Below are 72,089 nucleotides of genomic sequence, written 5' to 3'. Positions count from 1 at the left end.
AGGGAGGGAAGAAAAGAAGGAAGGGGGCCCGGAGAGATAGCATGGAGGTAAGGTGTTTGCCTTTCATGCAGAAGGACGGTGGTTCAAATCCTGCCATCCCATATGGTCCCCTGTGTCTGCCGGGGTGATTTCTTAGCATAGAGCCAGTAGTAATCCTTGAGCACTGCCGGGCATGACCCATAAACAAAACAAAACAAAACAAAAAAAGAGAAAAGAAAGAAGGGTGAAGAGCTGAGGAGGAGAGGAGGGAGCAAAATGGAATAAAAAAGGCAAGGAAAGAAGGAAGGAAATAAATAGAAGCGAATGATGGTTGTGACTAAAGCACCTGCCTGCATGAGTCAGATCCCTTGACTTTGTACAAATACTCTATTGCTACCACATTCTTGGTCCTCAAAGTTCCCATGAGACTTTCTTGTAACTTTTGCCTTCACAAAAGCATAGCCTCAGCTGGAAACACCTTTCCTTCCCTTTCTCCCACCCTGCATGCTCCTCTCAAATCTAGCAGCCTTTCGTGCTGCCCCTTCTCCAGGAAGCCTTCTTTGGTTCCTTGCCAACCTCTCTGCAAGTTCCATCATTGTGCTGAATTTCATCGCTTATAGGTATACTATTGGTCTCATACACTCTGCCTCAAAACTTCCTAGGACAGGGTTTGGGCCCTTCAGCCTCATCCTTTAGTATATGCAACCTGGCACTGAGTGCCCAACAAATATTTTGTGGAAGGTGGAATGCAGGAGGGAGTGAACCAATACCACCAACTCAACTCGAGGTAAAGAGATGCTGGTCAATATGTTGGCAGCTGGCTTTGGAGGGTTCATCCCAGGGAAAAACTCCCCAGGATGCAGCTGAGCAGACACCTGGTGTGTGTGTGTGTGTGTGTGTGTGTGTGTGTGTGTGTGTGTGTGTGTGTGTGCTCACGAGTGTGCAAGAAGGCAGGTATAGGCCTCCTGGACTGCAGAAAGCTGAGGCTTCCACCTTCCATCTCCAGCTGAGGTAGTCACTGCTATGAGTTGGCTTTCAGGGGTCCTATGGTCTCATTTCCAGTATCCACATCTCCTGGCCCTTTCCACCTCCAGGTCCCAGTCTTTGAATTGGAACTCCAGGGCCTGTTAGGAATCTGTGGTTGTTGATTCCTGGGTCTGTCCACATAGCCCCTTTTGTCCCTGGAACAAGCTTAGCCCCCATACCCCCTCCCCAGGTGTGTGTGTGTGTGTGTGTGTGTGTGTGTGTGTGTGTGTGTGAGAGAGAGAGAGAGAGAGAGAGAGAGAGAGAGAGAGAGAGAGAGAGAGAGAGAGAGAGAGAGAGAGAGACTGTGTGCGCGCGCCGCACTTTCTCCAGGTCCAGGTGGTGTGTGTGTGTGTGTGTGTGTATCTGTATCTGAGATTGTGCGCTCATGCAGCACTTTGTCCAGGTCCAGGTTCTGCCTCTTTTATGATCTTTGCTAGCCAGAGGGATTGCCAGATACCTGAGGTTAATCTGAGAGGACATTTAATTCCCCAAATAACTCAAACTAAGCCCAAGGTGAGGACACCAGCCTGGAGCAGCTGTGCTTGTTTGTGATTGTCACCAAGGCAGGGAACAGATGATGGGTCCCACAAAAGTTGCTTCATCCTCTGCATTGTTGTGCTCACTGTATTTTTATTTTTTCCTGGGACAACAATCAGAGAACAGAGAATTCATGTAATGATCTTCCAGGTCATGCCACGTAGGGCTGAGGATCATGCTCAGGGCTTCAAACAAGCAAACTACTTGCTCTTATGTGAGGCATACCCACTCCTCTTCAAACTCTTGAAAGGCAAGAATGGAATGTCCATTACCCAACCATAAGGTGCTGGAGAGCTGACCAGTGCTCATCCAGCAGGCTGCACTCAGGTCTGAGTCATCTCTATGTTTCAGATGAGAAGAAAAATACCACTCTTCAAGTGCTCGCTTCGGCAGCACATATACTAAAAAATACCACTCTTCAAATTCCCACTGTTTTCCAGTTTAGTGACTATTGTGTGAGCAGAGAAAGCTCCTATCTCTCCCCTGCCAGGACTTTATAGCCCATTCCTTTCCTTCTGCAGCACTAGGTGGGAAATCACTGAAGAAGCTGGATCATTGAAGAGTAGCCACGAGCAAAATCAAGGATGTCACACTCATGATCGTTCTCCCAGCCGTGCTACAGATTGTTGGGAATGAAAGCAATTCCCTGATACCGCCTTCACTGCCAAAAGCAACAGTGAACTTTATGGGCTTGATTCATAGGAGCCTTGAGTCCCTGATTCATTTCTTCCCCCAAATGTTATCCAACAGTCAGATAACAGGATCTGCCCTGAGGAGCAGACGCTAATGGAATGTCTGCTAATGATTACACACTAATGATGTGTAATAATAAAGGGAACTGGATGCACAAGTTGTGTCCCTGAAGAGTCAGAGGGTTCTGGCTTGATCCATTCTAGTGGATTTATTGGAATTTTTGCCAGTGTAGGGGAATCACAGAATCCCCACTGTACAGCAAGGATGGTCATGGGTAGATCCAAGTCCAGTGGCTGGATGGAATGCATGGGAGTAGCCTGTATCACTGTGGGGGTCTGAGAGGCTTTATCCAGCATGGGGGGAGGTATCTGCAGAAGCATGGGGGAGAATATCAGCTGTGTCTAGAAGGCAGAATCATAGAACCCCAAAATATTTCCCAGATGGGAGCCTGGAAAGCCTTGGATGCGATAGAGGAGTACTTCATTCCTTTAAAGAAAGTAGATTTCCATGGGGCAAGAGACAGCACATATAGTAGGGTAATTAATTGCCTTCCATGTGGCCTACCTGGGCATATAGTCCTCTGAGCCTGCCAGGAATGATATTTGAGGGGCCAGAAAGATAGCATGGAGGCAAGGTGTTTCCCTTGCATGCAGGACTATGGTTCGAATTCTGGCATCCTATATGGTCCCCTGAGCCTGCCAGGAGCAATTTCTGAGCATAGAGTCAGAAGTAATCCCTGAGCAATGCTGGGTGTGGTCCAAAAAAAAAAAAAAAAAAAAAAGAAAGAAAAGAAAGGATGATTTTTGAGTGCAAAGTCAGGAGTAACACCTGAAGCCCACTGGGTGTGGCTCCAAACCTAAAAAAACCAAACAAACAAAAGGAGTCGATTTCCAAGGACTGGATAGTACAGTGGGTAGGAAGTTTGCCTTTCATGATCTGACCTGGGTTCAATCCCTGGCACCCCATATGGTCTCTGGAGTACTGCCAGGAATAATTCCTGAGTGCAGAGCAGGAGTGCATTGCCAGATATGGCCCCAAACAAACTTAAAAATATTTCCAGGGCCCAGAGAGATAGCACAGCGGCATTTGCCTTGCAAGCAGCCGATCCAGGACCAAAGGTGATTGGTTCGAATCCCGGTGTCCCATATGGTCCCCTGCGCCTGCCAGGAGCTATTTCTGAGCAGACAGCCAGGAGTAACCCCTGAGCACCGCCGGGTGTGACCCAAAAACCAAAAAAAAAAAAAAAAATTCCAGGTGGAAGTCCCTGATTTTCTTTTTCAGAGAAGATGGGTGGTCAGCCAATCAGGCTCAGGAACCTGTTCCTGAACATCCTTTGCAGAGGGCTGGAGGCCAGGGCCTTTGCCCTGGGCTACAGCCAGTCTTCTTCACAGGACTGATTCAGGCTCTACTGGGTAAAGTTTAGTCTGGGGCTGAGAGTTAATGCAAGCCCATGAGGATTTGGCCTTGCAGAGCTTTTGAGGATTCTGCTGTGAAGTCATAGAGGTGGTCCAGCCTCCCAGGCCACAGGGAAGGAGAGCTTTGAAAAGAAAGTTGGGTCCTATCCAACCTTCCCCTGCATTTGGGGGTCTGCAGGGACTTTGGGTGGAAGAATCTACAAATGAGAGCCATTGCTTCACTTGTAGATAGAAAATGACCACAAAGGGAGATCTGAGGGATAACCCAAGACCCTTATCCCTCAAACTCTGAGTCATGTGATTTCATATCATCTTTCAGCTTTATATTGACATAACTTCATGCTCTATAAGCCTTTTTTTTTTCCTTCTTCTTCTTGAGTTCAGGGTCTTCTAAACTATTGACTTCGCTTCTTTCCTTATGCTGCATTGCTTGGGCAATAGTGGATCATCACTGGGGGCTGATTTATCTATCTATCTATCTATCTATCTATCTATCTATCTATCTATCTATCTATCTATCTATCTATCTATCTATCTATCTATCTATCTATCTATTTAGGCTATGGACCACATCCAACAGTGCTCAGGGCTTTCTCCTGGCTCTATGCGCAGGAGATGAGATGCTGGGGACTAAACATGGGTCAGCTGCATGCAAGGCAAGATACTTAACAGCTCTACTATTGCCGTTCCAATGCTGTTTTGATTTTTTGTTTTTTGGAGGGGGTGCCACACCCAATGATGCTCAGGTGTTCCTTGTTCTGCACTCAGGAATTACTCCTGGCAGTGCTAGGGGGACCATATGGAATGCTGGGTATAAAATACGGGTCTCAATGTGCAAGACAAATACCCTACTCGTACCCAGGACTGGCTGGGTTTTTTACACTTTTTACGTGCCTCTCTCTGGCCTAAGTGCCCCTGGCTGCTTCAGCTCTCCCAGTAGCTTCTGGCTCTTTCTCCACCTGCTGGCTGGGTCAGGTCCCACGGAAAGTGTGGCTCTCCCTTACCACAAGGGGGAGCATGAGGGCTCAGAAAACATTTTCTATCCACTATTCGAGCCTGCTCCTGAAGCATTCCTCTTCTCCCTCCCACTCAGCTGGATTTTTTCCTTTTGCTTTCCCTCTATAAAGTCAAACTTTCCTCCTCCCCACCCCAAATCTGTAGCTATGAGTTCAAACAGTGCCTTCCCATCTCCTGGTCAACCATGGATGTTGGGCCTGAATTGTGGCACGTTCCTTTTTTTGCTTTTTCACAAAGGTGTCCATGACACAGATGTGCACGTAAATAACAGGTTGGAGAGGCAAAGTTTGCACAGGACACATTTAAGATACTGGACTTCAGGAAACATTTCTAGCTTCTAAGCAGGAAAGTCTTGAGAGAATGGAACTTGGAAGTGGGCTGTTCATTTGAGGAGAAACATGGAGAAATTTCTAGGCAGAGTGATCAGCATATGGAGAGGTATGGAAGGCCCAGTCAAGTCCTGCTCTATGTGGGAAGAGACACAGTTGGAGGGTTAAATTGAAGCAAGAATGTAAAGATCATGAAAACTATGAAAAGGGGTCTAGGGCTAGTTATCCTAAAACCAGGAAAGCAGGGTAGCATCAAACAAGAGCCTGGCATGATGTTCGAAATAGCACACAGAAAGTGGTAACTCATCAGCACCTGGAACTTTCCCAAGCTGTGTTTTCTGCATTATGTCATAAGTTTAAATTTGGATAGAGAAGAAAAATGTATGTCCCAGAGACAGGAAGGGTAGAGTACATCGGGAAGGGTGAGAAGCAAACTGGAGACATTGGTGGTGGGAAATGGGTACTGGTGAAGATTGTTTTATGTTGAATTACACTAACTCAATCATAAACAACTTTCTCTGTGAAACAACTATTTAAAAAAAAAATGGAACCATCACCCAGCATGGTGAGCTCCCAATTTTCTCATCTGAAAATACCTTTCATTTCTTAAAAATTGAAAAACTCAATGGTTCCAAAAATGAAAAATAATTAGAAAAATTTAGGTTTTTGTTCATGTGGGCTATATCTATATTTACTTGAATTTTAAAAAATAAAAAAATTAATGCAGGGCTGCATAGTACAGTGGGAAGGCGCTTACATTGCATGCAGTCAACCTGAGTTCAATGCCATATACCTGAGCCCATCAGGAGTTATTCCTGAGTGCCACCGGGTATGGTCAAAATAATGGAATAATTCACAATTCATTTAAAAATAAACCTACTACCTGAAAACTCACTTATAAAAAGAGGATTGGTTTTAAAACTAGCACGAATGGTGTTATAGCTGCAGATCTCTCCAGCTTCACAGAATACAGCAACTTATGCAGTCTGTGGAGCTAATACAAGTCACACAGCCTTCCTTTTTATTTGGCTTTTTTGCAGTGCCAGGGATCAAACCCAAGGTCTGACATGTGTAAGGCAAGTGTTCCCAGGCTGAGCTCCTCCCTCAGTTTGTCATGCGGCCTTTGTAGCCAGGAAGAGGGAGTGGAAACAGCAGCCTGTGTTAGAATGAAAATAGGTCTGATCTTGCAGACTCCCAAAGCGTTCCTCAAGCCACATTTCCAGAATTGCACATCTACAATAGCTGGACAACTTGCCTCAGGAGCAAAGCAGATCAGAAGCAGGACAAGAACAGTTCAGGTGAGAAGCAGCAAGGAAGAAAGGGCAGGGATCACCTAGAATGACTCCAGAGCTGAGGAAGGTCAGTCTCCCAGACTGAGGCCTTTGGTAGCTTTGTTTCATGTCATCTGCTCAGTCATGTGAGAAAGGCATCGAAGCTAGTCAAAGAGGGACATCTAGTCCCATGTTAGTTCCCTTCTTGTGGGTCTGAACAGGTGGTGAGAATGGCTGCGTGCTGTTAAGGAGCAAGGAGGAACATAGGTCAGATGTCCAAGTCATAGAAACCATGAAAATTCTGGCCTGTTAGTTCAGCTGTTCAATGCAAGAACATGGTATCAAGAGGCTGCCAAATAAGGAAACTGATTCAGAGCCTGAACAGTAAATGGTGCATTATCCCCGAGCAAGGGCACATGAGAGTACCTCCCTGTCTACGGTGCGCAGAACCTTTCCTGAGTACTTGTGGGTGGATAAGGGGCTGGATGCAACAGTCCATCGAGAGATTTCAGCCATATAGCAGCTTTGGAAATCAGCAGAAAGATGCATCAATCTTCTATAAGACGTGAATGACTGCCTCCCCAACCACTGTAAGAAAATTAAGGCCTAAGAAGGGATGGCCTATTTGGAACCGGACATTCAACAGACGTGCTCAAGTGAGTAATAGCACAGCGGTAGGGCATTTGCCTTGCAAGCGGCTGACCCAGGATAAACCCAGTTTCAATCTCCAGCATCCCATATGGTCCCTCAAGCCTGTCAGGAGTGATTTCTGAGCACAGAGCCAGGAGTAACCCCTTAGCACCACAGGGTGTGGCCCCAAAACGCTACAAGAAGTGCTCGAAAGCTGGTGATCAGGCCCTGCCACATGGCACAAATGAGCCCTGCTGCCTTTCTAGACTGGAAAGACTGTCAGGATACCAAGACAAGCTCATGGGGTGGATGAAAGTAACCAAGGTTATTTTGCTGGACAGATTTGTGAGATTTTTCTGCCAAAATGATTGGAGGCAAAAAGTAGTTGCCAGGCCTCCCTCCTCTGCCTAGAAATGGATGGGAAAACTCAGCACTGCTCAGTTTGTAGAAATGAAAGAGGCATCTGAAGTACACAAGGTCTGAGGTGTGCTGCCTATCTGAATGAAAAGCCACCAGCCCCCTGGCAAGAGGTGCTATAGCAAAGGACAAAGGCCCCTAAGAACAGACTGCATAGAATTTCCTAAATGACTTGTCCACTCTATACCCCACAGTGACAACCTTCCTGCCCCAGGGCCAAATAAGTGTTTTAACAAATTTCTTTGAACAAATGTTTTAACATTTAAGAGGCTTTTTTTTGTTACCATGGATTGAAGAATGAAAAAGATTCCCCATAAAGATACTGGAACAAATATTGAGCTGTAGATATAGCACAGTTGCCTTGCATATAGCTGACCTTGATTCAAGGCCCAGCAGCCCATATGGTTTCCCCAAACCAGACCAGGAGTGATCCTTAAGCACAGTGCCAGGAGTAAATACTGAACACTGCCACATATAACAACAACAACAACAAAAATCTGGACAAATGTTTAGTTCTCATACTTAGAAAGTGACAATCATCTTCTGGAAATTATAATGTCTTTCTTGCCAGAGGTGGTTAAGTCTTAACTATATAAAATACATCAATTTTTCATTTTCTTCTTTTTCTTCTCAATAATTATGGGTTTATTTTTCTTGTGACACTGTTACTAGAAACAACAGAATGCCATCACTGTTCAAACTTTTACTAAGGTCATTATTCTAAAAGCTACCATAAACTTTCTCTGAATAAAGATTGATCATTTCCATAGAGTGGGGTATGCAGTTTGAGCAAAGAAGGGACCATTATGACAATGATAGTTGAAAAATTTCACTCTGAGGGCCAGAGAGATAGCAGGAGGCACGCAGAAAAACGGTGGTTCGAATCCTAGCATCCCATATGGTCCCCCAAGCCTGCCAGGAGCGATTTCTGAGTGTAGAGCCAGGTGTAATCCAAGTGCTGCCAGGTGTGACCCAAAAACTAAAAATTTTTTTTCACTCTGGACAAGAATTGAGTGCTGAAAGGAGTGATATTCAAGATAATCCTTCAGTAACCATATGTAAACCAGTGTTTAAAAAGAGTCATTATGTTTGCACTGAGCCATTTCCTTTCAGTCAATCTTTTCTCAAAAGAGATGTAAACCAAGCAATGAGAGATTACGGGTACACCAGCCACACAGGAGAGGGTAAGGGCCAAAGCCATGCCTGCTGTATCCATCACTCAGAATCACAATTTTGGTTATGGCCCTGTTTCAACACCCATCTACAATTCTCTTCCAGGACACCAATGTGACCAAACTTCAGGTACACTGGTATTTGGACTGATATCATCAGGGTTTTTTGGAGTGTGGGCATCCCTTGCACTGCATCCTTCTTCTAAAAGACCTAGAAGCTGATAAATATAATCTAAAAGTTACAGAATTAGTCATAGTGTTGTGAATTTCTGGACAAATTCATTTGTTTTATGCTGTCATCCCTTTAGGCACACAGCAATTGAACAGAATGGAAAACTAACAAGAGCTTACTAAAACTTTTGCCATTGTATTAATGATTTCATTGGAAATACAATGATTAACAAGTTAAAACAAATAACTTCTTTAAGCAACCTGGTTACAGAAATGTTATGGTTGGGTTTTTGTCATCAAATGTGCACCACCCTTCACTAGTGTAACTTACCCACCACTAATGCTCCCCATTTCCCTCCTATCCCATCTTCTGCCTGCCTTAGAAACAGGCATTCTATTTCTACTTCTTTATCATTGTGATGGTAGTTGACTGCAAATCTTGACCCCCTATGGCTCCCACCTGGCATTCAGTAGTGCTTCTGAAGGAGCAGTGGTGGTCTGTGCCATCCACAGATGGTGACAGAAGCCCCCTGGCTCCAGTCTGTCAGTTCACTGTGCTGCTGAGTCATTAGGGACAAAGCAAGAAAACAAGGTTCTGCACCCAACATTTGGAACAATCTTTATCATGACTTTTTTGTCAACCTCTTGATGAGTGGGGTGGCAGAAGAGGCAGGAAGTCTAGAGCCCTGGTGAAGACAAACGTCTTCCTACTTTTTAGTATCTAGTATATACTGGGGATCTGTCTAGTTCAGAGGCCCCAAAACTTAGGTTAGGTGGCCTACTTGCCTTCTTTGCAGGAAATGGGGGGGGGGGGAAAGCACACACTGCTCACACCTCCCCCAGCCCAACTGTACCCGAGGACCACCCACTTCAGTTTCCCTTCAAGGGAGAAGCAGCATCAGCCAGCCACTGGACTAGCTTTTCACTAGGCTCTGGATAGATGGCTCTTCTGCTCAAGAACTTGCCAGGTGCTCTTCTCATTCCTTTAGTCTCATGGTGGATACACATAATTCCATTGCAGGTCTCTTTGGACCCAGTTGAATTAGCCAAACACATCCATATCTCCAAATATCATGTATGAATTCCTGTAGAGGCTCCATATGGTTTAGAACAGGGGTCTCAAACTCAACGGCCCTCTGTACATTTTGTGGCCCTGCCCTGGAGGAATCTTTTTTTTGTTTTGTTTTAGTTGTTTGGGTCACATCCCCCAATGTTCAAGGCTTACTACTGACTTTGCACTCAAGGATCACCGCGACTTTGCCTCATGCAGCCCCCAGGTAAATTGAGTTTGAGACACCTGGTTTAGAGGAACTGGAAAGGGAAGCAGGTAGAAACGGCAAGTGGCAAGTAGTTCTAGGGTTGCTCTTTACTTTCTTAGCATACGGAACAATGACCTGTGACAAGGCCCATTCTTGGGGCCTGGGCTGAATTCCCCTCTTCTAAGTTCTGCAAAGAGCATGCTTTATCCCACCACAACCACTGAAAGCTACTGGCACCAAGCCCATGCCGCTGGTCACTGGGAAAGCTCACCCAGCATTTAAGTTCCATGAGCTAAGGGATTCCAGGCAGTCAAGATTGTGCTGTGACACATCACTGGGACAAACCAGGTCCTTCTCCCACCTGTCAGATGTGCTGCTCACAGGAGCAAAATTCAGGAGGAATTAGCCAAACACATCCATATCTCCAAAGATGCCCAGTAAAAAAATAATGGTAAATAAAAAATATATAAAAGAGTGCTGTGAAAGGAAAGTGGTCATGCCAGGAGCAACTGGACAATGTCAACAGACTGGTTTTACATACAGGGGAGTGACCAAAGTCAACATAGTTGGATAGGATGTGAATCCAGTTTCACATCAAACAATGATGGTAATGGATTTGGTATTGGCTGATAAGGCAGGAATCTAAATAATAATAAATAATAAATGGGGTAAATGAAGTGCCAAAACACAGGAGGGTGCATTAAGTATAGAAATCACATCATTTAAAAATCACTTTGCTGGGGCTGGGTGGTGACGCTAGAGGTAAGGTGCTTGCCTTGCCTGCGCTAGCTTGGAGGGACCGCGGCTCGATCCCCCGGTGTCCCATATGGTCCCCCAAGCCAGGAGCAACTTCTGAGTGCATAGCCAGGAATAACCCCTGAGCGTTACTGGGTGTGGCCCAAAAACAAACAAAAAAAAATAAAAATCACTTTGCTGTGTTCACAGCGGTGGGGTTGGAGATGGACCCGGGTTCGATCCCCGGCATTCCATATGGTCCCCTGAGCATGCCATGAGTGATTCCTGAGCACAGAGCTAGAGTAACCCCAGAGCTCCACCTGTTATAGCCCCAAAACAGAAGAAAAATCACTTGGCAAGCATCAAATAATTCAGACAAATAACGAACAGTAAATAAGTATTAAAAATATAAAAATGAAACTAAAAAAAATGAAGGTTGAATAAAAATAAAATATAAATATCAAAATGAGCCACTGCCCAGAAAATACTTGCTAAATATAATGGGGCTTAGCCTGTCTTATCAAGAAGCATCCCAGGGCTCGCTTCTTTAGAGGATGGAATGGACACTAGCCCTGTGCAGCACCACCATGGCAGCAGGGCAGTGGAGAGGACTGCAGAGTTTCTGTGGGATTTCTTTTCTCAACTTCCTGATTTGAGTCCTCTTATGAGAAAACACCAAGCACAAATTAAGGAAATTCTGTGACAGAAACAGTCACGATCAGGAAGGATGAAATAAACTATACTTTGAAGGAGTATTACTAAATGCAGCGTATTATCCTATATCAGAACCGATTACTGTAAAGGGTATTATTGAGGATATTATTGTGAGGGCAAATGTAAAACTTTGAAGGGGCAGGTGGGGGTAATAAACAAAGCTATCTGTGCTGTTCCTGCAGTGTTCTATAAAACAAAGAATTATACCAAAATTAGATGTAAATTATTTTTGAAATAAGACTATCTTTTTTCAATTTCATTAGGATTATAAACAGCAAAAATAATTTGTCAACATACTGTCATAAACGCTAAAAACAAATCCCTCCTAAATATATGAAACTCTTGCTTAAATTACAAGCTTTTAAAAAAGGGCAAAAACAGGGGCGGGAGCAATAGTCCAGCAGGGTGTTTGCCTTGCATGCAGCAAATCTGGGACGACCGGGTTCTGTTCCCAGCATCCCATTATAGCCTGCCAGGAACTATTTCTGAGACCAAAGCCAGGAGTAACGGGGAACTGCCTGGTGCAGACAAAATTTTAAACTGTGAGAGTCAAGAGAGGCACACCACGCAGTGACCTGCCAAAACAAACATACAAAAGCATATAATTTTAACAATAATCTATTAAACACATATTGCATTTTGCCATTTTGAGTGAGGGTCAAAATCCTGCAGTGATGATGATATGCTGCGTTCTCCACACTAAGAACTCACGGCAAGATGTAACCCAACATGACAGACACATGGGTCCCCCGCTCGCTGGCCTGTGCAGTTGTTTCCAAGGGATGGGAGATGGGAGGACGCAGCCTGGGGGCGGGACTCTGTGCTCGAGATCTCTCCTCAGAGGTCCCTCCTCAGAAGCAGCAGAACAAAATCCAAACTTGGCAAAGAGCAGCATACATTTTGGCCGGGAACCCCATGTGGCTAGAGAGTCGCGTGTTCGCCACCCCTGGCCTGGTGTGTCCCCAAAACAAAACAAAAGGAGAGGGAAGGCGAGAAGAGGGGAGGGAAGAAGAGGGGAGGAGAGAGAAAACAAAGAAATAAAAGACAGAAAGAAAGCAGCAAAATCATATACTACCGGGCCCGGAGAGATAGCACAGCGGCGTTTGCCTTGCAAGCAGCCGATCCAGGACCAAAGGTGGTTGGTTCGAATCCCGGTGTCCCATATGGTCCCCTGTGCCTGCCAGGAGCTATTTCTGAGCAGACAGCCAGGAGTAACCCCTGAGCATCACCGGGTGTGACCCAAAAACCAAAACAAACCAGAAAACATATACTACCAAAATCCAACTTAAGGTTCATAAAATCATTAAAAATTTAGAACTCCAAGCTGTTCAAATGTGTAGGTTTACCAGTTCCATTTATACTCACCTTTTTTTTTTCTTTTAACCAATTAAAAATGAAGAATCAATAAATAAAATCCACCCAAATAAAATCCACATTGAGGCCAGATAGAAATGGGGGTAAGGTACTTGCTTGGTACTTGGTCGACTGTGGTTTCATCCCAGGCAACACCCAAGCACTGCTGTGTGCTTTGGTCCCTCCCTCTGCAAAACCCAGATCTCCTTGCTTAATTGAGTAATCAAACACTTGAACTAGTAGTCCTGCTACTCATGTGCTTAAGTGTGGGAAGCTATTCAGAATTAATTTAAGAGTGCCCCAACATTTGACCACAGCTTACTGGTTCTACAGAGCCCATTAGAAAAGGTTACTCAGGTTTGGGATTCACAATGCCAGCTCCCCTGGGTGTCATAAAGAAAACTTAATGGTATAGAGAGGATCTTCCTACAAAAGTATGTCTCATTCTTGACCAGGTGGGAATGGATGAGGAGGGTCTTAGAACAAGATGGGAGATTTGAGACAGAGAAGTCCGAGAAAGAGAAGTCCAGGGTAATTTTCCAATGTGTGCTCCTGGAAACAAATTATGCTTTATTACGGGGATCTACTACTATCCAGATGGGCTTTTGTCAATTGTGCTCAGAGGCGGAGACCATTGTCTTTACTTGGATCTGCAACAGTACACATCGAAACGTAAACTTATCTCGACTATTCTCTTTGGCCTTCTCAGACATCTTGATGTTACCTTTCCTATCATTCTTGTCTCCCACTCCCAAACTCAATTTTGAAGACTAGTTCAATACCCAGACTGGTCCAAATGCTGTATTCATACTCCCTCTAGGGATCTATTCAATAGCTTCAGATCATACCAGGCCCCAAAGATTTCTACTTATTTCTGCTTTGATTGATTTCACACTGTATCAGGTGCTCTTTTTTTTTTTTTTAACAGTATGCTTAGTGTTGCATTTATTTTTAAGAGCAACAGCACAGGGTAATTTCAAAATGATGCCTTACTTAAGATATCACACACATACCAGGTCAACACATTAGGCACACAATGCTCCTTCATTTAACAGTTGAGACATCAGGGTAATACTGCCCCACAAAAAAATGTGTGATAGTCACGTGCAGACCAAATTGAAGCTAAGACCATAAGAAGCAGAGAATGGCAAAACGGGGGGGGGGGGGGGGGGGGGGGGGAATCTAATTTCTTACAGGCCAAATGAAGTTTAGAAAAGGCAAACATTCTGCAAAAGACTAGACAATAGTTGTTTATAGGGTTTATAGGCCATCCAACCATAAGATGTAATTATAGACAATTTGTAAACAAACAGCTTTGGTTCAAGATGACATCTGAATGATGTGTCCATGGGGGGTGGGGGTGGGGCTTTGGGCCACACCTGGTGGCGCTGAGGAGCTACACCTGGCTCTGCACTTAGAAATCGCTCCTGGCTTGGGGGACCATAAGGGATGCTGGGGATCCAACTTGGGTTTGTCCTGGGTCAGGCGCGTGCAAGGCAAATGACCCACTACTGTGCTACCACCACTCCAGCCCCTCATTTTCTTCTTTTTTTTTGTTTTTCAGGCCACACCCGTTTGATGCTCAGGGGTTACTCCTGGCTGAGCGCTCAGAAATTGCCCCTGGCTTGGGGGGACCATATGGGACGCCGGGGGATCGAACTGCAGTCCTTCCTTGGCTAGTGCTTGCAAGGCAGACACCTTACCTCTAGTGCCACCACCCCGGCCCCCTCATTTTCTTCTTTTAAAGAGAAAACATTTAAAAAAATAAGAACTCTTAGCAATGAGCCAGACTTGGCCCACAAGATCTGGCCAACACCTGGCCTAGGCGTACATGAAGTAAAGAGAACACTGGACATGGACAGTAAGTGAAAGGAATGTGTAGATGAGTGCTGTGACTAAGCAACTCACCAAACTACACTCCTGAAACTGCTTAATTTTACTAGTAGTAAAATTAAAAAGCTGGGAATTCTATTCTATGCTCACCAATTACTACAGAGAACATGCATTGATTATATAGGTTTTGTTAATTTCAATGTAAGATTCTCTTTCACAAAACCATTTAAAAAAGAGAGAAATGCAATGTTAGATATATTGAAAATACTTTATAATTAATTCTAGCCATGGAATACAGGAGGAAATTATATGATGGAACACTACAGTATTTTAAAACAATGTAAAGACATATTTGGCTAGAGGATGGCAATTAGAATTTAACAAAATAGAAACTTAAGTCCCCTCACATTTTCCACAGAGCAACTAAACATAGTATTTTCATGAAATAGATGACAGAATAAAAGTAAAATTCCGAAGTCAAATAGCCAACTTACATTGAGATTTACCAAGATTAAATAAAAAGTGACAGAAAAAGTTAACAAAAAAGCCTTTATCTCTCTTGCCTGATTCTGTAAGCAGATTAACAAGGTACTGTAAACAATGGTTTAAAATTTGGCCTGAAGCCTTTTGGTAATTATTAATCCCCATATTTGTGGTTTTGTTGTCCAAGGACAAAAGCTCCATGCCACAAACTCTTGCTGTCACTTTGCAGAGAAAAGAGGCAGCTTGACGTCTCCCCTGCCCTTTGCTGGTTTATGCTATACTGAGCAACAAGGGAGTTGGCAAAATGCTGTATGGTAGGTAAGAGTATTTCATTCTCCAACCACAACCACAGCCCAGTTCCCAACTCATCATTGTCTTGAAAGATGAATGCACTTATCAACCCTCATTTTATTCTCCTGAGATAGTTTGCATGGTTTGTTATAAAAGTACAGGCAATACAAAGTCCAAAGGCCTGTCAAATTTATGGGACAAACACATAAAGATTAAATTAAATAACATAGCAAGGAAATATTAGTTTCACTAATTTTCACAAAAAGTTAATGAGTGGACGATGTAGAAGTTTAAAGGCCATCACCAAATTACTAACAATCAACACAAGAGATTTTCAGAGAGAGATCTGTGCAAATTCATCTTCTGACTTCATTACAGGTGATAAGGAAAACATTTCTATTTCTTTAAACATTCTAATTTATGTTCAGGAAAATAGACTCACCAAAATAAACAGGTAGATGTCAACTTCCACACACCCCCATGATCAAATAACAATGCCAATAAAGGAAATTCCAAAGAAAATGGTTGAGATGAAAAGAAAATTCAAATAAAAGCCAACACTGCTATTCAGAGTTTTCTTTTAATATGCCATGAGATATCTTGATTGTATATTTTCCAAAAGTACTTTTCCAGCTGCATTTACCAAACCTTCGAAAAGATTTCAGCATTTTTTTCCAATGCAATAAAAGATTCTGGATTATAGTTCTGTCTACCAGGTCTTTTTGAAAGCAATATAATCCTAATGACCAAACCTTCGAAAAGATTTCAGCATTTTTTTCCAATGCAATAAAAGATTCTGGATTATAGTTCTGTCTACCAGGTCTTTTTGAAAGCAATATAATCCTAATGACTTAATGATCATAGTCTTACCATAAGGAAAAACATTTACAAAATCAAAAACCCAATTTTAAAACACTTGCATTAATTTTGAACTGAATCAGCATTTTGCCAGTCTTAAAAAAGAAAAAAAGGCAGCAGCTTGAATTTACAATTTGCTGACCAACACGTTTCCGCTGAGGGAAGGGGACAAAAGGAAGGACGAATGTTGCATTTCTCTATTGGCCCCAAAGTGCTTATTTCACAAAGGGATATATCAAAAGCAAACATGCAATAGTGGATTTTAAAACTTTACTGCAATGTAACAATGAAGTAAACAGTAATCAGACACCTACCATTTCCCACAAAAAACAAATTGAAAAGAAAATGTAAACAGGAAAATAACTGCCTATACTTGTACAGCTTCTCAAAATCATGTTAGAAGGGTCTTGCATTCAGTGATCAAGAAATTTTAAAATAGCAGTAATTATTTTCATTTTAAGTGAAGGTTCTGTGACTATCCCACCCCACCCAGTATTTAGCATGAAAGAATGGGCTTCATTACATTTACTTTATACTTATTTGAAGCAGCAACAATAACCATTAATAATTTGGCATTTCCGTTTATAGTTGCTTCAAAAAAGTTTTTTTTTTTTTAAAGTTTCACAAAACCATTATCCAGTGTTGCCATGGAATAGATTGTAGATTCTAGACAGCAAAGATTCTTTCTGAAACCAATGCTAAGCCAAAGAAATACAAAGCAGGGCATTACACTAAATTTCTGGATCTAGAACACTAAAAAGAGTAAAACCTAGGAAAAGTTACCTACTGTTTTACAGAAGAAATAAAAGACCTGCAAAAGCTGATTTTTGGTTGTATAATATTTTACACACTGTGTGGATTTGCGGCATCTGCTAATTGAAAGCAGACATGCACTGTATTTATCCCTGCCCTATATCCTAGATCCCTCCCTCCCCACCCCCAACAATCAACTACCTTATACCAAGTATTGTGGATATGAGCCCAAGTCATCCCAGTCAATCCAGTGAACAAAGTTAGTGTAATGCACTGGTGTGAAGTGTGAGATTTTAAAAAAAGTCCCTTTCAATCTTCATCGAAGTTTTGTTGTAGAAGAAAATTGGCAGCCAAGTTCTCATTCTTCTCACAAGCAAAATATGCTTGTATTACAAGTCCTTCCGGAAATCCTAATGCCTTTAACTGGAAAAAACAAAAACAAAGAAACACATTATGGATTGTCCCACAGCATCTGGCACATCATCATTTGAATATATTATTAAAAAAGACAAAGGTCTTGCTAATTTTACATACGAATGTCACTAATTTTATCCTTAATTTATTTGTTTTTGAACTGTATCTAATAATCTTTTATGGTACTGTACTTAATAATCACTCTTGACAGTGCCAGGCCATCATATGTGCTGCCAGGAATTGAACCCTGGTTAGCTCCTTGCAAGGCAAGAGTCCTATTTGCTGTACTATTTCTCTGGCCCCAACTTTATCCTTTCAAAGGTGGATAATCAATGGATCAAAGAAGGTATAACTGTCCAACCCATGGGACTAGAGGGAACCAGTACCATTTTCCTTGAGAAGCATCTACAAAATTCTTTGCTAACAATGACTGGCAACAATACTAAAATGTTGACTTAAACAGAAATATGTAAATCAAATGGTTTACTAAGAGAAGGAAAAAATACGGAGAGGAAGAGTATAAATTACTTCTTTTCATCCAATTATTTGTAAAATAAAAATTACCTTTTTATTATAAAATAAAAATCATGAGGCCAGAGTGATAGCAAAGCAGTAGGGCATTTGCCTTGCATGCGCGGACCAGAAACGGAACCGAGTTCGATTCCTGGCATCCCATGTAGCAAGTAAAAATTTAAGTAATGAATAATGTTGATTTGAGTATACTTTTTAAGATCACTGGGTGGTGGTGGTGGGAGTAACTGCTGGTTAAGCTCAGGGCTTAATTAACTGGCTCCTGGCTCTATGCTTAGGGATCATTCATGAAGGGGCCTGGGGACCAGATGGAGCGTCAGTGATCAAGCTTGGATCCGCAAGCCAAGAGCACTACCACACTGCACTCTCTCCAGCCCCAACAGCTTAAATTTTAAAATACCAGTTAAATTTTTAGTTTCTTAATATATTTATACCAACTTCACATAACCAAATCTGCTGAGAGCTGAGCTGAGTAGAGACTGACTGAAATCAAACGACTGGGTTTGAAACACTGGAGTGACTAAGGCACTCAATTTTTTTTTTTTTTTTTTTTTTGTGTGTGTGGTTTTTGGGTCACACCCGGCAGTGCTCAGGGGTTATTCCTGGCTCCAGGCTCAGAAATTGCTCCTGGCAGGCACGGGAGGACCATATATGGGACGCCGGGATTCGAACCGATGACCTCCTGCATGAGAGGCAAACGCCTTACCTCCATGCTATCTCTCCGGCCCCAAGGCACTCAATTTTTGCTCGACTTACACTTACCCTTTCTATAGCTTCTTTTTCCTGAGGTGTTACTTGAATGTAATTCATATGACCGCTTCCAGCTTCTGCAATTCCTCCACTGCCTCCTCCACTTCCTCCTCCTTGACTACCAGCTTCTTGAACTGGCTCATTTAACATCTGAATAAAATGCTCCTGGTGTTGGCTAATTTGCTGTGATGATTTGAAGGACATGAAAAAAAAATATTGACACAAGTACTCTTAAAATATAATTCTAAAATCAAGATAAAATTGTAAATGTAGTATTATTAATGAGTTTGGACACTTTCAGTTTTTGAAGGAATGTGTTTTTTCATTAACTACTAAAGAGTCAACTCTACAGGCAATAAATAATAAAATACTATAAACAAACTCTTCCATATTAGTGGGCAGCAGTGTTATACATAACCCGAATACTTCATGAATGAGCTTTTACAGTGAGCTTTAGAGCTCAGGGCTGTATTTTCTAGAGATAGTAGTATACTGAGTATTAATTAAGTGGAAAAAGATTCAAAAGATTAAAATCTCTTTGCTGTTTGTTTGTTGAATTATATGACCAAATTAAATTAACCCCAAATCCAGTTCCTAACACTTTTCAGTATTCCCATCATAGCAAATGTAGCTTATAAGAATGGGTTGTGAAGTTAGTAGAAAAGATGGGTAGGATTAAGGAATTGAGTTGTATGGGCTCTCACAAAATGTGCTAAATACTAAAACACTTCTGAAATCGACATGAAAAGTCACCTGTAGTAACTGAGGATTTTCTCGACCTATTTGTTGTAGCAAAGCTGGAAGCAGGGAAGGATTCTGTTGAATAATTTGTCTCATCTGTTGAAACTGAGGCTGGTTCCGTAAAAATTCAAGAGGGTGACCTAAAATACGATTTTAAATAACAGTTTAAATAACAGTTTTAACTGCAAATACAAACAGCTTCTTCAATCATTTTTACTTACACACACACACACACACACACACACACACACACACACACACACACACACGTTCTTTTAAAATTTACTTATTTTTAAATTTTGGTGTCATACCTAGTGCTCAGAGACTATTCCCAACTTGGTGGTAAGGCTCAGGAATTGAACAACTTCACCCTTAGAAGTTATATTTCTGGTCCTCAACCATAATTTAGACAAGTAAAAGTTATTGAGTTTTAAGATAGCTATAAGATGAAATAAGGACAAAATCTTCAACCTTATCAACTTGGAAGTCTTATATTAAAGAACTTAATCCTATATTATCCTATATATAGTCCTATATAAAAAGTATAGGATAGGATACGGAAAGACCAAAATTTTCTTAAAACTGCTATGCACATTCAAGGTTAATATTGTGAACTTATGCCTTGTCTATGCTGTAACTGTTGCTTAAAGTTCCAAAGGGCCAAACACTACACTCTTCTCTCCCCCCTACCCCTCGAGCGCACGCGCACCACACACACATACATGCGCGCACACATACACGAACACAGGTGATATGAAAAATAAAAATTTGCTATAATGTTAATAAAACAAAAATTCTCAAAACTGTCTAAGCTTGAATTCCTGGGGTATTCTAACAAAGTAAATGGTATTTAATATACCTCAGGATTTCGGTTATAGGACAGAATTGGGGGTATGTGTGGATGGGATGCTGAGCTACTACCAGCAGTGCTGCAGGGCTAATCTTGGTTCAACATTCAGTAATCACTCCTGGTGGAGCTGAGGGAATTATATGGGATGACAGGGATCAAACCTAGGTCAGCCGCATGCAAGGTAGGCACCTTATCAGCTATACTATCATTATAGCCAGTATTAGAATTTTTATTAATAACAGAGCAAACCATAAAGATGATTTTGGTCACTATCATTATATTTCAAATATTTGGATTTACAAAAACTTGGTTATTTATAACTGCAATAAACCCAATACTATACATTCAGAGCTCTTTAGTTCATAATCATTTTACAAGAGTATCACTACCAAAAATGGTTTAAGAAACGTAATTTATGACTTTGGGTTAGCAGTGCCTGTCTATTTATACTTTAGGGGAAAAATTACACATTAAATATTTCTTAGTTAGCACTATCTAAATCACACAAATCCTCTATGTTAAAATGGCTACATAATAAAGGTAGTAAATTTTAAAATAAGATCTTGATGAAACATTAATTTTTCAGATGAAAAAAAAAATTGAGAAACTATGTCATCCAATAGATGGGTTGAACAGGCCAGCATCCCAAAACTGAACCAAAGCAGTGGCTTTGTTTCCATTCCCATGATAAATCTAAGAGGTGGTAAGTGTCCTTTGAGAGACCATAAACAAAATGCTTTGTTTTTTTTTTTTTTGTCAGTTAAGACCATAACAAAGGTGAGGGAATGCATCAAAGAATGGTCTCTTCAAAACTAACAGTTTTGATTACTTTACCAATACAGAAAAGAATGAAAGAAGAAAGGAAGAACACTATAATGCCTGCTCTCTCTTCTTACAGGCTCCACGTTTTGATCTGAGGCTGGCAAGCCCTGTGTTCTAGCTTTGCCTTTACCCCTACACGCTTCTCTTCTCGACCAAGGAAAACAGCTTTTCTTTGGTTGTTAGATTTAATCAATAGGACCCTACTTGTCTTTAAATTTATGCATGTGGGGAGGGGGACATGGAGAGATAGCACAGCGGTGGAGTGTTTGCCTTTCATGTGGTTGATCCAGGATGAACCCGGTTTGATTCCTGGCATCCCATATGGTCTCCCAGCCTGCCAGGGGCAATTTCTGAGTGCAGAGCCAGGAGCAACTAAGGGCCGCTGGGTGTGGCCCCCAAATCAATCAATCAATAAATTAATTTAAAAAATGTACACATAGTTGATTACACTTGTAGGACAAAAGAGAGAAATAAACAAAATATTCCAAGTAGTTTCGAGAAGAAACACTCATTGCACAGCAAGATTCATTCATCTTTAGAATAAGTTAGCCAGAATAAGCACTTGACCCAAACTGTACCTATGATAAGGGTGCATCTTTTCTTGTTACCCCAATAGATTTTCTGCTGGACTCTTCTGACATTGACGGTTTTAACCCAAATGCTTTGGGAATAAACCTCTCCTTAGAAGTATTCTAGATTAGATTATTTTACGATTCCAGTTTAGGACAAATTCATTTCCTCCCCCATCCACAAGATTTCCATTTACCTCCAGAACTTGTTGTTGTAGTCGCTGCTGTTGTAGTTGCTGCAGCTGCAGCCACAGAAGACTGAGGAGCCACAGAACTAGCTGCTGGAGGGGGCTCAACCACAGCCTGACTTTCTCTATCTCCAGGGATTCCCTACAACACAATTCCAAGCTTTGAAATATTCTGTATTCAAAATTAGGGTAAAAAGACTTCTTAATCTATTTAATACCCTGTCTGATTTCTAAAAGTATCAGATGATTTGCTTCCATTATTCAATAAATGAAAACAATAGATTTAGCTGAAAAACAGCATCATCTGCAAACTTGATTTGAAGTTGTCAGAACATGACAGAGAACCTATTCTGTTGGAAGGAAGCATTGTTCAATAAAATACCCACTAGGCACAACCAACTACTAAGAATTTGAAATGTGGTAATGTTATTAAGAAATACATGTCACATTAAAGTATCAGAAAAATACTAGAGGAGAAATAACGATCCTTAATTTTTAAAAGATTGATCATTTAAAAGCTTTAAGATATTGACATACCAATCACTGAAACTAATCAAGTCTGTTTTTTATGCCATCTATTGCTCTAGTAGAGTTCTGAACCCTAGATGATTTTCACCATCAGGCGTTATTTAATGACACAAAGGATCCCATCTATAAGCCAAACTTTAAAGTCACCTAAAAAGTTGATAGACACATGGTAGTTCTGAAATGACCCATGGAAATAAAGTTTTACAGAGATCACAATGATCAAAGAGGATCAGATCTCTCTCTAATGATTCATGGTTCTAAGAAAGTTTCATCCAGAGAATGTAAAAAAATAAAACCAACAATACAAAAATTGCATAATATAAAACAAACCATTATTTAGGTAATATGCTAAACATTTTTGCTTGGAGCAAACTATTTTTAAAATATATCATATGCGACTTTACAAGTCTTTATGAGACTTAGAGACTTATGGGAGAGAATGAAGAAAATGCTACATTTGAGTAAGAGATGGTAAACGCTTATTTCATTTTCCAGTGAACAGGCAACATCCTAAAGATGTAAAGCATACAAGATGAACTAGGTAATTATAAGCAGTCATTCCTATAAAAACGATATATAAAAAAACTCTTTAACTGATTTCATGAACTTATCTCTCATGTATTCATTTACATTTAAAGCTAAAATTAGTGGTAGTAACTTTGAAAATGGTTCATTTATTTCTATACCAAAATTTCAAACTATTAAAATTTTAAATCTATTCTGATACTTATCAAGCTTATGCAGAATTCGAAACCAGAAACAAGACCATTTTATAAAAAGGAATGTAATATTTTTATATAATATGGACTTTGGGGGAGGGCAGAGTAGAGTGACTATAAATAAACCCACAATAATTCCTTACTTAGTATGATCAATTCAAAACTAATAATTACTGGGCCCGGAGAGATAGCACAGTGGCGTTTGCCTTGCAAGCAGCCAATCCAGGACCAAAGGTGGTTGGTTTGAATCCTGGTGTCCCATATGGTCCCCTGTGCCTGTCAGGAGCTATTTCTGAGCAGACAACCAGGAGTAACCCGAGCACTGCCGGGTGTGGCCCAAAAACCAAAAAAAAAAAAAAAAAAAAAAAAAAAAAACCAAAACCAAAACCAAAAAACCTGATAATTACTATTATTTATTAATTTGATTCCAGGGTCATATGTTCACAGTGTTTACTCCTAACTCTGGTGGTGCTCAAGAGTGCCAGGAATGGGACCTGAGTTGGCAGTACATAAGGCAAGCACCTTATCTGCTGTACTATTTTGCCCAAATTATTGGTGTTTAAAGAATTTCCTCAAGGGGGGCAATGGAAGAGAATTCAAAAGATAAAATAGGGGCCGGAGAGATAGCATGGAGGTAAGGTGTTTTTGTCTTGCATGCAGAAGGACAGTGATTAGAAACCCGGGATCCCGTATGGTCCCCCGAGCCTGCCAGAAGTGATTTCTGAGCAGAGAGCCAGGAGTAACCCCTGAGCACTGCCAGGTGTGACCCAAAAAACAAAAACAAAAGAGAAAATAATATACTAAGAAAACATTCTTGTAGGGCTGGAGCGATAGCACAGCAGTAGCGTGTTTGCTTTGCATGCGGCCAACCCAGGATGATCTCGGTTCAATCCCCTGTGTCCCATATGGTCCCCCAAGCCAGGAGCAATTTCTGAGCACATAGTAGCCAAGAATAACCCCTGAGTGTCACCAGGTGTGGCCCAAAGGAGGGAGGGAGGGAGGGGGGAAGGGAGGAGGGAAGAAGGGAGAGGAAGAGAGAAACAGAGTGGCTATTTATTTGATGATGACATGACTCTTAACCACTAGTATCTGAATAGAATAACAACCTGGACACAGCCATAGATGCTAGTCACCAAGAGTAATGAGTATCCTTACTTTCTAAGGTGTTTCTTAGGGCAGTTCAGACTTGGACCTATTCCAAGACATCAAAGAATTAAGGAAAAATTTACTAAGGCAAGTTAATCTGATATTGAAAATTCGGTTACTGTTTTAGCCTGTGCCACATTTCCCTACACATTTGTAAACGGATAAATTCATTGTTAGAGTAACACCCACAACAACCAATTCAAAAATCACCTATTATTAACAATATATAAGCTAAAAACTAAAATGAAAATGGAACCAGGCGAGTAAAGAGTCTTCAATCTTTTTCTACTAGTAAAGACCTAAGATTTGAACTATCATGATAAACCAGATCTTCTTTGTTTACCCAAAGCACATCCAACTGTGTACTGGGGACCATATCTGATGCCTTTGACAGAAGCCAAGTCTGCTACATGCAATTACCTTACCCAATGGACTATCTCTCTGGTCCTGATATCTAAATTTTTAAGTGAACTCTCCCCTTTTTAAAAGTTGCCATTAATTACAAAATTTTATTTGACTTGCACTTATAACTTGAAACCTTCACTATGTAGCAATTAATTACTAAATTACTAAATTGCACAACAGTTTCCCCCATATCCAGCCATCCTTTAACGATGATGTGATTAGGGTAGAAGGTACAACTCCAAGAGGACAATTTCAGAAGTTATTTTTATCAACACAGTAACATGTCAAAATACTTTTTCCCTCCAGTGATGTTACTTTTTTTTTAAATCTTTGAAATTTTGACCCCCCCCCCCAAATTCAGCTCTTTTAAACAACTAAAATAAATAAGGTAAAATATGTGTCTCACCATTAAAAGATACTCCACTGCTCTGTCAGGGTTGTTGAAACTGGCTCTCAGGGCTGCAATTACTTGCTCTCTTTCATAACCCATTGACATGATCTCAGTTACCATATTCTCGTAAGACTGACCTGTCACTAGACAAGGATGTGCGGAATAGAAAGAGAGGAAAGAAACATTAATGAATAAACAGTCTCCACATATTTCTCAAACGCATATATGTATATAATACTTCAGAATACACTGTTGGGAATATAAAGATAAAGGACATTATTAACTGTAACATATAATGTGGCAGGAATAAGAATGTCCTCAACTCTGACCTCCATCCCAATTCCTAAAACCTACAAATACTCAAGGCTAAAGAAGACAAATCAAGGTTGCCAGCCAGCTGATAAAATGGAATATATTGAGTCACATATATAGATATAACACAAAATAAGTCTTTATAAGTTGGAAGGATGCAGATGAGACCATCAGAGAAATCTATGTGAGAGAGAAGAGAGACACAATCAAATGTTATGCTCTGCCTTTGATTACAAAAGGATTATGAGCCAGGGAATGTGAGCCTCTAGAACTGAGGGGAAATTAAAAAAATAAATAAATAAATAAAATAAACACACACACAAAACCAAGAAAATAAATCTTTCCCAGTCTTTGGAAAAGAATGTGTGCCTCACTTTTCTTTAGTGAGCTATGTCATCAGATTTTTAATCAACAGTACAATTAGGAATACACTTGTTATTCTGAATTGCTAAGTTCTTGGTATCTTATGATAATAGCAAAAGAAATCTAATGTAATAAAGTTCAAAAGGCACAATTAAAATATTAAGTACAACTGAAGCATAAATATAAAACAAGATCAGAAGGATAGAGACTGTGTCCTGAAAAAAAATATGTAAAAGAGCTGATTTCTGAAAGCATGTAGGGTGGACATTTTGAACAATTAGTTCTGCAACAAACAAATTCAATTTTCCTTTGATGGCTTTATTATCAAAGCAACAACAACAACAAAAAGGTTGGCACGCAGAAAGAAATTCATATGACCACACAAGGCTATTATAATAAGCACTGTTATCTTATGGTGTCCAGCCTTCTCCCAACTGTATGTGACTTGCTGCTAATGGAAATCTGAGACAAACTCCTCTCCCCCAACTTACCTCATGTAAACCATATCATCTACCTTTATTCCATTCCTATTCTCAGTACTGCTTCCTTCTTACAGATTAAAAATCTGAGCACTTATTTCTCTTGTTTTTGTGGGGTTTTTTTGTTTGTTTGCTTGGTTGGTTTTTGGGTCACACCCAGCAGTGCTCAGGGGGTACTTCTGGCTCTACGCTCAGAAATCACTCCTGGCAGGCTCGGGGGACCATATGGGATGTTGGGATTTGAACCACCATCCTTCATCATGCAAGACAAACACCCTACACCTCCAGGCTATCTCTCTGGCCCCTCTCTTGTACATTTTTAATCTTCTACATTAACTCATTCTGATCATTTGTTAATTATGCCCTATTAATGTCTTGCTACTAGCACAAAAACAGTAAACATACTTCCCTTGATCAAATCAATAAGCCATTCTTTGCCTTGCACAGGTCTATCTATTTGGATATGGCCTTTCCTTTTCCTCATATTTCATACTTTTCAACAATAATAATGCTTCTGAACCTCTGAACAACTTCCCTAACAAACACCATGATCCACTTTTCAATAAAAATAATTCTATCCTAACTAATCAAAGAACACTAACCTGCAGTCTCCAAATCTCACTATGCTATGACTTCTAAAACGACACCGCCAAATTGAATTTTATGAAAACTTTAAACGAAATGACCAAAAACATTTGAAAGTACCGTATGTAGGAACAATCAAATATGTGACACTGCCTGCATTCTTGCAGTACCAATATGTATTCCACTATAAAAGTACAAGTGCAAATGATTGACACATAACTAAGAAATAAGCAAGAGGCAGAGTTAATGAACTCAAGCAGCAGTGATGGGAGAACCCTATAAATGTCATTAGGAATGTTGCTCACTTATCTTTCCTTCTTATTAACATTTATTTATTGTTTGATTGGTTTCTGGCTCACACCCAGTGGCACTCAGGGATTACTCTTGGCTCTGTATGCAGAAATCGCCCCTCACAGGCTGGGGGACCATATGGGACGTCAGGAACCACACTGCAACCAACTGTGGGCAAACATAATCAGGAGCGATTTTTGAACTCAAAGCCAAGAGTAACTCCTGAGTGCTGGGTCCCTCCAGGGTCAGGCCACATGCAAAGCAAACACCCTACCGCTGTGCTATCTATCCCTTCCCCCAGTTCTCTCCCCCTCATCCCCATCCCCCCTCCCTCTCTCAATAAAATATTTAACTAGGCAGTCTAAGAAGAAATTGTCAGAAATATTAATGAAGAATGGTATCAAGACTAAAAAAGAAAGCTTAGAGAAGGTATCAACATAAATATTGAAATAAAGAATACTTAAAAAGTTAAGGGGAGGGGCCGGAGAGATAGCATGAAGGTAAAGCATTTGCCTTGCATGCAGAAGGTCAGTGATTCAAATCCCAGCATCCCATATGGTCCCCCTGAGCGCTGCTGGGTGTGACCCAAAAACCAAAATAATAATAATAATAATAATAATAATAATAATAAAAAAAGAAGAGGGGCCGATGCAATAGCACAGCAGTAGGGCATTTTCGCCTTGCTCGAAGCCAAGTGGGACAGACCAGGGTTCGATTCCCGGCATCCCATAAGGTCCCCTGAGCCTGCCAAGAATGATTTCTGAGCACAGAGCCAGGAGTAACTCTTGAGCACCACTGGGTGTGGCCCCAAAACAAAAAAAAGGGGAGGCAGAAGATAGCAGAGAGAGTAAAACACTTGCCTTGCACATGGTTTATCTAGGTTCACTCCCTAACATTAACATACTCCCCATTATCCCAATCCCCATCAGGATTCCTGAATGCAGAGCCAGGAATAACTGCATCACTGGGTGTAGCCCCCAAACCAAACCAAAATCAATAAGGGATCCTGAGATATAATATAGGAATGGCTGCTCTGGGAGATACAAATACATAAAGACAAGACACCATTATTAAGGGTTAATGTATAACAGCAGCTGCAACATAAGAGCTTACTGATCTTTGATTTAATACTCCTGAGCCTTTTCAATACCTTTATAGTAATTTCCTAACATCATTCCCTCTTTGAAATAGAACGTTATGTTTCTCTGACTGGACACTCATATTCACTTTGTAAGAAAGCACACCCAGAGAACAGTCTGCAAATATGAATGAGTGTGTGGAACATGCTGATAATATAAGTTTGATTACTTAACAACTACCTTGCCATTAAGGGTTACAATGGTCAACACTATTTTCCATGCAATGGGCACCACGGAATTCAAATCAAGTCAGACAAAGACCATCCCCAAATCTTACGTAATACTATTGTTATTAGAACTCTGCTGCTATAGTAGCTAGTAAGGAATCCAGAAGACTTCACTGAGGCCACTGTTTCCCTCTGCTTCTTTCTACTTCACTACCATTTCCAATATTATAGAAGGAAAGGAACAGGGTTGTCAGCCAACAGATGAATAATTAGCAAGCACAGCAAGAGAGGATCAGTAGAGATGTTTCAATAAGGAAATAACCAAAACTAATTCTGACAGACTGGTGTAAAAGGAAGATGAGAAACTGTGCTTCAATGGATAAAATTAAAGGGTTTGAGTTAAGATAAACTCATTGCAACTACAACAGAAATAGAATGAAGCTGGAACTTCAAGAAGCTACAAACTGAAATAAAAGCTGGAAATAAAATGAAATATATGAAACATAAGTTATTTGCGGTAACACTTTATACCCATCCCAAAGATACTACAATAAACCAGTAGATGAGAACTCATTTAAAATTCTTATTTAGTAAGTGAAAAATCATTCAAAATTTATGTTTATGGGGCCGGTGAGGTGGTGCTAGAGGTAAGGTGTCTGCCTTGCAAGCACTAAGCAAGGAAGGACTGCGGTTCGATCCCCCGGCGTCCCATATGGTCCCAAGCCAGGGGCAATTTCTAAGCGCTTAGCCAAGAGTAACCCCTGAGTGTCAAGCGGTGTGGCCAAAAAAAAAAAAAGATTTATGTTTATGGGGCCGGAGAGATAGCACAGTGGCGTTTGCCTTGCAAGCAGCTGATCCAGGACCAAAGGTGGTTAGTCGAATCCCGGTGTCCCATATGGTCCCCCGTGCCTGCCAGGAGCTATTTCTGAGCAGACAGCCAGGAGTAACCCCTGAGCACTGCCGGGTGTGACCCAAAAACCAAAAACCAAAAAAAAAAAAAAAAAAAAAAGAAAAAGAAAAAGAAAAAGAAAGCATTAATTTATATAAAAAAATTAATCTTTAAATCATTTAGCAACAGAAGTAACTAGACTACTTCTAGTAGACTAGAAGTAACCATGAAAATTAACAGACTAGAAAAATTAAACTTAAACCCCTCTTCCCCTCCGTTAACAAGATTTACTTACCAAGTGCACTTGTTGCATCTTCAAAGAGGTTTGACCGAGAAGAATCTCCTGATGTACTGTAGATTTTTAGAAAACAATGTGTCAAAAGTGCTGCATTAAATCTCAAATGTTAAATTTGTATAATTTCTTTTCACTTTAATGAAATGTAAAAATCTGGCAGATCAAATTAAAATACAAAGTTTTATCCACATGAACCATGGCTTTGATCATCTTCCAATCGTAAATTAATCCTATTCTACAAATTCACATGGGGGCAGAGATGGAGATCAGAGCCACAACCAGCTGTGCTCAGGACTTGTTTCTGGCTTGGAGATCGGGGATCACTCATGTGAGGAAGAGTTGGGTTGATATTAACCTGGGTGGGCTTTGTGCAAGGCATGTATCTTACCCACTGTACTGTCTCTCCAGCTCCCTACACATTCATCTTTGAAATGCCCAAAGATATAAATAACACCCTTCTCCACAGCTTACTAAGGATCATTACAAAGTTGTTAAACAACTGAATTAAGGTAGGATGTATATATGACAGGCCCGTTAACCTCTATACTGTATCACAAACTCTATTAAAAAAAATGTTTAGTTTGGGGGGGCCCGGAAAGATAGCATGGAGGTAGGGCATTTGCCTTGCATGCAGAGGGACAGTGGTTTGAATCCTGACATCCCATATGGTCCCCTGAGCCTGCCAGGAGCAATTTCTGAGCGTAGAGCCAGTAGTAACCCGTGAGCGCTAGTGGGTATGACCCAAAAACCAAAAAACAAAACAAACAAACAAACAAAATGTTTAGTTTGGGGGCCTGAGAACTAGTAAAGGGGGTAGGGCATTTGCCTTGTACACAGCTGATGTAGGCTGATCTCTCAAATACTGCCAGGAATCATTTCTGAGTGCAGAGCCAAGAGTAACCCTTGAGTACCACTGGGAGTGATCAAAAATAAATTTAAAAAATAAATGAAGTAATAATTTTAGTCTGGTTTCCAAGTTTTAATTTCTTCACGTAAACCAATTTATTGCTATTTTCTGAACTGTGAGGCGAGGCTTTTAGAAGAATTTCCACAAAGTTCTTATTTCCACCCCGTGTTCTCCTATAATTTTACTTATGACTGAAAGAAGTTCTCACTTCCCCTTCTAGATAGCTAAGCATTTATCTGAACAGCAGTTCCCCAACAATGGTCTAAAATTACATCTTTACTTCGTTATGTTCCTATATAATACTTGGGGTAAATCTAGACTACTTCACCAAAAAAAAAAATCTTTCTAATAAGACCCACACTAAACTATAGTTTGTATCATGCTTAAAACTTTTTGTTTTGTTTTGTTTTGGGCACACTCGGTGACACTCAGGGGTTACTCCTGGCTATGTGCTCAGAAATCACTCCTAGCTTGGGGGGACTATATGGGATGCCAGGTTATCGAACTGAGGTCCATCCTAGGTTATCGTGTACAAGGCAAACACCCTACCGCTTGCGCCACCGCTCCAGCCCAATTAAACCATTCTTATATGTTACATTTAGTCTATCTCACTACCTTATTTTACTTAACACTTGGGACTATTTTTACAACTGTGTTAAAATTTATTTTTTAAATGTTACAGGTAAAATGAAAGTACTATTTACCCACCACTCCTCAATCTTAATCTAGCTTCATTTTCCCACTCCTCATGCAGAGAAAATCACTAACTAGTTTGTCCCCTTCCTCTTGTTTTCCTCTATATTGACAACACAGTCAAAGATGTACAATGTGGGGGCCGGGTGGTGGCGCAAGAGGTAAGGTGCCTGCCTTGCCTGCGCTAGCCTTGGACGGACCGCGGTTCGATCCCCAGGTATCCCATATGGTCCCCCAAGCCAGGAGTAACCCCTGAGCATCAACGGGTGTGGCCCAAAAACCAAAAAAAAAAAAAAAAAAAAAAAAAAACGATGTACAATGTAATTTGGTTTATTGTTACTGCTTATAATACTTGGCAATTTTACCCTGAAAGATGTCATTCTGTCTTTTGCACTTAGTAACATAGGCCTTGGAACAACATACACTTAATATACATATGTATAGAGGTCCAGTATGTGAATAAAAGTATATAAAGCAAAGCAAAAGTGACATGAAACCTAGATTTGATCTCCTGTAATACACATATATATTAAAAAAAACCCAAGACTCATATATACTGCAAACATTAGACCAGTGGGTCCAAAACAAATTTGCCCTGCCATCCCCTTTGAGAAAAAGACAGCGCTCAGCACTAAGTGAACAGAAAGCACCACACAGTTGTACCCAAGGCTACTACTGACACACACACACACACACACACACACACACACACACACACACACACACACACACACCCCGAATCAGTCCAGTGTCCCTAGTATTAGACAGAGTAAGTACTGACACTCACACACACACACACACACACACCCCACCTGTCCCGGACACACACACACACACACCACCCGTCCCGAATCAGTCCCCACACACACACACACACACACACACCACCCGTCCCGGATCAGTCCACACACACACACACACACACACACCACCCGTCCCGGATCAGTCCACACACACACACCACCCGTCCCGAATCAGTCCACACACACACACACACACACACACACACACACACACACACACACACACACACACACACACACACACACACACACACACACACACACACACACCCCGGATCAGTCCAGTGTCCCTAGTATTAGACAGAATAAGTTTGAGGACTCAGAAGTAAAATTTGTTAAAATGCTTTCTGAAGGGCCCAGAGAGATAGCACAGCGGCGTTTGCCTTGCAAGCAGCCGATCCAGGACCAAAGGTGGTTGGTTCGAATCCTGGTGTCCCATATGGTCCCCCGTGCCTGCCAGGAGCTGTTTCTGAGCAGACAGCCAGGAATAACCCCTGAGCAACGCCAGGAGTGGCCCAAAAACCAAAAACCCAAAAAAAAAAAAAAAAAAAAAAAGCTTTCTGAAATCTACCCTAGCGATTTGGGATTTCAAACAAATCCCCAACTAATGGTTTCTGCTCACTACCACATTTTAGTAGCATATGCTTCTAAAATGAATAAATCGTGGAGCAAATGAACCTGACTGGATATTCATATTGTCTTCAATGTTCCTTAATTAAAAATATCAGACGGGCCGGAGAGATAGCATGGAGGTAAGGCGTTTGCCTCTCATGCAGGAGGTCATCGGTTCGAATCCCGGCGTCCCATATATGGTCCTCCCGTGCCTGCCAGGAGCAATTTCTGAGCCTGGAGCCAGGAATAACCCCTGAGCACTGCCGGGTGTGACCCAAAAACCACAAAAAAAAAAAAAAAAAAATCAGTCATTTTACACACAAGGGTGATTGATTTGCATTGTAATAAAGTGGTTTTCCAAGAATAAAATTGACCTTGACAAGCAAATCTATAACAAATAAATTGTCAGGCCAGTTGCAAAAGGCAAGTCCTCAAATTCATACCTATTTATCTCCAGATACATTACACTTAAGTTTGTGCTTTACAGGACATAACAAATGTTCCGTAATTACAAATTACAGAAAGAGAAAGTAAGTCTCCTTCAGCATGGTTTTGCTTTATTCTTTCCTTCCTGTACTATACTTCTATAAAGTATATAGTTTAGAGCAGTGGTCCTCAAACTATGGCCCGCGGGCCACATATTGTATTTTTATCTGTTTTGTTCCTTCATTGCAAAATAAGATATATGCAGTGTGCATAAGAATTCGTTCATAAGTTTTGTTTTTACTATAGTCAGACCCTCCAATGGTCTGAGGGACAGTGAACTGCCCCCCCCGCCCCCCCGTTTAAAAAGTTTGAGAACCGGGCCCAGAGAGATAGCACAGTGGCGTTTGCCTTGCAAGCAGCCAATCCAGGACCAAAGGTGGTTGGTTCAAATCCCGGTGTCCCATATGGTCCCCTATGTCTGCCAGGAGCTATTTCTGAGCAGACAGCCAGGAGTAACCCCTGAGCACCGCCAGGTGTGGCCCAAAAATAAAAAAAAAATAAATAAAAAAAAATAAAGTTTGAGAACCCCTGGTTTAGAGAGTAAGTAGTGCACATATGAAGTCCAACTAAGTGAGGAACTCTAACATTCTATGCTTCTAGATTGCTGACATGAACTTAATTCATGCAACCTTAACTAGTCTATATGGTAATCCTTAGTTTAGAGAAGGTAAATAGGGAACCAATGTAATTAGAACAGAAACACGTAGATCACATTTGCTGCTAGCATCACAGGGCCTGAGAAACACAACATCTTGTGCCCTAGCATCATCCCAAGGGTACAGATGGTCAAGAATTACTGGGAGTAACTGCAAGGATACCTGAGCATACTTCTCAAAAGGCACCTACACACTCCAATGCCTTCCATGCCCTCCAAAATATACTGATAAATAAAACTATTATTTTGGGGGACAGAAAATAGAAATAGGCTAAGAAAAAAAAAAAAAGAAAAAATAGGCTAATAACACTAAAAAATTCCAAAATACATTAGGAGCTTTATAAGATTAAACATTTAATAAAATATACTGAACTGGAGGTCAGAGAGATAGCATGGAGTTAAGGCATTTGCCTTGCATGCAGGAGGGAGGTTTGAATCCTGGCATCCCATATGGTCCCGAGTCTGCCAGGAGTGATTTCTGAGCATAGAGCCAGGAGTAACAACCCCTGAGCACTGCCAGGTGTGACCCAAAAACCGATATATATATATATATATATATATATATATATATATATATATATATATATATAAAAGCTTACAATGAATGTCTAAATGGCTTGGGAAAACAAATGTTAAATTTGCAAGACCCCGGGTACAGGAGCAATAGCACAGTGGTAGGGCATTTGCCTTGCACAGGATCAATACAGGACAGACAAAGGTTCGATTCCTGGCATCCCATATGGTCCCCCAAGCCTGTCAGGAGCAATTTCTCAGCACAGAGCCAGGAGTAATCCCTGAGTGGTGCCGGTGTGACTCAAAAACAACAATAAAAAAAAAACAAAAACAAAAGGCAAGATCCCTATTATACACAGATTTAAGCAAGGGCTTTTAAAGATAATAACTTATCCTAACTTTGGGGTCATCTCCTATGGGGTGAGTTAATTTAATATTATTTACAAATGGTAGAAGTACAGTCATATGTGTAGGCAAGCAAAACAATTTTCTTCTTAAAAATGAACAGAACTGGGGCCGGAGAGATAGTATGGAGGTAGTGTGTTTGCCTTGCAAGCAAAAGGATGGTGGTTCGAAACCCGGCATCCAGTATGGTCCCCCGAGCCTGCCAGGAGTGACCTGAGCGCTGCTGGGTGTGACCCAAAACCAAAACCAAAACCAAAACCAAAAAAAAAAAAAAAAAAAAAAAAAAAAAACTAAAGAAGAAAAAAAAAAAAAACACACAGAACTTTTTTTTTTTGGTTTTTGGGTCACACCCGGCAGTGCTCAGGGGTTACTCCTGGCTCAATGCTCAGAAATCGCTCCTGGAAGGCTCGGGGGACCATATGGGATGCCGGGATTCGAACCAATACCTTCTGCATGAAAGGCAAATGCCTTACCTCCATGCTATCTCTCCGGCCTCCAGAACAGAACTTATTAGAGTCTGTGCCCTCCTCCTCTCAAGGAACCAATTTCTGGTAAAGAGGCCCAAGGAGCATAAAATAAGTAACCCAGACCCATCCAACATGCGTGACTGGGTCACAGAAACTACACTTAAAAAGAATAATAAAATGTTCTTTCTGATCACTATAAATATCATAAACGTTCTTTCATGTCACTGTATCCAATTATTAGAGTTTTCCATGCTTTCTGGCTCGGATTTCAAGAAGCCTTGAGTCTTCCATCAAGGTCAAGTGCAGACATTATGAAATAGAAATGACTCCACTAAATTGGTACACACTGGGTAGTATAAATCACACTTTCACATGGAGAATTCACTTGTAAAATTTTCAGCAAAGAGTACAACCAGCAGAGAGTACAAAAAGCGTTAGTTTTGGCTTTCTTTTGTTTCTGTTCTTGGGGTCACTGAGTGATACTCTGGACTTACTCTGGAAAGGCTCAGGGGGACCAGATGGGATGCCAGGGATTTAACCTGGATCAGCCAAGTGTATGGCAAGCACCTTACCCTCTGTGTTAACTTTGTAATAGCTTTGGCTATTTTACTAGTATTTTATTTTACGAAAACATCTTCATTATAAAGCATCTGATAATCTGACTGGCTAATTTTCACAAGAAATTATTTCTTGCTCCCCAAACCTCCCATCATGTCTTTAAATTTTTATTTTGCTTCAAAGCTCTATACACAGTATGTAGAGAGCTTACATTTTTGGAGTTTGGGCCACACCTGGTGACACTCAGGGGTTACTCCTGTCTATGCACTCAGAAATTGCTCCTGGCTTGGAGGACCATATGGGGCACCAGGGTCCTGTGTCAGCCACGTGCAAGGCAAATATCCTATCGCTGCGTTATTGCTCCAGCCCCAACAGCTTACATTTTTGACAAAAAATTTTTAATTATTAACATTAATAGATGGATCCTATTATTAACCCACTTATACAGTTAGTGAAAAAAGAAAAAGTGAGATGTCAGTTTCTTTTCTAAAGTTAATAAATAAATTTCAGGATTTAATACAATGTTACAAAGCAGATGAAAATATTAACTTGGGGAAGTTGTTTACGATACATATGAAAGAATATAGTAAAACTATAAATATTGAGGGGCAAAGCCAAATTATTTATAATATGATTTATTGGGGGAGGGATATTGGGCCCCAACTGGTGGAGGGCCAGCAGGGCAAGCACCCTTCCAACTGTAATACTATTCTGACCACTCCCAATCTTTAAAAATAATTTATACTGGGCTGAAGTGGTAGCGCAAGTTAGCCTAGGACAGACCACAGTTTGATCCCCCAGCGTCCTATATTGTCCCCAAGCCAGGAGCAATTTCTGAGCACATACCCAGGAGTAACCTCTGAGAATCACCGGGTGTGGCCCAAAAACAAAACAAAAATAAATGAACAATTCATACTTAAGTTCATTTACTAACTTGTCAACTAAAATGAGTAATGAAATAGGTTCCATCCCCAATATTCTATGATTCTCCAAGGAAAAAATTAGGAATACCACTAGTGCTTTACTGGATCTCAAACCAAAAATATATGTAAACAAAATAATATAATTGATTTTGACTTTATTCCTGGGTGGAAAGGTACACCGGCAAAAATCAATACAGCTTACACAAACCTGTATTATAAAATTTTAGGCAGACACATAAACTGTTTTCAAGTCAGTGTTTAGAAAAAAGATAAACATGGAAGAATTTCAGTAGGATCAAATCAATCATCAAAATATGACACATACCCAAAGTTCTTGCTATAAACATATTTTGAGATTTCCTACAATTTTGTTTTTACCTGTCAGTTGCTGTTGGGCTGGAAGCCACTACTGGGGTTTCTGCTGGTTTTTCTGCAGGTTTCTCTTGTTTAGTTGCACTAGCAGGTGCAGGTTCAGAAGATGCTGTGGTTGAAGCTGGAGTGATGGCTGCAGGTGTGGGAGTGGGAGCTAAAGCTGGGGTGGGAGTTGAAGGTTGAGCCACAGCTGGAGCTGCAGGGGGACTAACTGTGGTGGTGGTGGTGGTGGTGATAGTAGTGGTGGTGGCGGCTGTAGGACTTGACTGCTGAGTTGTAGCTGGTGCTGATGATGGTGATGGTGTTGTCACTGCTTTAGGCTAAATGAATTAAAAGGAAAATAATCCATCATGGATAAAATACGTTTTTACCCAATTTCTCATTAAGTGCATAAATAGTACAAGATGCTACAAATGTAACACCAATACAAACTTGTAACATAAAAATTGCCTTACTGGCTGTACTACAGTTCCAACCCAATACAGATTTAAAAAAATGTAAGTCCACACATGTAAACCATTATTTGTTTCATAGTTCAAAAGAATGCAGTAACAGAAAAGTGTATGACAGCATACATCATTTTGTAAATGTAATTAATGTTAAGTGCTGCCACTTTTCTGTCTTTTAACACTTTATTCATCAGTGTCTTTTTTTGGCAGGGGAACATACTCAGTGATGCTCCAGGGTTACTCCTGGCTCTGCACTCAGGGATCACTCCTGTGGACATGTAAGAAGGCTGGGGATCAATTCAGGTTGGCTGTGTGCAAGGAAAGCACTATATCTACAGAACTGTCTCTCTAGATGTCTTTTTAAACAAATCTACCGTATGTGTAAAAGACATATTACAAGAACCCCAATTCATTCTGTGCTTCATAGGAAAACTTGGACTTTTATAAACAATTCCAAATATATCAAAGTATAATTAAGTAACAGAAAGCTCTTATTAAAAACTTCCTGACAGGGGCCGAAGAAATAGCACAGCTGTAGGGCATTTGCCTTGCATGCGGCCAACCCAGGACAGACCCAGGTTTGATTGCGACGGGAGATTTCTGAATGCAGAGCTAGGAGTTATCCCTGAGCGCCACAGGGTGTGACCCAAAAATTAAAACAAACAAAAAGCCTTCCTTACAATAATCATTCTATTATTTCTTTAGTTGCCTTTTCTTATATTTAGTATTTTATTTTATTCAGTAACATGGAACTTGTGAATCTCTATGATTTTCCTTAAGAAGTTTGTCAAGTTGTGTGCGTAACTAGCAGTCCACTTTAAGATACCCTCATTAAACACTAAAGAATAAGATAATACACTAATCTGTACTAATTTCTAAGAAGTGCATTTTCTAATACTAAAGTTTTAGTATCCTAGCAAAACATACTAATCTAAACATGACTTCTAATGTACTGATAGTTTTGATTACATTAGTGCATGTCAGTATATGAGACCATAAATTGTATTCATTTAAAATGCGAGATTTGATATAACTTAAGACTCACAAGCATAAAAATATACAGGATAAAACAGAAACTTACTTTTGTCACCATAACCACCACAAAATTTTTCTCATCAATTTTATATTCTTTCAGCGCAGTCTCATCATTAAGGATTTTACCTAAAAAAAAAAAGGGAAGTTACGTAGGCAGAGTAAACACAACCTTATGTATAATAAAATTAGAACAATTGTCACTACCAATTCCACCCCTCAACCCTCAACCAGGAAAGACAATTCTATCAATTAATACTCAAGTTAAAGAAAAACATTGAATGATCAGTCCAGATAAAGGAAACAAACATAAATAGTAGAGCATAAGCACATGACTAAAATCACATGACTAAACTTAAGCTGCACATAGAAATACCAAGCAAATCTTTTAAAATCTATTAATATAAAACCTGCTGATAGATCAGAGCAATACATAATACAGCAGGGAAGATGTTTGTTTTGCATACGGCCAACATGGGTTCTGACCTCAGCACCCCATACAGCCCTAAAAGATTGCCAGCAGGAATCTCTGAGTGCAGAACCAGGAATAAGCACTGAGCGCCATCAGGCAAGTGTCCCTCACCACCCTAAATAAAGAGTTCCTGGTCAAAAAACTTTTAACCAATTTCTGAGAAAGGGAAGATCATTAATTCAACACTGTAGTTGCCTAAGGTCCCCTGGGAAATATCCTACACTTGGTGGGAATAAAGCACTTCCTGGCCTCACAAATACTGGATTCCAAATCGAAAAGAAATGTTCTAGGGCCAAAAAGCAAGGCGCTGATAATAGAAAGTATTTTAAAAACTAAATTGGGGAACCAGGAAATGCAAGACAGATCTCAATAAAGCACAGGACTATGGGATACTGCTAACCCTGACGGTCAATGTTAGGTCAGAATTCTTTCTGGTTTCCTTTTGCTTGAATCTAGTTTTCTATTTAAAAACATAAATCAACAGTCAGGAAATAGTTCAGAGGGTGAGAGTTCATGTTTTGTATGTAAGAAGTGTGGGTTTGATCCCTAGCATCCCATGGTCACTTGAGTACCAATCTGGGAGTAGCCCTAGAGCACTGCCCCCAAATAAAATGTTTTAAAGATAGAAGCATTATAAAGATACAACCTCTAAAAAGAAAATGAGCCACAATAAATCAGAAATTCTAAGTTTAAATATACCTTATTTATCTGCCTCTCTAGGCTTCTGATTACTGATCGAGATTGGTTCACATACCATACATACATACATACATACATACATACATACATACATACATACATACATATTCATTTAAACACCATGGTTACAGGTTGTCCATAACAATTTATTTTCCCACAAAATTGTGCCAGAAAAACCCTAACTCGGCTTATACTTAGGTCATACAGGTTTTTTGCATGCATGTAGTCTCCAGTCGTCTTCTGCTGTCTGCTGGAGAGGGCAGTGCTTCAGCTCAGTCCACAAGTTGCAGCTGAGTTGAAGAGATAGGTGGCTGAACTGAACTGGATGCCACTAACTATTTAACCCACAATATACTGCGCTTTGTATGAGCCCAGCAGCAGTGATATCTGCGAACTCTGATGATGACAATGTCTATGCTGATACCCTCACATCAAATACAGCCCAAACTCTATTTGAACATACATGAGGAGGAGGAGGAGGAATTCAGTTTTGAAGGATTTTAACCTTTGCGATTTAGCTTGGTTACCTGTTAAGCTACGGTTTTCTGCACTTTATTTATAAAGTGTTAAAATTATTGTTGCTAGTTTAGTTTTTCTTTAGCAAAACATTAGAAAACATTTAACCTGATTCCTCAATTACTGTAATTATTTTGGGTATATATTTTTATTTTTAAAATTTATCAGTCGCTGCTGCATTTTCCTCCTCGGCTTATACTCAAGTCACTAAGTTTTCCCAGTTTTTAGGGTAAAATAGGGGGACTGGCTTATAAGCAGGTAGGCTTATAGTTGAGTATATGCAGTATTTAAGAAAACAAAATTTCTAAGACAATATCCTTAGTTATTCAGGATATCTTACCAATGACAAACACAAAGACAGTGTTCACTTTTTATTTTGAAGAGCAAAGAATTCGTTCCAAAAATGTGTATATATTAAGTCTTATTTATTTTATGGGTTTGGGCCACACCTAACAGAGCTCAGGGGCTATTCCTATCTCCATGCTTGTGGGGCCATATGAAGCTGGCTCTAGCCCTCATCAAGTCTACTTTTAACCTAATTTTAAGGGGTGTTAGCAAAGATAGTTACAATCACAATTTCTCATTTATATCACTTACTGCTTCCTAAAATTGCGTCATCCTTCCTTATTGGTTTCAAAGAGCTTTTTAAAAATTATTTGAATTACTACCACCTTTCTTTTTCATTTAAACACCATGGTTACAGGTTGTCCATAACAATTTATTTTCCCACAAAGTTGTTCATCATTGCGTTACAATAAATGTACACAACCTTCACAAGTGCATATTTCCCACCACCAATAGCCCCATGTTTCCCTCTCACCCTCCCCTTCTTGTCTCTGGGGCATACATTTTTTTTCTCTCTTTTGCTCTTCTTTTATTTTCGTTTTAGACACTTTGGTTTGTAACACAGTACACATTTCCTGCCATAGATGTCCCCAGTTTCCTTCCCACTCACCCTCCCCTGCAACAGGCAGGTCTGTGACACACACACACACACACACACACACACACACACACACACACACACACACACACACACACCTGTCACAGACACCTACTTCTCTTCTCTCTCCTCCTCCCTTTTCTCTGTCATACAGACACCTCTCTTTTCTCCCTCCCCTCCCCTCTTCCCTTCTCTCTCCAGTCACATGCACATCACACATCTCTCTCTTTGTCACACAGACACCTCTCTCTTCTCTCTCCCTCCCTCCCTCTCTTGGCTTTCTCCAGGCTCTGAGCTGAAGGGTCACTCCACTGTTACTTGCATGCAAGGTAAGCACCTATTTTGCTATTACTCTGGCCCCCAAATTTGATCTCTCTCTCTCCTCACCACCTCTCCCTTTCACTCTCTCCTCTCCTTGAAATTATGGTTTGTAACATTACTAATTAAGGAGTACCATGTATATAACTTTACCCCCCTTAAGCATCCAGTTCTCATGCAGAGTGATCAGTTCCAACCACAGATCATTCACTACCCTAACTTCCTAACTCAGGGGTCTCAAACTCAATTTACCTGGAGGCCGCAGGAGGCAAAGTCAGGGTGATCCTTGAGTGCAAAGTCGGTAGTAAGCCTTGAACATTGGGAGAGGTGTGTGTGTGTGTGTGTGTGTGTGTGTGTGACCCAAACAACTAAAACAAAACAAAACAAATAAAGATTTCTCTAGGGCAGGGCCACAAAATGTTGTATGGAGGGCCATTTGTGGCCCGTGGGCCGCGAGTTTGAGACCCCTGCCTAACTGCATTTACCACTCACTCTTTGTGGCAAGCTTCCTACCATGAGCTGGTCCTCCTGATTTTCATCTATTGCCTCTGGGTATTATTACCATACTGTCTATTATTTTTCTTATACCCTACAAATAAGTGAAATTTGAATAACTACCATCTTTTACTGTCACTTATTTGATGACTTTTGACATACAAACTGTTCTATATTAATTTTTTTCCTTGGGTTTTTGGGCCACACCTGGAAGCACATAGGGGTTAGTCCTGTCTCTTCACTCAGAAATTACTCCTGGCTGGCTGGGTGACCATCTGGGGTGCCAGGGATCAAACCCAGGTGTAGACCCTGGGCACAGGCAGGCATGGCCCTAAAAACTAAAAACCAAACCAAATGAATTTAGTTTAATTTCACGAGAATAATTCCAAGTATATTAGTGAACAATGCTCATTATAAATGCTTTCAATTCAATAGAATTAAAAATACATTCAAACTACTTAAAAATACAAAAGGCAGTAATATTATGCTAATAAAAATAAAATTAGGGAGAACTACAGAGGCTCGGCTGAGCTCAGAACACTCCACATGCCAGGATTTCTTGGTGTGTTTGCCTGGTATGTTGGGGGCTCTGGGAAGGACAGCTAGCCATAGGACCCCTGGGCTGACCACTTAGTCCAGGGGAACAAGATTCCCCCCACACCAGGCGGGTCTTCAGGGCCACGCCTGGTTAATCGGGCCCTGGGGGGAGGGGGTCAGAAATTCCTCCCTAGGCATCCAAGAACTGCAGAGGCTCGGCTGAGCTCAGAACACTCCACATGCCAGGATTTCGTGGGCCTTTGACTGGTATGATGGGGGCTCTGGGCAGGACAGCTAGCCATAGGACCCCTGGGCTGACCACTTAGTCCAGGCGAGCATGATTCCCCCCACACCAGGCGGGTCTTCAGGGCCACGCCTGGTTAATCGGGCCCTGGAGGGAGGGGGTCAGAAATTCCTCCCTAGGCATCCAAGAACTACAGAGGCTCGGCTGAGCTCAGAACACTCCACATGCCAGGATTTCATGTACTTCATGTATTCAGAATATTCCTTATTCTTATGTTATGTTTTCCGTATACAGAATGTTCATGTACTTCATGTATTCAGAATATTCCTTATTCTTATGTTGTTTTCCGTATACAGAATGTTCATTTTGTATTCTGCCCTTTCCCACACCCCTACAAAGCTCTTTCTTACTCCTGAACTCTCTAACCCCCTCTCAAACATCACTAACCTACTTTACTCTTTTTAACTTCAGTAGTGTACAATCCTAATCACAGTCCAAAGCTGTGCATTGTGTGTGACAACCCTAAACTGTTTCAAGATACATAAAATGGACACGTATTTCTTTAGAATATTTTGTTTTTTTTTTCTCTGACAGCTATAGTTCTTACTAAATGTTTTCTTATACAGTGATGGTTCTAACCACTTTTTATCTTCTCTTTTCGAGCTGTTTAACAAGGAATGTTTGTGGAAGAGTCCCCCAGTTTAATGCTTATGATTGAACCATGTCATGGGAATCATTGTAATTGTTCTTATGGCCCCCATATGCACCAATAACACCAAGTGGCATTGTTTCTTATTTGCATAGGCACATTAAAATGGGAAAATACTATACATACAAATAAGATCCTATCTAATAGAGATTGGAACACACAAATCTTGTAGTGCAAAGGGACCTTACACCCTGAACATTGACATAACGACCTGGCACAGACCTCAGAAGAAAGGGCATAACCCATTCTCTCCTGAACCAAGAAAGCCATCCACGAAACATCCAGGCTGGTCTATAACATCACCTGGAAGCAATCCTCTACCACGGAAGACCTACACTGCTCAGACTTCGACCTGATCAAAGGAGACTTCCCTTAACACTGAGAAGACTTAACAACAACAACGACCTGATTACAGGACAGGGCTCCCTGCATTGCCCTTTGATTGTGAGGTGAAAGGAGAGGATGCTCCACATCCTGACTTCAATGTAAGATATGCAGATTCAGGATCTTTAATACAGAAACATGATACCAACAACAGAGACTGTGTGAAAAATAAAAGTGTGTTGGCACTACAGGCAATGTATTGGATTGGACGATCTAGCTTGCCTGGAGCCTAGACTTGGTCTTGTGCCAGGAAACCTCAGGGGTCTGGTCGCTTTGTACTTAGGCCATGGTTATTTCTTTCCATGTCCCTCATATTTTGGTGGGCCTATGCAAACAATAATTGCCACTCTAACACCATCTTTACTGTGCTCCTTTGACTCTAATCCTTAAAAAGAACTCACTTAAAATTTGAGGTTAACTTAAGCTAATATGCATGTATATGAAAATGTAAGAAAATACTATACCTGTAATGTTTAAGGAGTTACGTAAGTTTTATGGCTTTAGATTGCCTTGTGTACTGTTAAGAAATATTATAATGTGTTACAATCTGGGGACTTGAGGGACAAAGTAATTGTACATGGATTCTGTCTTATTTATCTTAATGTTCTTTGGCTGAAATTTCAAAGTTAAGATATCAGCAAGGGGACTTCTGAGAATTATGTTATGGGTGATTGTCCTTCCACTGTAACTTTACCTTGTCTTCTTTCTTTGCACCCTTGTTCTCATAATAAAAAATAAAATAAAATAAAATAAAATAAAATTAGGGGCTGGAGACAGTACAGCAGGTAAGGCACTTGCCTTGCATACAGCCAACTCAAGGTACCATATACAGGCCCAGAAACCTATCCTCAACACAAAGCCAGGAGTATTGAAAAGAATTGGGTATGGCCCACCCTACTAACATCGTTAGAAAGAAAAATAAAGCAAAATGTGAAAAATCGGGGCCAGAGAGATAGCATGGAGGTAAAGCGTTTGCCTTGCATGCAGAAGGTCAGTGGTTTGAATCCTGGCATCCCATATGGTCTCCCAAGCCTGCTGGGAACCATTTCTGAGTGTAGAGCCAGGAGTAACCACAGAGCATTGCCAGGTGTGACCCAAAAACCAAAATCAAAACAAAACAAAACAAAAATTGAAAAAAAAAATCAATGCCATTTTCAAATAGCTAACCACTTTATCTATATAATCATATTTCTGACAACCAACTAGTATATGATACAATTCATAAAATAACAATTTCTAAAAATGTCACTGTAAGAAAGTAAATGACACATCAATTTTAATATTTAATTCATACCTGCATAAATTAATTTTTGCCCTGCAACAGGAAAGGCATCTTTCCCTTTTTCAGATTCAATCTTCTCTTTCAGTGCTTTCACCTATCAGAGAAAGAAGATTTTAGTTTTAAGTCTAAACAATGAACATCAACCCAGAACTTGAAGAGTGCAAGATGAAATTTTTATTATTGTAATTAATGCTTCCCCAGACTGTTTTTCAATCATGTATTAAAACAAACCAAATTTTTCAATAGGATTCCAAAATGCTTTGGAGGCATAAAGGTTAAGCTCAAACTCCAAGGATGACCAAGTGAAGACAGTTCTGCCACGTGTGATTCCCAGCCAGAATGACCAGGAGATGACTCAATGGCTTCAAAGCACTTGCCTGGTGAGCACAAAATGACTACCTCATTCATCCCTGATGCTGCCCACCTAGTTGCTCTGAAGATTCTGACAGTCCCACAACCAAGGATGAACAGAAAATAGACAGAAAAGTCTATGCAGGGCCAGAGAGTTGATACAGTGGATGAAGTGCATGTCTGCATCAAGTCGAACCACATTCAATACCCCAGTGTCCCATATGGTCTCTGGAGCACTAACAAGAGTGGTTCCAGGGTGCAGACCCAAGAATAAGTACTGAACATTGCTGGGTGTGGGACCCAAACAAAACAAACCAGGCAAACTCCCCATGCTTATTTGTGCTTTTTCCAATGAAGAAAAGCTATCTCTAAAATGTCTCAGAAGGTCTGGAAAAGCATACAACAGGCTGCATAAATTCTTTGCATGCACAAGGCCTAAATTTGATCCTAAAACTGCATCGTTTTCCATAAGCACTGCTAAAGCGATCCCCAAACACAAAACTGGGAATACCCCAAAAGCCACAGAATGTCAAAAACTAAGGAAGTCTAAGAAATAAAACCACAGCAGCCCAGTGCTACACCCTACAAACGATGGCCCAGGGTTTCCACAACCTAACCTTATCAAACTGCCAAGTCACCAAACTTGTTTCAGATCTAGTTCCTGGGCCAATCCTGCCACTCAAAATTTCATAATAGTGTCAGCCCAATGGGAAATCTTACGAGAAAGTTACATAAAAATCTACTGAGCTCAGTGAACTTAAACACTAACACAGTAGGCTCATCTAGCACCAACCACAACCAAAACAATCCTCAGACACTGACTTTAGTAACATCCATGGAAAGAGACATTTCAAACAGACTGATGTTATCTAAGTTTTGATAATTCCATTTACCTTTATGTTGTAACAAGCAATATGAAATAAATGTATGTGTGCCTGAAAGGAGACAGGCCATGGTGGTGGGTAGAAAAATTGGGACTCTGATAAAGGAAAGATCACACACATGGTGGGATTGGTATTTGAACATTTAAAACCTGAAATGACTGTAAACTTGGTAAACCAAGGTGTTGTAATAATTTTAAAAAGCTAAATATTAATATTAAAATGCAACTAAGTAAACAATTTAAGGGGTGGTCGAGACATCAGGTCTGAAAAGCTTGAGTTCCAAAGCTCAGAGAAGGCTAAAAAGACACACCTGTACTGAAATGACCTTAAACAAGAGCCCTGACATAGTGTCCTCTATAAAAAAGGACTAGATGATTTTTACAGTCTGCCCTGTCAATTCCTAAAGTTAACACAGCAACATTAATTATTTCTGATAATTTCCTAAGTAGATGCTTCTGAATTTTATACAGAAAAAAAATCTGATAAGAAGGGGAGCCGGAATTAGGGCATTTGCCTTGTACATGGCCAACCCAGGTTCAATCTCTGTCATCCCATATGATCCTCAGAACTCGAGGAGTATTTTCTTTCCTTTTCCCTTTCCTTCCCCTTCCACTTCCTTCCCTCCCTCCCCTCCCCTTTCTTCCTTCATTTCTTTTTTTGGTTTTTGGGTCACACCCAGCAGTACTCAGGGATCCTGGCTCTATGCTCAGAAATCACTCCTGGCAAGTTTGGAGGACTATATGGATGCCAGGTTTCAAACCACCATCCTTCTGCATGCAAGGCAAACGGCCTACCTACTTGCTATCTCACAGGTCCCTCCAAGAGTAATTTCTGAATGCAGAGCCAGGAGAAACCCCTGAGCATGGCCAGGTGTGTCCCCCTAACCAGGGGTCTTCAAACTTTGTAAACAGGGGGCCAGTTCACTGTCCTTCAGACTGTTGGAGGGTCAGATTAGTAAAAACAAAAATTATGAACAAATTTCTATGCACACTGCATATATCTTATTTAGAAGTGAAGAAACAAAATGGGAATAAATACAGTATGTGGCCCGCGGGCCGTAGTTTGAAGACCCCTGCAACAAAAAAATTGGTTAAAAAAAGGGATAGAAGGTTCAAAGGTGTACTACTGATAGCTGATGATAATAATAATAATAATTATTATTATTATTTCCATGGGCACACAGTGATTTCTTTTCTGCAAAATGGCAGGCAAATAAATGGGTCAAGTAAGATTGGGGAACACATGTTCTGAATAAAATATGACTGGTTCAGAAAAAATAATCTACATCATATGGTTCATCCCTGTTTATGATCCTGATGGTTCTGATTTTATTGCCATCTGAGCAGAAACTAAAAAAATATTAAAGAAGGGGCAGAGTGAAAGCACAGTGGGTTGGTCATTTGCCTTGCATGCAGCTGACCCGAGTTTGATCCCTGCATCCCATGAGTTCCTCTCAGAGCTTGTCAGGAGTGATTTCTGAGCACAGAGCCAGGAGTAACCTGAGTGCCGCTGGGTGTGACCCAAAAACCAAAACCAAAACCAAAACCAAATAAAAAGAAAGAAAACAAGAAAAAAGATATCAAAAAAAGCTCCGAAGGTATTTCAATGAGCTAGAGCATACACCTCATATGTACGAGGACCCTGGTTCCTGGCACTGCATTTTACTGAGATAATCCCCACTCCCTGCCTTCACCAAGACCAACCAAAAAGAACAGTATCTAAACTTCTTGGACAAAATAGCCATTATAGACCATTACCTACTTCTCTTTCAGGAAAAAAAAATTAAAGCCAGAACAAGTAAGGTGCAAGGTAGTAGAGTAGTAGCCCTGCACACAGCCAACTCAGGTTCAATCCTGGGCATCCCATATAATCCCTGAAGCTCACCAGAAGAGCCAGTGCCAGAAGAAAAACCATAAGCATAGCACAGGTGTGTCCCCCAAACAATATCCAATTGATAATCCCCTGGAAATCTATCTTCTTTAAGCAAATATTAAGTACCCCCTAATTATTTACCAACACAACTACTGACCCCCTTGTATCATTCTGGTATTCTCCAGACATGGGGGAAGGGGCTAATTAACCCATTTGGGGAAAAAGACCTAGTTTTAATTCCTTATATGGCTACAAAATTAAAAAGGGCCTAAAACAGCCTAGAGCAATTCAAGGTGGCACCCACCAATTAGGTGGTTATAAGGCTATGACTTTATAATTGTTTATTTTCTTTTTTTTTTCAGAGTATGAGTGCCCTAGAAGTTACAAAGTATGTGATGTCACAAAAGGCTGCATAAAGAAGCAGAAGAGAACCTATCTTTTATTAAGTCAAACAAAAAAGTGGCAGGCAGATAGTACAGGGATTTAGGAGCCTGCTTAGTACAAGGCTGACCTGAGTTTGAGTCCCATCACCACATATAGCCAAGTTCTGCCAAGAGTAAGCCCGGAGCAGCCAGGTATGGTCCAATACTCCCAGCAAAAGGTAAACTGTAAGCTTCAGAGAACAAAAATCATTGTTAAAATTAAATCCCCATGCTAATGTTGTGCTGCTTTGCAAAGCCAGTGTCCATACACAGAACTTCTACATTAAGATTTCTAGGCTCGTGCTCGCTTTGGCAGCACATATACTAAAATTGGAACGATACAGAGAAGATTAGCATGGCCCCTGCGCAAGGATGACACGCAAATTCGTGAAGCATTCCATATTTAAAAAAAAAAAAAAAGATTTCTAGGCTCATTGCTGGTTTAACAGATGAGCAACAGAATATTTAATTTAACCAGCTTTCTCATTGGTAACATTTTCTTTATTACTGACATAAGTATAAATTTAGGGAAAGAATCAGAACTTTAACTGGCACTGACAGCCCTAAAATAGAAGCAGTATAAAAGCAGTTCATGAATGATGCTTTGTCTGTGACATGTGCCTGGCAGTGTACAAAGTGAGTTCATAGTGAACTCACTTACTCTCTACTATGTATCTATGAGATTATGATATGAACTCTCCAAGAAATCCTCAATGATCTTTTGCCACTTGTATTCAAGCTTCTATATACATACCTAATTCTCCCTAATCAAAGGAAACTAAAAATAATGGCAAGATGATAGTGCTTGCGTAACTTCCAAACAAATTTATAAGACTCTTTTTGACTTTGTTCTTCTGGGAGAAAACAGCATAAGAGAAACCAGCTACAATGTCATACAGCCTGGTGAGAAGAGTATTTGGAGGAAAAACTGGCAACTAGCCAACTATCTGCAAAATTTGCTAGCCAGGAGAAGAATTTCCTTAGAAGGGACCCCTTTGGCCACAGTCAAGCGTGCAGACTCTAGCCCTTGAGGAAAGCTCATGAGTTAGAACAGTTTCAACTGTTTGCTGATCATGGCACTCTGGCCCAGTTTCCTTCCTCCCTCACCCCACACCTATCAGTTGCTCCCTGGTCTCATGCTGTGTCTTCCCATTCATGCCATTTTAAACCTGTGTGGCCTCCTACCTGAGAATCTAGCTGAGTTAGAATCTAACTAAGTTAAAGGAGAGGTTCCTGAGTTTCTCTGATCCTCCCAATCTTCTTCTGAACCCTTATTAGAAGAGCAGCCAGTCAGCACTCCTTTAGAAAGCTATCTTCTTTATTTTATTTTATTTTTGGTTTTTGGGTCACACCCGGCGGTGCTCAGAGGTTACTCCTGGCTGTCTGCTCAGAAATAGCTCCTGGCAGGCACGGGGGACCATATGGGACACCGGGATTTGAACCAACCACCTTTGGTCCTGGATCGACTGCTTGCAAGGCAAACACCACTGTGCTATCTCTCTGGGCCGAAAGCTATCTTCTTTAAGCAAAGTGCTCCTCAATTATAGCCAAGTGTATGCCCAGCCCCTGCCCCCCATGAAATCATCCCACACGCAGTATTTCTAACCCCAGGTGAACAAGTCTGAAACAGGGTAGCCACGAAGAATAAGCCAAACCAAAACTGAAACCTCTCTATTCTAGCAGTACAAATTCAACTAGGAGGGGGTAGGTTGTGAGAGGCAAAAGTACCTATCCAGGTGGACTTTTACAAGTCAAAGGATTTGTTGAAAAGAGGGGGACCAGAGAGATAGCATGGAGGTAAGGCGTTTGTTTGCCTTTCATGCAGAAGGTCATCGGTTTGAATCCCGCATCCCATATGGTCCCCCGGGGCTGCCAGGAGCAATTTCTGAGCATGGAGCCAGGAGTAACCCCTGAGCACTGCCTGGTGTGACCCAAAAAAAAAAAACCACCAAAAAAAGAAAAGAGGAAGCCTTTAAGTAAAGGCAGGATGTCAACCAACACACACACACACACACACACACACACACACACACACGCACGCACGCACGCACGCACGCACGCACGCACGCACGCACGCGCACATTCACACACATTCCCCCATCATTCCAGCACTCCCTAGGCAGCAGTAGCAACCACTCTGGGAAATACTAAATTAAAATTACCTGCCTCTGAACCACAGAGCAGCTAAGCATTCCTGTTGTATCTCACAAGGCAAGTTTACCTGCTGTATTATCTCTCTAGTCCCATTAATTGATTTTTAAAAAGCAATGTAGTTTTATGTAGCAGATATAAAAATATTTTTAGTTTAAAAGAAAATAAACCTCACTGCATTGTCCAACTATTTATTTCTTACCAATATTATACAATTTTGAAAACATTTAATTTTTTAAAAGCCCAAGACAGTAGTTCTACTACTATATAGCTTAAATGAGAAAAATAAGAGCAACTAGATTTTTGGCAATAAGCTATTTGCAGAAAGGAAGAAATTCCCTAAGCCAAATAACAATTTCCACTACAAATAAAGATTTTTCCCTTTTCTTGTTCTTCAAATGATATGCCTGCAATGAAAGAAATTCCACAGGCACATGGAATCTGGAATCTCGCACATGAAAACAGGCTTCAGCTAACTCTAAAAATGAAAATAAGAGGTCAGCCAACTTCAGGTCAACAGGAAAAAAAATCTCTGGGGGGACCTAAGAAATGAAAGAATGTATGAAATGAAAAACAGTTTTCATGCAAATACAGATGAATACTGTATCAATATGAAAAATAAAAGCAATCAAACATCAAACCAGAGTAGTGATACAAAATACAGTAATTTTATTTATTTTTTGTTTGTTTTGGGGCCACACCCGGCGGTGCTCAGGGGTTACTTCTTTCCTGGCTGTCTGCTCCTGGCAGGCACGGGGGACCATATGGGATGCCGGGATTCAAACCAACCACCTTAGGTCCTGGATCGGCTGCTTGCAAGGCAAACACCGCTGTGCTATCTCTCTGACCCCCAAAATGCAATAATTTTAAACATAATTTGAATTCCAGAGTATTTTTGTCAGAAACTATGCTATTTTGTACTCTCTATGAATATTAGTACATCTAATTATATTATAAAATAGAGCTCTATGGTAATGACTAAGAACACCACCACACAGAACATTGAAGATTGAGTAAACTTGACAGTAGAAATTACCAAAATACCATTAATACTGAATAGGATGAGGGGTCCCCAAGAAATGCTCAGCAGGCAGAGGATATTCTGGTGGTACTCTACCAACAGAGGCCAGGTTCAATGCTCAGATCACCTTCAGGGAAGTACCTAGCAGTGCCGTATCCCAACCAACATCCCAATTCAGTGTTAGGGATCAAACTTGGGGTTTTCAGCATAGAAGACACATGCTCCAGCTTTAAAACTATTCCCTAGCACCGAGGCCGGAGAGATAGCATGGAAGGTAGGGTGTTTGTCTTGCATGCAGGAGGACGGTGGTTCGAATCCCAGCATCCCATATACCCCTTGAATCCCAGCATCCCATATGGCCCCTTGAGCCTACCAGGAGCGATTTTTGAGTGTAGAGCCAGGAGTGACCCCTGAGCGCTACCAGGTGTGACCCAAAAACCAAAAACAAAACTATACCCTAGCATCACCATTAACTTATAGCTTCTATTATACAACCAAAAAAATGGATGTCTCATAAAATACAAAAATGTTTTCCCCCTCATTTTGCTTCCTACTCAGGACTTTTTCCTGGCTACGTGCTTAGGGACACTTTTTTTTTTTGATTTTTGGTTTTTGGGTCATACCTGGCAGTGCTCAGGGGCTACTCCTGGATCTACGCTCAGAAATCACCCCTGGCAGGTTCTGGGGACATATGAGATGGCGGGATTCGAACCACCCTCCTTCTGCATGCAAGGCATTACCGCTGTGCTATCTCTCTGGCCCAGGGACACTTCTGATTGGCTTGGGAGACTATATGGGGTCAGAGATCAAATCAAGGTAGACTACCTGCAAGGCAAGCGCCCTACCCCTTGTACTATAACTCTTTGGTCTTGAAGATTTGGTTGTTTTTTAAAAGAAATGTGCTGAGACCTAGCACAGCAGTAGGGCGTTTGTCTTGCATAGGGCTGGAGGGACCCAATTTGATTCCTGGCATCCCAAAGGTCTCCCAGCCTGCCAGGGGCGATTTCTGAGTGCAGAACCAGGAGTAGCCGCTGAATGCTGCTGGGTGTGGCCCAGGAACCAATCAATCAACCAACCAGTAAAAAGTTGAAAAAAATAAAAATTAAAAAAAAAAATGTGTTAAATTTAACCTTAGAAGAGCAACTACCACCTCTGAGTTTGTATAAATTACTTGGTTCTGAAAAAGCTAATTTTCTAATTGAATTATCTTTATATCTATAGACCCTTAAACACCTTAAACATTATAAAAACTTATTCTATGAAAATGGATTATCTACTAAATTTAACAGGAAAATAGATATCTCAAAAGGTAGGAAAATATTGTCAAGCCTTTTCTCTTCCCCAACATATTTCTAGTTGAATTAGGTAACTGATGCATACAAAAAAAAATTTTTTTTTTTTTGCTTTTTGGGCCACACCCTGTGACACTCAGGGGTTACTCCTGGCTAGGCGTTCAGAAATCGTTTGGGGGGACCATATGGAATGCCAGGGATCGAACCAAGGTCTGTCCTGGATCGGCCATGTGCAAGGCAAATGCCCTCCTGCTGTGCTATAACCCTGGACCCCATACAAATCTTTTTTTTTAAAAGAAAAACTGAACTTGGGGCCGGAGCAGTGGCGCCTTGCCGGCACTAGCCTAGGTCCGACAGTGGTTCGATGCCCTGGCATCCTATATGGTCCCCTAAGCCAAAAGTAACACCTGAACCTCACCAGCTGTGGCCCTAAAACCAAAACAAACAAACAAACAAACAAACAAGAAAAACTGAACTCACTACCAAAATACCAATGAAAAATGCGGTAAAAATTCTTTTCTAATATCACGTTTCACCCAACCCATTATTTCATATGAAAGATTCTTATATCACCTGTATGATGAAGGTAGATAAACTAATATTTCACTGTGAATTTATTTTGGTAGCACTCTCCTCAAGGGCACAGGACAAGTACAAAATGAAAGAAAATTCTCCTTTAAGAATGCAGCTACTTGAAAAGAAGCAAAAGGGAAAAGAAACAAAAACAAAATTAAAAGCCAGTCAAACGTTGCTATAAAGCAGGGGTGGCGAACAGGATTTTTACCCTCACTCAAAATGGCAAAATGCAATATGTGTTTAATAGATTATTGTTAAAATTATATGCTTTTGTGTGTTTGTTTTGGCAGGTCACTGCGTAGTGTGGCTCTGACTCTCACAGTTTAAAATTCTGGCTCTTTGTGTCGAATTTGTTCGCCACCCCTGCTATAAAGACTAGAGAAATGGGGCAGCAAAGAGATGTATAGACAAAGCAAGATTTTATAAAGATACCTGTACTTTATTAAGTACAGAGGCTTTAGCTCCATTCATAATAGCAATTCTAAAAAAAAGATTGAGCAGGTAAGCACCAGGTGGCTCTGGTAGGTAAGTTCTTGTCCCATCTGGTAGATGTGTCCGAGTTGTTTTTATAGTCTTAATAAAAGTCTACAATTATTCACTGAAGATAGGAAACAGGAAATCTTCCTAAGGCAGTGGAAGAGTAAAGACTAATTAGTGAATGATGTGCCTACCAGGAAAAAAGAAAGGCCTAATTAAATTAGCATTCATCAATTTAAGTCCATGTTGCTATATGTTAATCTAGCTAGCCAGGTGCAAGAAAACGGGAATTGCACTGAATCACATTAGAGGTTTTCTAAGCAAAAACAAGAGCATGTGTGAGTAGGATTATGTTGCCAAGCTCTCTATAATGTATTATCTCAAATTCACATAACCTTCACAGCAGCACTGAGGGTAGTACTTCCAACACCAGGATCCTCACTTCACATTGTAAGAGTAAACAGGCCCATAATTGGGTCACACAGCAAGTTAGTATAGTCCAGTAATGAAACTAAGGCAGCCAGGATTAAGAGCCACACTCTCCCTGACCTTTGCAAGGGAGTGATTGTAATCAGTGACCTTATTTTAGTTGGGCATAGGGAAATGATAACTTGCAGGGACAGCCAATGAAAAGAAATATGGATCAAAAGAACAGCAGGCTTCATTAGCATTAGAATAAGAAAAACCGAAAAAGTAGGGGAGAAAGAGGTAATTGGAACTTGACCTGCTACCTTACTGGAGCTAAGTATTTGAAGTGGGAGGATAATAATTAGCAAGAATAGAGGAAAGATCACTGGGTGAAGATCAGGATGGCGCCAGGAATATCCTTCTTTTCATATACTCTTGGACCACACCTGGACACAATGCTCAGAGATACTTACGTAGTGCCAGGGTCCAAAAGAATCGGAGGGTCTGAGGTATGCAAGATAAATACCTTACCCTCACTACTACATATGGAGGGAAACCAGAGAGATAGTACAGAGGGCAGGGTGCTTGTGTATGCACATGGCCAACTAGGTTAGATCCCAGACACCCAATATGGTCTTCTGAGTACTACCAGGAGTAGTCCCTGAGCAAAGGGCCCCAAATAAGACCTGAGGACTGCTGGGAGTGGGACCCTCCAGGAGTTACTAATCAGATTTGATCACTTCTTTTTCTAAAGCATCGACTATCACATATTATCAGTCTATTGTAGATTTTTTTTTTTTAATTTTTGTTTTTGGGCCACACCTGGCAGTGCTCAGGGGTTACTCCTGGCTGTCTGCTCAGAAATAGCTCCTGGCAGGCTCGGGGGACCATATGGGACACCGGGATTCGAACCAACCACCTTTGGTCCTGGATTGGCTGCTTGCAAGGCAAACGCCGCTGTGCTATCTCTCCGGGCCCCTATTGTAGATTTTTTAAAAATGTCTATCATGCTATGAAGTTCAGAGTAATTGTGAAAAACTCAGAAAGAAAAATTTTTTTTGTTTTTGGCCACACCTCACAGAGCTTAGGGGTTACTTTGGGCTCTATGTTCAGAAATTACTCCAGTAGGCTCGAGGAACCATATGGGATACTGGAGATCAAAACCAATCAGCTGTGTGCAAGGCAAAAGCCCTATCCATTATACTTCATTCTTTTCAGAAAAATTTGTTTTTTATTTGGGGGGGCCACACCCAGCAGCATTCAGGGGTTCAAGTAGCTCATGGAGGCCAGAACGGTAGCACTAGAGATAAGGCGTCTGTTTTGCAAGCATTAGCCTAGGACTGACCAGGGTTCGATTTCCCTGCATCCCATATAGTCCCCCCCCAGGAGCGATTTCTGAGCGCATAGCCAGGAGTAAGTAACCCCAGAGCATCAACGGGTGTGGCCCAACAAAAACAAACTACAAAACAAAACAAAACAAAAACAAAACAAACAAAAAAAGTAGTTTCTGGAAGGCTCGGAGGACCATATGGGATGCCGGGAATCGAACCAGAGTCCGGGTTGGCCGCGTGCCAAGTCCACCCTTCAGAAAATTTTAACCACAACCAATGGTAGCTACACATAAGGAAAAAGGGCAGTATCAGAGAAAATTAACAATAATGCCCAGTATTACTATTTATACTTTGTCTTTTACTCGTTCCTCACGAATTTAGCTTCTTGTCAACTCCCCATGGAGACTAATGGACCATTAATCTCCAAGTTGCCAAAACTGAAAGTTATGCCTGTTTTGATCTTTTGATTTCCAAGCACTAGATATTTCTATGAAATATTTTCTTGGATTTCTCCTATCTTAAAAGATTACTCCTCCACTACTGCACTTGTTAGAGCACTCTGGGATTCAGCCCTATTCTCTATCCTATTACCTATTATTGTCACCAAGATTCCTCAATTCAAGTAGTTTAATATATAATGGCTAATACTAGCATTACGGCTCAATTTTCTAAAGGAAGGAGCAATGTAAAAGACAGCTCTCATCCAGTCACACTAATTAAAACAAACCATATATATGTACATATATATATATATACATATATAACCATATGTATATGGTTATACACACAGACCAGCCATATTGTTCAGCCTGCCACCACCAGAATTTTAAAAAACAGCAATCATTAGGCACCTCAGAATACTATTAATAACATTACATTTCTCCTACATTTTTATTGTAAATCATAAAATAGATCACCATATATACAACATTCTCTAAGCAAGTTAGCTCATCCCATAAGTTATGCTTCTAAGGGTCTGAATTTTTTGGTAAGAGGAGATGCACCATTAGTGTAATAATGAAATGTTTTACAATGAGTAATTGCAGAAGATACTAGTAAGTGGTTCAGAATGCCCAATATTAGGGGCTGGACCTGGAGTGACAGCAGAGGGGTAGGGCATTTTCCTTGCACGCAGCTGACCCAGGATGGACCTGGGTTTGATCCCCAATGGTCCCCCAACCAAGGAGCAATTTCTTTTTTTTTTTGGTTTTTGGGCCACACCCGGTAATGCTCAGGGGTTACTCCTGGCTATGTGCTCAGAAGTTGCTCCTGGCTTGGGGGACCATATGGGACAGGGGGGATCGAACCGCCGTCCGTCCAAGGCTAGCGCAGGCAAGGCAGGCACCTTACCTTTAGCGCCACCGCCCGGCCCCAGGGAGCAATTTCTGACCGCATAGTGAGGAGTAACCCCAAGAGTCACTCGGTGAGGTCCAAAAACAAAACAAAACAAAACATAAAAAGCCTACAATTAGGGAAAGGGGCCAGAGAAAAGCATAGTGGGTAAGGTTCTTGTCCCAAGGCCTACCAAGAGTGATCTTTTGATTGCAAGCTAGGAGTGAGCCTTGAGCACCACTGGGTGTGACCATCTCACAAAAAAAAAAAAATCGAGGGGTCAGAGTGATAGTATGAAGCTAGAGTGTATGCCTTGCCCCCTATATAATCCCATATGGTTGGGTGTGGCTCAAAATATTAGGAAAAAAAATTAGAAAAAATTGTTAGTTTTTTTTTTTTGGGGGGGGGGCAAGAGAATCAACAATATAAATACAAACACCTTAAACACATAATCTTCTTGCCTTTTTCCAGTTTGTAGAATCCCTATTCCTTTAGTCACTGAGCTCCAAGTCATGTTCCAAAAGATAACAGACTATGTCTGACACTGTATATTCCAGTACTATATTCCTGTCAAAGTTCACTGAACAATTGTGTCCAAGAAATGACTCATTACCAGGTCCTCCATCTCCCAGTTCTTTTTCCACTCATTTTTATTCCTGTTCTCCCTAAGTCACTTAATTTCCAGTTACTTTGTAGTTGTAGTTCATCATCAGGCAGTGCTCAGGAGTTACTCCTGGCTCTGAGGCTCAGAAGTTAATCCTAACATGGGGCCAAAGTGATTGATTTCTGAGTGCAAGGAGGGAGGAAGGATGAGATGGAGAGGGAGGGAGGGAGGGAGGGAGGGAGGGAGGGAGGGAGGGAGGGAAGAAAGGAAGGAAGGAAAGGAAGGAGGGAAAAAGGGAGGGAGGGAAGGAAGAAATTGCTCCTGGCAGGCTCAGGGATATGGGATGCTGGGGATCTTACCCGAGTTGGGCGGGTGCCCTACCCACTGAGCTATTGCTTCAGCCCATCCAGTTACTTCTAAGTAAAAATCAAACAAGTACAAACATTGAACAATGAAAAAAAAATTTCAAGACCAGTATCTGCCCACTTAGTGTAGATTTCCCTATAAATCTTATCAAAATCAGATGTTTTCCTTTATTTTTAAATGTCTATCTAATATTCCTGGTATCTAACTCCACAAATTAGAAACAGGACAGATAAAGTCTCCTTAGTTCAATTATAAATGTTTCTTCTTACTGGAATTCTATTCAAGTGCTGTGACAAAAATAAATGCTGGGGCTAGAGAGTGTGTAGCAGGTGGGATGTTTGTCTTGCAATCACCCACCAAAGTTTTATTCCTAGCACCTCGTATAGTTCTCTTTAATCTCACCAGGAGTGAGCCTGAGCACTGGGTGAGTACCTTCACCATCCAAAAAAAAAAAAAAAAATGTTTGAGCCGGAGTGATAGAACAGCGGTAGAGTGCGAGCCAAGACCTGGGGACTGATCCCCAGCATCCCATATATGATCCCCGGAGCCTGCCAGGAGCGATTTCTGAGCAGAGCCAGGAGTCACCTCTGAGAGCTGCCAGGTGTGGCCCCCCCAAAAAATTAATTCAGAGTCCTGAAGAGATAGTACAGTAGGTAAGATGCTTGCCATGCACGCGGCCAACCAAATTTAGACCCATGACCCCACATATGGTGCCATGGAGGACAGAACTAGAAGCCCTGAACACAGCTGGATGTAGCCCAACCCCACCCCCAAAGTTAATTTATAAATTCTTGTAGTATTCAAAAAAAAAAAACGTTAATTAAAAACCTATAAAGGGGGCCGGATAGCATGGAGGCAGGGCGTTTGCCTTGCATGCAGAAGGATGGGATTCGAAACCAGGATTCCCTTATGGTCCCCCGAACCTGCCAGGAGCGATTACTGAGTGTAGAGCCAGGAGTAACCCCTGAGCGATGCCGGGTGTGACCCAAAATAAACAAAACAAAACAAAATCCTATAAAGATGGAGTTAAAGTAGTTATATCTTGAAAATACACTGAAATATAAAGCCATTAGAGTGAAAAACCTATGAATTGTTTTAAATATTCAAGAACCATGGACTTTTCTTTTTCCTGTGTTGCCCGAAACTATGCTGATTTTTGTGTTTCACGAAAATTGCAACCCTGCAAACTAGTTGCAACAAGATTATACTTAAATAAACAGCAATAAAAAGATGAAGTTAGGGACTGAAAGTAGTGGGTAATGGGACAGGCCTGATCTGCCCCCAGAAGGGCCCCCTAGCACAACGGCCAGGAGTAATCCCTGAGCACAGAGGAATAAACTCTGTGTGTTGCCAGGTGTGGCCAGGCAAAAAAAAAAAAAAGATGAAGTTCCGTAACAAAAAGCCTTCCAAAAATATACTTTCAGAAATATTTTCAATACATATAACTAATGAACTCCCTTGAAACAAACTGGAAAATAGGAAGTAAAAGAATCTATAAACACTAAAATGCCTAAGTATTCCTAATATGTCCCAAGAGTCAGTGAAACAAGTGGCAGTCATTCAACAACTTCAAGAACCCAAGGGGGGAAAAAAAAAGAACCCGAGTAAAAATTGTTATTAAAATAAAAAAGGCCTTTAGGTTTGTATTTCTGGAATATCATATGTTGGTAAAATTCTCGTGGCAGTAACATTTATAACCACAAAGAACTTATATAAAGCCAAACAGGCATTATGTAAAGTTTTGTCTGACAACATTAAAGACAGCTGCTTTTTAACTTTCATTCTTTAATTTTTAAATACACAGTAATCAGTAAAAGAATTTGACTCAGTATTATGAATTCACGGGGTGTTTCAATGTTCTGAACACTGATAGTTGGAATCTCTTGCACTTTAATAAATAATGTATTATACAGACTTGACACTGTAACATCTCAAGATCCAAGTCACTGGTGCCACAATTCCGGAAAAGGTTGGGAATCCGTGAAAGAAATGTCACCTGAGATAAGGGGTAAAGCGTTATATCCTCACTCCCAGGTATTCACTGATGAACCACTTATTTTTAATTATCAATTAAAATAACATTTTATCTTCACGTCTCTGCGAAGGAGGCCTAATTCAAGCAGAAGAGACTAAGTATGTTCAGAGGGTGTTAAATAAACTGCAAACCACAAAGAGAGCTCAAGTCTGTCATCTCTGACCTGTCCCAAACAAAAAGAACCAACTACTTGTTAAAATACAGATGAACAAAAAAAAGTTGCGGGTGGGAACAGCATTAGGACCATCTTAACCGTCTCTGGAATCGCAATTCCAGAGCTAGGCTAAGTAAACTCACACTGGCAGCATTATTCAGATTGTGGGCTTTTGTTTAAAAAAAAATAAAATAAAATAAAAAAGAAAGTTCCTGCCATTTCAAACTAGTGACTCTGCAGTCACAAACACTGGGGGATGTGGTAAGCGCCTATTTACCACGTGGACCTCAAAGCTCTAATAGTTGGAGGGTTTAATGTGATTTAAAAAGTGTCGTCTTTAGAAATGCGGCCCTAGATTTACAACGGGTGTAAATGGGTGTGGGGGGTGGAGAGAAGAGAAGAAGAGAAGAGAAAAGAGAAGAAGAGAAGAGAAGAGAAAAGAGAAGAGAAGAGAAGAGAAGAGAAGAGAAGAGAAGAGAAGAGAAGAGAAGAGAAGAGAAGAGAAGAGAAGAGAAGAGAAGAGAAGAGAAGAGAAGGCCTGAGATCCAAAGCCTCCCATTACAGAACTTCGAACTCAGGCCGACCTGCTTCATCGGGGGGGTCGAGTTTCCATGTGGGATTTCCAAGACCCGAAAGTCAAAAAGAAAGAAAAAAAAGAATAAAAAGTGGGTGGGGTGGGAGGGTTTTCCCCCCCAAGAAGGCCTCGTAAGCACCATGTGAGTCGTGGGGTGGGGTGGGTGGGGGGTAGTTTCAAGGGCGGCAGCTCCAAGGACTCCGTGGGGTGCGTTCAAGCAGATGAAAGGGTAAAAGGTTTTCAAAAACCAAGCCGCAGGCTGGGGAGGGGTGTGTGCAAAAATAGATATATAAATAAATAAATAAATAAATAAATAGCCAATTCCCATTACCCCAGGCCACTTGTCGAACCTGCTACTTTTTCTTTCTTTCTTCCTTCCTTTTTTCTCAAAGCTTCAGAATCGCCCAACGACCACCACTTCCCCTCCGCTCCCTCGAGGCCTCCAGGGACCGACCTACCCGGGGTGCAAAGCAGCGCGCTGGGGGCATTTTCCCTCCCCCACAGCGGCGCCCCCCCCCCCCCCAGGCCTGGCCTCCCTTCCCTTCCCTTCCCTTCCCCCTTCGTCTCCGGCCACCCCTGGGCCGGGGCCGAGGCCGAGAAGAGGCTCCCCGCCATCTGCCACCAAGCGGCCCTGCGGCCTCCACCCGCCCATTCGGCCGGGCGACGACAGTGGGGTGGGAGCGGGAGCCTGGCGGGCCGAGCCGAGCCGGGCCGGGCTTGGCGGTGCGGCCGGCGCGCGCCCGGGCCCGGGGCTGGCTGGCCGAGATCCCTCGCTCAGCGGAGGCCCCGCCGGGCCCGGCGCTCACCGTCTGGTCGGGGTCGATGTCGATCTTGAAGGTCTGCTGCTGCAGGGTCTTGAGGGTGACCTGCATGGTGCCGCCGCCGTCGGGCCCGCGGCGCGCTGCTGGCCGTGGCTGGGCGGGGTCTGGGCCGGGCTGCGGGCCGCGGGGTCGCCGGCTCGCTCGCTCTCGCTCTCGCTCTCGCTCTCGGCAGGGGCGGGGGCTGCTCACATTCGCCCCGCCGGGCGCCTCGCCCCCAGCAGCAGCAGCAGCAGCAGCAGCAGCAGCAGCAGCAGCAGCAGCAGCGCCGGGCCGCGGCCTCCGCGCCTGCGGCCTTCCCTCCGCCCGCCCGCCCCCAAGCTCGGCCCGCCGCGCTCCGACGCCGCCGGCCAAGTCTTGCACGACTCCACTTCGCGCGAGGGAGCTTCTGAGGAGACGCGAGGCCAGGCCGCGCCGGGAAGCCGCTGCCTCTCTCACCACAGGCTGCCGGTGGTGGCCGCCGCCATCATCATCGTGACTCGCCGAGACGCGCCCCCTCCCCCACCCCCTCCAAAAAAATCCCTCGCTGCTGCCGGTGGCTGGAGACGGAGCGCGCGGAACGCGCAGGCGCAAAAGCGAAGGGAGGCGAGATGCGCAGGCGCCCCGGCGTCGCTCCGCCCACCCTCGCACTCGCCCCACCCACACTGGGGCGGGGCTTGTTGCGGCGCGGAGACGTCAGCGATATGGGCTGGCGCATGCTCAGTCCGCAGGCGCCTCGGGAGCTCCCGGGGTTGCTCGTTGTCTCGCTGTGCTGCTGCCTGGGGTGGTTCTCCCGCCTGCAGCTGCTGGGCCCAAGTCCAGACCCCGCCCTGCCGGAGTTGCGTAATCCCGTAGCCTGGGGAAGCGCTAACGTGGAGATCTGACTGAGTAGGAGGCCGAAGCTTCGGAGCTCTGGGGAACTTAGAGGGCGGTAGGTCGGGGCGGGCTTGGAGTGAGAGGATGGATGGTGGTTGCAGCCCCCCGCGTGGCTCAGTCTGATAGCGACTGATTTTTTGCATCTCGAGCACTGAACTGCCTGCCTGGCTTTGGAGCCGATTTAGGAGGTCCAGTGGTGCTTACGGGTTGGGGGGGGGGTTCCATTTCATTTTGCAAGTGCAAGACCTGAATATGGAAACCTCCCACCCCCTTTTAGTTTTTTTAATCTTTTTGCTCTTGGCATTGTTGTTTAGGCTTCTGTTTCCGGGGATGCTATTCTTGATCTGGGCCTGGGAGACCCGAGTGTCACGTCCCCTTCCTTCAAGCCTGCAAATGTCTCCTCAATTCTAAACTGGATGGATACCCAGCTTCCCTAGGTCTGCCCCCCACTGTTTGCTTCCCGCCCCCCCCCTTACATAATATGTACCTGTGAGGCTGGTGAAGTGTGTTCCCAGTTGCTTTACCTTACTAAGACAAGGTAATAACTAACTCCACTGATTATTAGGGGGTGTATATGAGTAATGCGTCTAAAACCTTAGCAAGGTAATCGAGTGAGTTCATTAAGCAGCTATTCATAGTATACCTGTATACAGATGAAACTGTATACAAGACGAAATAAAATAATGTTGGATCATGTGCCAGTCAGTCCTCCCCGCCTCCCAGAAGCAGATCCGGAATTTGAATACATGCAGAATGACGCCAGAGCGGACTTCTCCTGGTGCCCAGCTAATTTGTGTCATTAGGACTTAGTTTCACTTTTTACTTAAATATAAGTAAATTACTTAAATTAAGTACAAGTATAAAGGAGGGCCAGAACAAAGTGGCAGAGGTCATGCCTCCTAACTTGTGACCCTGCCTACCCCCAGTTTCATACACATCCAGAATATAAAGGAAAGTTACGGCCCCACCATTGGTTGTATGACCTATCCCCGATTTCCTCTGGGTTGGCCTCACTACTACAGTGTGGAACTATACTACAGTGTGACTGCATAGTGCTCAATAGAATCCAAGAGCTCAAGTATTCTTCCACTGAACATTTTATTTTTGTTTTTGGGCCACTGGTGCTTAGGGGTTACTCCTGGCTCTGTGCTCAGAAATTGCTCCTGGTAGGGTTGGATGCCAGGAATCAAACCCAGGTCCATCCCGGGTCAGCTGTGTGCAAGGCAAACACCCTACCACTGTACTGTCACTTCAGCCCAGTTCCACTGAACTGTTTTTCCCCACCAATCTCTCCGTTCATCTGGTACTTCCCTCTTTCACGTTGTATGCTAATTCATATGTAACCATCTATCTGCCCCCTGTTTGTCTTCCTGTATATATGTATATATGTCTATGGCCAAGTCACCATCTGATCTCACCTTGTCCCTTGTTTTGAAATACCTCAAACCTGCACCTCTCCCCTTAGATAAAATCAGTTAGGCAATTGCTTGCGCAATATTTTCGATCGAAATTTAATTAGCCCCTGAAATGTACCTGGCTAAACAGAACCATTGATTTCTTCCAGTTCCCTTAACTCTTCACACCCCCCAAACCTACTCTCGCATTTTTTTTTACCCCTCAGCACTATCCAACTGTTCAGAAAAAAAAACTCTGGTCATGAGGCAGGAGAGATAGCACAGCAGTAGGGCGTTTGCCTTGTGAGCGGCCGACCCCTGAGGGACCTGGACCTGGGTTCGATTCCCAGCATCCCATATAGTCCCCAGAATGATTTCTGAGCACAGAGCCAGGAGTAACCTCTGAGTGCCACTGGGTGTGGTCCCAAAACAAACAAACAAACAAACAAAAAAAACCACCTCTGGTCGTTATAGCTGAAAATTTTCTTCTACTCGTCTAACTACCACATCTAATTTCTTAACTACTATCAACTTTAGACCCAAACCATATCTTCAGTTTGACTGTTTCTCACCATTTCTACTTTTTCAATCCAAAGCTATCATTGATGCTTTTTCCCTAGGACTCTCCTTCACTCTTACGCCCTCAGCAACCTCTGCAGGAGTCAATGTGACCTATTGAGCCATCAATTAAATCATGCAACTGGGGCCCGGAGAGATAGCACAGCAGCATTTGCCTTGCAAGCAGCTGATCCAGGACCAAAGGTGGTTGGTTTGAATCCAGGTATCCCATATGGTCCCCCGTGCCTGCCAGGAGCTATTTCTGAGCAGACAGCCAGGAGTAACCCCGAGCACCGCCGGGTGTGACCCAAAAACCAAAAAGAAAAAAAAAATCATGCAACTGTATGTCCCGTTTTTGAAATACTATTTTTGGCTGGGGGGGGGTCACACTGACAGTTTCTGGAAGATATGCCCCACTCCATGCTGAACAGATCAATTGATACTGGGAGGGAAGATTGAACTCTAGGATGCAAAGCATGTACTCCAGTCCTTTGAAGCACGTCCCTAACCCTCATGCCTGTTCTTTTTTGTGTTTGTTTGTTTTCTGGGCCACAAGACGATGCTTGGGTGTTACTCCTGGCTCTGAGCTCAGGAATTGGTTCCTGGCAGAGTACAGGGGATCATATAGGGATCATACAGGGGATCATATAGGGATGCCAGGGATCAAACCCAGGTCAGCTGCATGCAAAGCAGATGCCCTAACTGCTGTACTGTCATCACTATGGTTGTCCTACCAATACCTTGAGATTAAAATCAAATTCAAACTTTTTATCTGGCCTTTAGGAATGCACATGATCTGACCTCTGCCAAATTCTCTGACTTGATCATGACTCCAACTCCCACTCATTTGCTCACATTCTTTTGTTCTGCCTTCCTTTAAGCAGGAAAAACTGCTTAAACAGTTGTAACAGGCTAAACTGGTTCTAGCTTCAGGCCTTTTGCTGTTGGAGTTGATTTCAGTTTGAAATTTGTCTTCCAGATCTCTAAATGACTAACTCCTTTTTTTTGCCATTCTGGTTCCATGTCAAATATACTTCCTTACAGCACAGAGATTAAAATATATTCATCTTTTACGCATTATTATAGGCATTTTGCATGGATAATCATATCCTTTCACAAACCACAAAACTTGAAAAATGGGTACTTGTTTGGAGGTTATACCCATTGGTCCTTAGTGGCTTCTCCCAGCTCTGTCTCTCCAGGCCTCTTGCTTCTAAGCCTGTGGTCAACCTATTGAGTAATCTCTGGTACATCTTTATCTTGCTTTAAATTCTTTCATGAATCTATCTGAAATTCGTTTGTTTGACTTTTTTGTTTTGGTTTATGCCCAGTGGTGCTCAGGGCTTATTTCCAGTTCTGCACTCAGAGATCACTCCTGGTGGTGCTTGGGTAATTGTATGGGATGCCAGGGATCAAATCCAGATCAGCTGCAGGAAAAGCTATACTATCACTGCATCCCTGAGATCATTATTTTTTTAAGTAGTTTTTTTGCTGGCCTTGCATTACCACTCACTTCCCAACCTATTCACAGCTCTTTCCCATGAATACCTAGAAAAACCTTCAGTGTTCCAATGCCCGTATTGACTAATGCCAACTCAATTGTAAACTTAGTCACCAGTGTTACCATGGTCTTCTTCCCTCTTGTTCATAATGATAACTTTAGAGTCTGGCATAATTGGATCTATAAATTGGTTGAAAAAAATTGAAGTTGAGCAAGAGTGATAGCACAGCGCTAGGGTGTTTGCCTTGCACACGGCTGACCCAGGATGGACCCAGATTCAATCTCTGGCATCTCATATGATCTCCCGGAGCCTGCCAAGAATTATTTCTGAGCTCAGAGCCAGGAGTAACTCCTGGTTGTTGTCCAAACCTTCCCCTACCAAATAAAGGAAAACAATTGAATTTGTGGTAGCTCCCCAGAACATACACTAAAATTGGAATGATATAGAGAAGATTATTTTAAAAAAATTGTGAGACTCCAAGAAAAATAAATGTTGTGAATACATGTTTAGATGTTAGCTTATATAACCAGGAGACTTTAAATCAAGAATACTAATTAAAAAAGACTACATTCTATATAAAGGCTATTTTTCCTTTGGGAAATATTTATTTTCCAACTTTGTAGAATTAAGTTATATATGTGCTTGTCAACTTTTTGGAAGTGAAAAAAGATATTTTGAATAATAAATGCTATCTGGAAATATTCATCTGTTAACAAAAATCGATCAGTGAGAAAAATCTATTTTTCATACTAAAAAAAATAAGTCATTTAAGTTGACAAGAACTTTATGAAGGTATATAAAAACTAATATTTGCTATACAGAATTTTATAATAAAACTGTTCCTCTTATAACAACTGTTGTGTAAGAAGAGAAAAGAAAAGTGGTTTCTATTGGATTGGGAAGTGAAGTATGTCTCTCAATGTTTCGTGTATTATTGTTTTTATTTCAACATAAAACAACTTGTGGAAAAATAATTATTCTTAATTGTTTTAAACTTTTATTTATTGATTGATTGGTTGGTTTGGGGGCCATACCCGTTTGTGTTCAGGGGCCACTCCTGGCTCTGCACTCAGAAATCATACTTGGTAGGCTGAGGGACCATATGGGATACTGGGAATCAAACCAGGTCCCTCCCAGGTCAGCTGAATGCAAGGCAAATGCCCTACTGCTGTGCTATCTCTCCGGTCCCCACCCCCCAAATTTAAAGTATAGAAAGAGACCTGTTGAAAATAAAAACATATCTACTTCCTAGAAATAACTTGTTTTGATTATTTTTTAATGCCTTAAGGATTTTGTTAGAAAAAATATAAGATTATATTCACTGAAGTGATTGTAACAAGAATAGATTTTTTGTTGTTGATTTGTTTGTTTTTTGAGTGCTGCTGATAGGTTACTCCCTGACTCTACAGCAGGAATTATTCCTTGAAGCGCTCAGGGGAGGATCATTTATGATGCTGGGGTTTGAACCCAAGTCAACCATGTGCAATGCAAGTGCCTTACATGCTATACTTACTATCTGGTCCAAGATCAGGTTTTATTTGATCTTAGGGTCACCTCCTAGTCCCTACCATCACTACCATCACCATACAGGCCACAGAGGTGAGAGTACAAGTGAGCAAAGCCTTGAGGATAGTCCTTAAGCTACTTCAAGAACTGTTGAGCCCAGAGAAGCCATGAGTGCCAGTTGTTGATTCCAAATACGTGGCAATGAGCTAGGGAATATTGCTTGCATTTTTGAAAATCAGATGATTTAAGGGAAGAGGGTTAGTGAGCAGATGCCCCAACTGCTGACTCAGGAATCCCAGAATAAAAACACCAGACTTCAGATCTTTCAGTCATTCAATAAATAGCTTTTGAGATCTCTGTGCCAGGAACTATACTAGGTACTGGAGTTATAATAGGAAATAAAACCAACTCCCTGCACTCGAGTTTGTATTTTTGTAGGGTAGTAGATTACACATAATCTCAAAATATGTCAGATAAATGAATACAAGTGCAAAATTGTGAAGAGCATCTGAAGATCAGATGGAAGAAAAGAAAGTTAATACAGAGAATGTACTGGATAGCTTTTGCTTTCCTACCCTTTATTCAACCTTTGACTTCCCCTTGCCCTCCCCCCCACAAAAAAAGAGGGCTGTGGGCTACTTGACTTTCTGAGTGTGCCAGCTGGTGATAGGGAAGAAGTGTGAAGCTTACTTCTCTTTGGTAGTTAGCAGCACTTTATATCAAGATCCTGCAGGTACCTGCTCCATGTTCCACTGACTTACTTTAGACCCAGAGGGCCCCAATTTCTTATGAGGGTGCTAGATGCTGTCTGAGGCTCTCCTCTACTCCCTTACCTTATTGTCAAGAATTCCTTTGAATATCCAGGAATTACTTTTATTTAGTAAGATGCTTGGAGAAATGCCATGAACCTGGTGGCTTAACACTACTGAAATGTTTTTTGCAGTTTGGGCATCTAGTAGTCCAGAACAAGGTCTGGACAAGGCTGTGTTTCTGCTGAATCAGCCACAGACCTCCAGGATACCTAGTTGCTGGCATGTGGACTGGCATTTGCTGGCAGTTCATGGCTTGACTTCCTTGGCTTGCACCCATAGCTTCTCAGCCTCCTCTTTTGTCATCATGATGATCTCTCCTCATGTCTCTGTATCTCCTTTCAAGACACTACTTGAATAGGAAAGTCTTTATTCCACCTTCCCGTATTACTGCTTTCAATATTCCTGAATCACTCTTGTGATTCAGTTCAGTGCCAACATTCTTCTGCCTGGAGTTTGCATCAATTCCCATCTGGCTGCCCCCACTTTAGGTGCCAGTTGCAAGTCTCAACTTGTTTTCTGGACTGCAGGCTGAATAACTACAAACTGAGTTTCCCACCATTCCCAGAACTCAGGGAAACTCCAGCTTATAATAAAGGATACAGATGAACAGTCAGATGAGGGCATCATTGGGTGCTATCAGGGAGAGTTCAAAGACCAGGAACTTCTGTCCTATAAACTGGTATGCACCACACCACTCTTCTGGTGTGGATCTGTTCAATTCAAAAGCTCTCTTTTTCCCACACTCTGTGCAGTTTCAGGTAGGCATGATGGATTATTAACTCAGCGCTTTTTCTTTCCAGAGAGTGGGAGGTGAGTTGAAAGTTCCAACTTTCTAGTAAGTTTTCTGGTGATGGCCCATCCAGGGACCCATTATCACCTCATTAAAACAAAGATACCTCAATGGCCTGGGAAATTTCTAGGGATATCATTTTAGACACTCCTGTCACTCTCAGGAACTTAACAAGGATGTTAGAAGCTGTGTTTAAAACCAGGGTAAAAGAACAAAAGAAGGAACCAGAGGCAGAGATCAGTGTGTGTCATGATGGTTGTTAGTATAATTATTTCTCTAACTGCGGTCACACATTTTGTGGTAAGTATCATATCATGGGCTTTTTATTTAGGAGTGTTACTCATTGTGAAATGAAAGAGAAGGAGCAGGAGTTGGCAGGAAAAGTCTTTACTATGGTGTTGATGTTTGCTGTGAAAGGAATGAGAGAAGGAAACAGAGTGGGTAAAGAAGTTCTCAGACTAGTGCAGAGCTAAACAGACCCAGAGCACAGCTTTGAAATAAAGATTGGCTGTTGGAGCACTCACTTTTTTGCTCTTGTATTTTGTGCCACAGCCGGCAGTGCTGAGGCATCACACTTGGCTCTATACTCAGGAATTACTCCTGGTAGTGCTCAGGGAACCATATGGGATTCGAGGGACAGAACCTGGGTAGGCCACATGAGGACAAGTGCCCTACCTGCTGCACTATTGTTCAGGCCCCACTGAGCATTTCGCTGGTACCATATATGGTGACTAGGGACTTCTTTGGACATGATTTTTTTCTTGAAGACCACAATATTAAGATACTTCCTTGGCTGCTGAAGGCCTCTGCTTGCACTGTGCAAACACCCTTCTTCCATACACACTTAGGAAGCAGTTACTGCTTGCTCAGAGGAGAACTAAAAAGAGTGGGACAAATGCCAAACTCCCACCAGCAGTGATCTTGCGACCACTCCTGGTAATCGCTGTTTCCTTCCTGTCATCTATACTAAGTTCCTTTATTAAGCTAGCACCTCTGCTGCTCTTGATGCATTCATTGCTTAGGGTTTGATCCAAACTTTTATTCCTGAAGGGAATGCATCATTGGGGGTTACATTTTTCATACAGCTGGGTTGTTGCACTTATCCAGACACAACTGGACGAGGAAATAACAGAAGGCATCCATGTCAGTAATATCAAAAGTATGTGAGAATGGGGCCGGAGAGATAGCACAGCGGTAGGACATTTGTCTTGCAAGCACAACCAATGGTGGTTCGAATCCTGCCAGGAGCAATTTCTGAGCAGAGAGCCAGGAGTTACTCCTGAGCGCCATCGGGTGTGGCCCAAAAATTAAAAAAAAAAAAAAGTATGTGAGAATGATGTTACTGTAATTTCAATGTTGAGTGTATAGTTTTCTATAATGTTTTAGATAATTTAGCTATAAAGTTGGTTCTTAGGTTCTCGAGTTTCAGCTCCTGTGTACTACAGAAATATTATTTAAATTACTTTTCTTGGCCTCACTACCCAGCTGCAATTGAAAAAGCTGATCTGTGAGCACCATCAGCCAGGCCTGGGCAAAGTTTATATCAAAGTACCGCAATTTAAAAAATCATTCATAGTTGAATCTCAGGTATACAATGTTCCTGCACTATCTCATCCACAGTCTTATCAGCAGTATCCCCCACCCCCAAGCTGGCTTCCTGGGCAGACACATGTTTTAATTTGGTTTGTCAGTTGTATTTTGAGACTCCTGATTTCAGTGTTAGCTCTGTTGTTTAGACACACCTATTCCCCCTATGTGCCTGAGGCCCCTGCCCCCTGCCCTGTTACTTCCATTCACCTCTTTCCTCCCACTCCCCCTTTATTTCTTTCCTTCCATGCCCTTCCTATATTCGAGAGTCAAAAGTGATCTAGGTCACAACGCCCGCTTTTTATACCTTGCATTCCCTCATTCAGTTATTCTGTATATCACAGATAAGATCCTCTTGTGTCTTTCCTTCTAACTCTGCCTCCTTAGTCATGCTTCAGAATGTCCATCATGTCTCTCTACTCTTGCTCCTGAATCAAGTCTATTCCAAATACAATAGCTGGATCCTTTTAAAAAATAAACCGTATCTGTTTACTCTTGCTTAAAGCCCTATAATTTTTCCTTAATCTAAGTAAATCCCAAATCTTGACCATCCCCTCCTTCTTCTCCTCTTACTACATCGACTGCACATTCCTTAAGTTCTCCCTGTTCTAGCCTTGACATCTCTGGTCTTCCATTCTCTCCCTGAAGTACGTTGTCCAATCTTTGTTCAACCTTCTCCTTTTCAATAAAAATTGTTCTGGCCTTTGTTTTTTCTTTTTTCTTTGTTTTGTTTGTTTTTGTTTTTGTTTTTGGGTCACACCCGATGGTGCTCAGGGTTACTCCTGGCTGTCTGCTCAGAAATAGCTCCTGGCAGGCACGGGGGACCATATGGGACACCGGGATTCGAACCAACCACCTTTGGTCCTGGATCGGCTGCTTGCAAGGCAAACGCCGGTGTGCTATCTCTCCGGGCCCCGTTTTTTCTAATTTTATAATATTGGGGCTTGTTCTCAAACAGTTGCTTGGGAGATTCTGAGGCTACGCTTCCTGTTCTTAGCCTGCCAGACCAATTCAGTGTAAGGATGCAATGCGTCTTGGGCCGGAAGTGCTGGGTGGGGTACTCATGCCACCCTGGCGATCCTAGGAGCCTCCAGTGTTACCATGAGTAATGCTCAAAGGATCTTGTGGTACCAGGGATTGAACCTGGGTCCTGTACATGTAAGATAAGTGCCCTAACTGTTGTACTATCTCCCAGCCTCCTATCCTGACTTTTAAGCTCCCTGTTTAACATGGCAAAATACCTCTTCTTTCATCCAGCCTGCTTTTTTTTCTCCCGCTAAACTTACTATTTCTTAATATGCTAAATGATGCAAGTTTATTCTTTTTCCTTGTTTAATGTCTCTCTTTCCAGCTAGAAGATTTTTGTTTTGCTGCTTCTTCATTTAAACACCAGGAAGAGTACCTGGAACAAAAAAGAAAACTTAATAGTGAAA

The 72,089-nt window shown here is 41.7% G+C and overlaps 1 protein-coding gene and 1 non-coding gene across 2 annotated transcripts; one reads left to right on the top strand and one right to left on the bottom strand.

The window, feature by feature from the left end:
• Positions 1-16,439: 16,439 nt before the first annotated feature.
• Positions 16,440-61,783, bottom strand: RAD23B (RAD23 homolog B, nucleotide excision repair protein). The gene is made up of 10 exons (XM_049770859.1): positions 61,641-61,783; positions 44,997-45,078; positions 38,435-38,514; positions 36,911-37,224; positions 29,511-29,566; positions 25,006-25,133; positions 21,811-21,943; positions 19,385-19,512; positions 18,644-18,814; positions 16,440-17,359 (listed from the first exon to the last, which is right to left on the bottom strand). Exons 1-10 carry the CDS (start codon positions 61,704-61,706, stop codon positions 17,246-17,248), a joined length of 1,272 nt encoding a protein of 423 aa, XP_049626816.1. The 5' UTR covers positions 61,707-61,783; the 3' UTR covers positions 16,440-17,245.
• LOC125996397 (U6 spliceosomal RNA) lies at positions 48,814-48,920 on the top strand. Its single transcript, XR_007491261.1, has one exon. It is a non-coding gene; the product is annotated as a U6 spliceosomal RNA (small nuclear RNA).
• Positions 61,784-72,089: the final 10,306 nt, after the last annotated feature.

The sequence above is a fragment of the Suncus etruscus genome, chromosome 1 (assembly GCF_024139225.1).
Source record: "Suncus etruscus isolate mSunEtr1 chromosome 1, mSunEtr1.pri.cur, whole genome shotgun sequence".
Classification (NCBI taxonomy): Eukaryota; Metazoa; Chordata; class Mammalia; order Eulipotyphla; family Soricidae; genus Suncus; species Suncus etruscus.
Note: the sequence above shows the minus strand (reverse complement) of the source record. Positions and strands in the feature narration are given on the sequence as shown.

What these genes read in the sequence shown, in the direction of transcription:
- RAD23B (XM_049770859.1), bottom strand. Translation starts at nt 61,706, where the DNA reads ATGCAGGTCACCCTCAAGACCCTGCAGCAGCAGACCTTCAAGATCGAC. An exon ending in AGATGCAACAAGTGCACTTG is followed by an intron (nt 25,134 to 29,510) that starts GTAAGTAAATCT and finishes ATCCTTGTCTAG; the next exon opens with TGACAGGTCAGTCTTACGAG. An exon ending in AAAAAGAAGCTATAGAAAGG is followed by an intron (nt 17,360 to 18,643) that starts GTAAGTGTAAGT and finishes TGTTTTTTCCAG; the next exon opens with TTAAAGGCATTAGGATTTCC.